A 72089-nucleotide genomic window follows, 5' to 3' on the forward strand; every position below is an offset into this window, starting at 1 on the left:
GGACAAGTGAGGAGATCAGCTCTTAGACGGGCTGAGTCTACCTCACGAGAAACATTACTGCAACCCAAGAGCCGGCAGGAAGACACAAGAATTAAATGGTCCTTGGAATATACTTCCATGACTGGGGCCATAGATAAAATCATTAAAAAACATTGGCATCTAGTTAGTGGGATTGTTGGGTGTGAACAGTATCCGTTAGCGGGTATCAGGAGAACCAGAAATCTTAAGGATATTCTTGTCAGGTCTGAATACCCCAGACCCACTACCGGTGGCTCCCTCCCGAGAGGGCATTATCCATGCGGGGGTTGCTCGGTGTGCAACTTGATGGTGGATTTAGGGAGTATTATAACCCTCCGAAGTGGACCCCCTTTGAATTTTTCGACTTGTAAGTCCTCCCATGTGGTGTACATCATTCAGTGCGGTTGCGGTCTTAATTATGTGGGCAGTACCGCACGCCAGTTACGCATTCAGATCCAGGAACATTTGTCTAGAATCAAGAATCAAGTTAGGGAGGCCCCTTTGGTGGAACATTTTCTGTCCAATCATGATGACCCGAGGGACTTGTTGGTCTCAGTTTTGGAGGTGTTGGATACTGAATGCAACACTAAACTTTTACAGTCTGAGAGTAAATGGATTTTTGAGCTGCACAGCTTAAGCCCTTCTGGATTAAATCAATCAATAGATTATTCTTGCTTTTTGGGTTAGCATACCCTTTTAGTGCTCCTCCAGCTTTGTTGGTCTCTATGAGTGCGCTTTGGAATTGCTGTAAGGCGGGTGTAAGTTTTTCGAACTCTTCTATGTATCTCTGTAATGTATAAGTATTTGCGGAATTGGCTTGTTTGTTATATATGTTATATATCACATATATAACATATCACATATCACATGTTATATATCATGTGACCAAGGGTGGCTACTTTAATAACGGGGTGGGTCGTCCATCTGATTATCTGTCGACTATATTGCGTTTGAAATTAATCGTGGGGAGTGAGGAGAGATGGCATTTGTGGAGTGAGTACAAATTCTTTGAACATTGTTCTTGTCTATTACATGGGATATGTAGTTAATATTTATTACTGTAACTTTATTTATTAGCCCATGAATACTAGCCCTGGAAGAAGAAGAACCGAAACGGGAATTGAGAACAACAGCTGATGCCCGTCGGCTAGTTTTGTCTTATTAATTCCATTTCTGGACACATGGACTGCCTTTCCCCTGATTGTGCACTCTCCATTCTTGATTGTGTATTTATATGAATCAGTGACTGTTTTTTGCGACAGACTTCCTTGGTTTGGAGTAAATTCTGTGAATTATCTAGCATAACTGAATGTATCTTGTATAGCATCTTGCACAATTTTGCACCTTTGCACTTTAATTAAATAATTCTATATATATTACGATTTTCATTGCTCTCCGGTTTGTGTTTTTTTCGGGCCATGGAAAACGGCAAAGAGCAGAATTAGGCGAAAGCCTGCAAGTAAGCGAATTCTTTCTGTTATTACAAGCGCACGCGAAGGAGTGGTGGGATCTGAAGCTAAGAAGGCTCGTTCTTCCCCTTCGCTGAGTTTCAGAATCTGGTTGGCGTTTCCCCCCCCCTAAAATGGCAACAAAAAAACAAAGTCCCGCTCTGGGCAAGTCAGTTTCGCTTGCCCTGAAGGGAGAGTCGTTGGAGGAAGTAGTGCGGAGGGCGGTTGGTGAAGCCATAAAACCCTTTGTTGACAAGCTGAACGAAACAGATCAAAGGGTGGGCTTAATTGAGAGCGAAGTGAAAACCATTAAGGAAGCAGCGGGGGGGGCAGAGAAGTCTGCTCGGGAAAGTGCGTCACTTGTGAAGGCTACGAATAAAGAGCTTAAGCTGGTGGAGAACCAGCTGATCGGGCTACAAGTGGAACGAACACAGACAATTTTGTGCCTCCAGAATGTGAAAGAGGAGGAAAATGAGGATTTACGGGGTCTGGTCTCGGAACTACTGGCGACACCCGCGAGGGCAACTAAAGAAGAAGTAAAAAGCGCCATTTTGGAAGTCCGTCGGGCTACTTCAAAATATGCAATGAAGCGTCAGCTGCCTCACGAGATCATCATTGATTTTTCATCTAAGAGGATCCGGGACACTATTCTATATAATTCATATAATGCAGATTTGGACTTTTTGTAATAAAGTTAAGATATTGAAAGACGTCCCATTTCTAGTTCGGAAAAGACGTTTTAAGTATAAAAAGTTCGCAGCTCTTCTGAGAGAACGTGGAATAAAGTACAAATGGTTATTTCCGGAAGGAATCTGGTTCAGTCACAAAGATCAAGCTTTCAAGATATTATCAGAAGATCAACTAAGGGATTTTGAGGATAAAAATCCGGAATTTCAGTGCACCAAGCAAGACGAAAAGGAGAAGTCTGAGCGGGGGGGAGGAAACGAGCACTGCGGCTGCAGTTGCTCAGAGAGAATTGCGTCCGGGACCCAGGAGGGGAAGGAAAGTTTAATTTGAATTTAAATTGTAATTTGCATTTAGTAAGGTCAACCACTCCATCAATATAACATAAAGCTTTAACTTTTGAATAATGGCAGTATGAAGGGAAAACATTTTGTGTAGCATAGTTGTTACATGTTGTAGTTGTGTTTTTTTTTTCCTTCCTCCCCTTGTTCCCTTTCTTCCCTTTGTATTGTTAGTTAATGTAGTTAATAAAAAAAATAAATAAATAAAGTACTTGTCTTTTTCAGGGGGAGTGGCTCTGCTTCGGATGAAGACAGACGCAGAAACCTGAGCTCTGCTCTGCCCTCGAGCCAATTAGTATAAGAAAGCAACTCATTTAAGCAAGAATGCTCAAATAATGGGCAAGAACAATGCAGAAAGGAAAAATGTCAATAGCAAGTCAGCAAAAAAGCTCCAGGATTACTTTCCCATGCCTTTGCAGCCTGAGACTCAAAACAATGCTGGAGAAGAAGCACTCAAAATGGCACCTGAGGCAAATGCAACAGGTAAAACTTTTTCTGAAACTAATCTGCCCTTGTTGCTGCAAAAAATGGAGCAAAGAATCTTGTATAAAATTACAAATTTAACTGACCAGATCTCAGATATAAAATTGGACATTACTAGAGCCATTCATAAGGCCGATTGTGCAATGGATCTGAGTACTTCATTGCAAAATGAAATCCAAGCTTTGCAAAAGGACAATGACTTAGTGAAAAGCAAAATTCAATCCCTAGAACTTCCAAATCGCAAGCTTCATCTTAAATTTAGAGGGATTGAAGAAAATGAAGCAATAAATGAAGATCCTGCAGCTTTCTTGAACAAATGGCTAACAAAAATTCTAAACCTCAGAGATCATACTGCCCCTCTAATTACCACAGCACATCAGCTTGGTTTGCCAAATAATCGACGAAGGAAAAGCCCCAGGGACATTTTAGCAACTTTTTCAGACAGGAGTTCAAGAAGAAAGATCTTAGAAATGGCCAGAAAACAGAACTAACTTACTTATAGTGGGTCTTATATTGCTGTCTTTGTTGATCTGCCAAAAGAAATCCTCAACAAAAGAAGAGAACTTAATCACAGGAACTCTTAGAAAAGCAGGAATTGAATACAGATGGTCAAGCTTTACAAAGCTCCGAGTCACACACAATGGGAACACTTATTTGGCAGAAGACCAAGAATCAGGTTTGACCCTGCTGAAGAATATGGATCTGGAGATACCCATAGACCCAGAGACTATATCTCTTAAAAGGAAAAGATCTCAGCCTCCTACCCCCCAAAAGAGTAGTAAAATTCCAATCAGACATTCTTAATAGTCATTTTCCTCATTGTAGCCTGCTTATAATTCTAACTTTTCTGCATAGAAGCAGCTGTATATATTCTAACAAACACAATGTTCTAGTTTACTAATTAAGGTTCAGGGGTGGGAAAAGTTAAAGCTTTATGTTATTTCAGGTTCAGCTCCAGGAAGTATTACGACTCTTCTACCTTGGTAAGTGATACCAAGTACCTGAGTGGGGTATATACCCACAAGGTATAGAGAGCTGTTTAAATAACATGATCACGTGATTTAAGTTTAACTGTAATTCTTCTCTTTTTTTGTTTAGTGCATAAAACTTGATTAGCAAATCTAGCAATTTGTATCTATCTTTGTAGGGGGAGGGGGAGGTTAGGGAGGGAAGGTTTGTTAAGGATGGAGGGAGGGGTGGGCAATTTCAGCAGGAGGGAGGGTAGACAACTGTTTACGTAAATGTTAAGGCATGTTGGTAAAATTTTCCAAATTATTATTTTTCATAGCTCTAACTATAATCGCTTTTAGATGTAGAATCCTTTTGATAATGTAACGCTAAAAATCTTTGTACAATAAAAAAATAAAAAATAAAGTACTTGTCTTTTTCAAAAGACCCATTGATACACAGGTGGCAGATAGACATAAAATTGAGCAAGTCAAAGTGTTTTGGGGAGTTGCATTTCAGTCTTCAGTTTCATGGGCTGCATAACTTTCTCACGGCACAGAATCCACCCAAAAAACGGCCTTAGCAACATTGAGGGTTTTTTCATACAAAATTCATATGCCCTGAAGGTCTTTCAAGGCACGACAATATCCCAGCTTATGTATGGCACTCAGGTATTCCTGTACAAAGATTATTCCAAACTTGAATTTATCCAATCAAAATTTTTAAGATCTTTATTAGGGGTACTAAGATACATTCACAATGCTTTGCTCAGGCTAGAGGCTGGCTTAGTTTCATTGGAAACTCAGGCCTGGTTCCATGCCATCTGTCTATGGCTCAGGATAAAATTTTATTCTTCAGAGAATTAACTCCTCTAATTCTCTTAGATAGTTTCTGCTCAAGCTCGGCCTTAATAATAGAACACAAACGGTCTCTACTGGGTTTTTCCAGTACAGCTCTGCTCCACTTTGGCTATCAAGGAGTCAGAATAATTATTAAACAGAGATTATGGGACACTTCTTTACAAGCAGATAGAGCACAAGCTTTGTATGTTCCAGCAGTGGGGAACAAAAAGCAAAATTTTGTTCTGCCCAGTTATCCTTTCTCATTGGAATGTCTGAAACACCGCAGAGCTTTTACTTTAGCATGTTTTAAAGTTATCTCCTCTGGTCTCTTGTAGGGGAGATATGCTCCTATTCCATATGCAAACCGTCTCTGCCCCTGATAATCCAGACTAGTAGAGACAATAGAGTATGTTCTTTTATACTGTCAGTATTATCAGGAGATTCAAACAAAGTATATTTTACCAATTATTGCTGCCTACCCAGGCAGATCTCATCAGTTTTATTCTTCTCTCCTTTTAGCTGATTGTTGCAATGAAATTACTGCCAAGGTAGCAAGATTCTGCACCTTGGCTAGTTTAAACAGACAGAATATTTTAATTTCTTTTAAGAAATCTAAATTATATTTTAATTAAGTATGTAGTTGTATCTAATCCTTAAATATGTTTAGATTTGTAATTCATGTACTTGTTATATATTACTTTACATATTGATCTGAATTTTGATCTTGAATTGTAATAATAAAACTGAACTGAATTAAAGACTTAATCGAAATGCCACCCTATATGGAGAGTATGAAAAAATGAGTAGGGAAACGTATTTGCAATTTAAGAGCAGAGAGTACTCTGATAGGGTCATAGAGCTGGCTAATGACTGTGCAGATAAAACCAATAGGGCAGGTCTATTGAATGGACCCATTAAAACACAGAAGCCTGGCGTTACATGGGCTCTGGAATACACATCCCTGGCTAACCATATTAGGAGGGTACTGAAGTATTGAGACCTAATTAGTGACATCCCAGGATGTGAAAATTATCCCTATGTGGGACTAAGGAGGACAAGAAATATTAAGAACCTGGTAACATGGTCAGACATCAGCACCCAGTTAGCACAGGCACAACAAACCCTACTTGTTGGACATTATCATTGTGGTAGATGTATCTGTACCTGTGCATTAGAGGGAAACAAATTCTTACCACCTAGGGCACAGCAGAGTATACCTTTAAAGTTCTCCTCATGCAGTACACCTAACATTGTCTATGTGGTGATCTGATGATCTGTATATAGGAAGCACTAGTAGACCAGTGAGAGTTAGATTAGTGGAACATCAGTCCAGAATAAAGAATAGGGTCATGGAAGCACCTATGGTTTCACATTTTGCAGAAGAAAAATATCATGAGAACAATTTCAAGTTCTCAGAGCTGTGTATGGTTAAGAGGATGCAGACAAGAGGCATACTGGCTTTTTAGATTAAACACTGAGGCCCCACATGGCCTCAATGTGAATATTGATTTCTCTGTCTTTCTGTAATTGAACAGCTTGGACACTTGGTTATGTGAATGGTTCTTTAAATAGTAAGCCCCTATTCGGGATAGGAGGAAGTGCCTAACCATTAAAGAAAATTAGTTTTTTGGCATAAATCAGCCAGCCGGTTGAATGTAACTGACATAGGAAATACACGGCAAGAATTACTGAGGGCTGTGAAAATGTATCATATTTATTATCTTTTAGCCTGTAAGATAGAATGATGTATTGAGTTTTAACTTTAAACTATTGATTTTTTTTTAAATAAAATTTTATTGGTGAGTGGAAAAACAAAAGAAAATTTTCCAAATTTAACACATATAATCCCATTTTTCCCCCTTACTCTGTCCCCCACCCTTCTCCTCCCCCCTCCCTATTGACTTCCAACAGCTTTCCAACCCTTAACCCTTCTTATTACTTAAATCTATTTCATTTATATTTTCCTACCAACTTTGAATCATAATATCTCTTACTCTAAGCACATTCTTATTCTTTTACATAAACTCTATCAAACATACTATCAATATAGTACATCTCATATCAATATAACATAACAATATAGTATAATATATAGCAGGGATCGCACTATCTCTTACTTTAAACTTACTCTATTTCTTTTCTTTTAGGCATATACTCCATCAAATACACTATCAATATAGTATATATTATAGTAATATATTATATATATATTGTATGCTATGCCACCAATGTAGCACAGCACATGACACCATATAGCATAACCACATACTATGTTATAATGTAAAGTCTGATCCACTAACCCGTTATTTTATGTTATATATCATATATAGTATACCTCATTGAGATATCTATTTACCCCTTCTCATTATCTCATATATTCAATGTAAAATCCCCTTAAATATTATATTAGCTTAGATTATAATTACATTCCCCCTAAATGGTAAGATCCCTTCTCTCTTCTCATTGCAACATTGTTTTTTAAAAATTTTCAAACTGCCACAGTTCTCCTTTTACATCCCACTTTTTTTCCAAAAATTGTTTCAATTTCCCCCAATCAACAATATATTGTCCTAGGTCAAGATCTTTAAGTTTCCTTGTCATTTTATCCATTTCTGCCATGTACAGCAATTTATAAATCCAGTCTTCTACAGTTGGTATTTCTTGTGTCTTCCATTTCTGCGCATACAAAAGTCTTGCCGCTGCAGTCATGTAAAATAACAATGTTCTATACTGCGTTGGAACTGCCTCCATTCCCAAGTTCAGTAGCAACAATTCTGGGTTCTTGTTTATTTGTATTTGTAAAATCTCATTTATTGCTTCAATTATTTCTCCCCAGTACTGTTTAGCTACTTCACATGTCCACCACATATGATAAAATGATCCTTCATGCTTTCTGCATTTCCAGCATTTGTCTGACATAATAGTATTTCCTAGCGCAATTTTCTTTGGTGTTAAATACCATCTGTAAATCATTTTGTACACATTCTCTTTAATGTTCGTACAAGTTGAAATCTTCACTGTATTTTTCCATAGGTACTCCCATGCCTCCATTGTTATTTCTTTATGAAAGTTTATTGCCCACTTCACCATCTGGACTTTTACTGTTTCGTCCACCGTAAACCATTTTAAAAGTAATTTGTAAACCTTGGATATTTCTTTCTTGCCTTCTTGTAGTATCACTTCCTCTAACTCCGAATTTTCCAATCTTATTCCTCCTCTCTGGCAGTCTTTCAACCATACAAGACATACTGCCTCATGATACAGTCTTATGTTGGGCAGTTGCAAGCCACCTCTTTCCTTCGCATCTTGTAAAACCTTCATTTTCACTCGTGGTTTCTTGCCTGCCCACACAAAATCTGCGATTTTCCTTTGCCATTTATCAAATTGTTTGGAGTCTCGGATAATTGGTATAGTTTGCAACAAGAACATCACACGTGGTAAGACGTTCATTTTTACTGCTGCAATTCTTCCCAGCCATGATAAATTCAGTTTGTTCCATTTTATTAAGTCTCTCTCTATTTGTATCCACAGTTTCTCATAATTGTTTTTGAACAAATCTATATTTTTCACAGTCAGCTCAATGCTAAGATATTTTACTTTATTAGTCACCTCACAGTCTGTTATCTCTGTTAGCTCTTGCTGCTTCTGTTTAGTCATATTCTTACATAAAATCTTTGACTTCTTTTTGTTCACGTAAAATCCAGCCAAATCTCAAAACTCTTTTATTTTCTCTATTACCTTTGGCATATTTTCAATTGGATCCTCTACTATTAACATTATGTCATCCGCAAAAGCTCTGACCTTGTAAGAAAACACTTTTATTTTCATACCTCGGATTGTGCCATCTTCACGTATTTGAATCATCAATATTTCCAAAATCAAAATAAACAACAATGGAGACAGCGGGCATCCCTGTCTAGTTCCTTTGCTGATTTTCAATTTTTTTGTCAAATCCTCATTCACTATGATTGCTGCACTCTGGTCTCTATAAATTTCCTTGACCGCTTGTATGAACTTTTCTCCCATTTGCAGCTTTTCCATGGTAGCAAACATAAAATCCCAGTTCAGATTGTCAAATGCTTTTTCCGCGTCTACGAAGAAAAAGCCAACCTCTCTGTCACAGTGCTTGTCATAGTATTCAATAGCGTTTATTACTGTCCTCAAATTGTCTTTAATTTGTCTGTTGGGTAAAAATCCCACCTGTTCTTCAGCAATGAATTCCGACATCCATCCTTTCAACCTCTCTGCCAACACCTTTGCAAATATTTTATAGTCATCATTCAACAACGAAATTGGTCTGTAATTTTTAACATTGGTCAAGTCCTGACCCTCCTTCGGTATCAGCGATATATTGGCTTCGTTCCATGAGTCAGGAATCCTTTGATCTTGCATCGCTCCATTCATTGCCTCTTTCAGGAATGGCGCCAGTTCATTAGCCATCACTTTATAAAACTTTACCGTTAGTCCATCTGGTCCTGGCGCCTTTCCTATCTTCGTTGATTGTATAGCTTCTTTTATTTCTTCTTCCGTCACTTCCTTATTTAATTTCTCTTTCCATTTTCAGGAATTGTCGGAATTTTCATCTTCTCTAGGTATTCTGCTATTAAATCTTTACTCACTTCTTTTTTTTGGTACAATTTTGCATAAAACTTAAAAAAGGCTCTACTAATAGCTGCTTGGTCCATAAGCACCTTATCATCTTCTAGAATTTTACTTATGATTTTCTTCTCCTTCCTTTTTTTTAGTTGCCATGCCAAATATTTCCCAGGTTTATTTGCACCTTCAAACGACCTCTGATTCATCCTCTTTAAATTCCACTCTAATTCTTTATTGTCCATTGCTGTCAATTGTTCCTGCAGAATTTTAATATCTGGTATGTCTTCCCCCCCCCCCCCCGGTCTTTTCTTAAGTTGTATCTCTTTGGCTTTTATTTTATCCAAAATTTCAGATCTCTTTTCCTCCTTTTTCCTCCTAGTTCTTGCATTCAGGTCTATTAGTATGCCTCTTATCACCTCTTTATATGTGTCCCATACTTTATTGGTCGGCACTTCTTTGTTCAGGTTATATTGTATGAAAAATTTGGTCTCCCTTCGCAGCAACGCAATATTTTCTTCTATTGGTAACAAGTCCTCATTTATTCTCCATCCTTTTCTTTTATTATTTTTCCCAAATCTCCACATAATTGGGTTATGATCTGAGCCTACCTTTGGCATTATCTCCACCTCTCTAGTCCATAATGTCAGTTCTTTAGAGGCCCAGATCATATCTATTCTTGATAATGTAAAATGTCTTGCAGAGTAAAATGTATATTGTCTATTCTTAGGGTATTGTCTCCTCCACACATCTTCTAAACTTTCTTGTTCCTTAAGCATAAAAAACGCCTTTGGTAATAGTCCTCTTTTTTTGTGAGCAGCTTTAGACTGCTTGTCCTCATCCAGGTTTGTAACTCTATTGAAATCACCCGCCAAAATTATGTGATCATAGGTCAATTCATCTAATTGTTTCTCTAAGTCCTTAAAAAAATTTCTTTTGCACCGTTAGGTGCATAGATCCTGATCATCAATATTTTCTTAGAATTCCAAATAATTTCCACTGCTAAATATCTGGCTTCTGCATCTTTTAAAACTAGTCTTGGCTGCAATTCTTCTTTTATGTATAATACAACTCCCCTCTTTTTCTTTTTAGAGGCAGCAACAAATTCTTTTCCCAATTTAACAAATTTCAAATATTTTTCATCCTGCTTTCTAATATGTGTCTCTTGCAGACAAACTATATTGCATTTTTGTTTTGCTAGCCAGTGGAAAGTAGCTTTGCGTTTACAAGGTGAATTTAATCCATTAACATTCCAAGATATAACTTAACATTCCATGATCACTTTCTTATAGTTTTTGGTAAGTCCTTTTCATTTTCCCTAATAAAAGTCTCCATCTCATGGCCAGATCTGATGATCTTTCTAACTCCACCACACTCAAATGTCAGACCTTCTGGTATTTCCCATCTATATCTGATTTTCAGCTCCTTTAACATCTGAACCAGTTCTCTATACTTCTTCTGCTCGAACAGCACCGATCTGGGCAACTCTTTCAGGATTCTCACCACTTTTCCATCGACTTCTAATGGATCTTGAAATTGTTTGCTCACAATTAATTCTCTTGTGCTTCTAGTCGTAAATTGGACAATCATGTCCCTTGGTAACTTCCTCTGAGCTGCAAATCTGGAATTGATTCTATATACCACGTCCAAGAAAGCTGCAATTTCTTCCTCTTCTTTCCCCAGGTATTCTGCCAAAATTTCTGTAATCTGTTCTTGGGCTGATTTTCCCTCTACTTCTGGGACCGAATGAAATCTGAGTTGTTTTTCCATCTGTTTACTTTCTGCAACGGCCATTCTGTCTCTCATCCCTCTCATTTCAGTCTTTTGCACGTCTGTTAAAGTTTCCACCGTTTCCTCTACTGCGTTGACTCTCTGCTGTGTAGCTTTTAGGTCATTTTGTATTTTATCCATACCTTTTGTCAGTTCTGCCATCTCCAATTTAAGCATCCCTTTAAAGTCTTTTAATTCTTTCGCCATCTCTACCATCATATCCTTAAGCTCTTTATTTCCCTCTGAAACTTTTTTGTCCAAATTTTCCATCGTAGTTTGCCACTCTTTCTTCGACATCGTGGGGCTAGCTCTGCTTTGCTCCCACGAGTCTGCCCTTTTCCTTAAATCCGTGACACTACTTTTTTACTTTCTTTTATTTTTAAAAGTCCAATTGCAGTTTATTTTTCTCAAACACTGTTTTAAACTGTCCAAAATGTCGGGCGTTTTTTCTCTATGGTTTTGTACTGAAGTGCTCGCCCTTACCTTCTTTAAAGATGACCTACTTCCTTTTTCATTGAAGTCACCAGTTGCCCTCTTTCAAAATGGCGTCACCCTACTTCCGGCGTTTAAGAAAAGGGCCCTTCTCTTCTGAGTCTTTATGGTTCTGATGCACTTCCTGTTCCTCTCCGTTGCACAGCAGTTCTCACGATTTTTAAGCTTTCTCACAGTCTACTATCTCTTCCCCACCACAGGTATGTAAACAATAATCCACTTTCCGCGCTAGCTTCTCCTTACAAATTTACTTTTTCAAATTTTTCTTGCCGGAATCTTCCCCCTTATATAACTAGTCTGTTGCAGTTCTTAAATCCGCTTTTGCCTCTTATTTCTTTTTAAAATCTGTCCCGTACTGAGAGATAGCGATCTTTACCTCCTTTAGCATTTTTCTTGGGTTGTAGTCGCTGCTTCTGTTATCTGATTGAATCCAGCCCCTTTGCTGTTTTGCTGAAGCTTGGGCATGTAGGTCTTATGCCAAAATTTGACTCCAGAGCCACTGCAGAGATCTTGGCAACCTTACTTCGGGTGGGACCTCAAGGGTGGGTGGGAGTTTGTTGTGTAGAACCCCCCCTCACCCGAGATCAATGCGCCCTCAGGTTCTCGAGCATTCTCGCCTGTTCTCCGCCTGAGAACAGGTGGCTGCGGGCAATTTGCACCCCTCCAGCTTTCAAAACAGCGGCACAGACAGCTCAGCTCTTAGAGCTGCATTAGACCTTCATGGATCCCAAGCTGGAAGTCCCCACTTTAAACTATTGATTTAAGTGACAACTGCCTTGAAAAAGGTATCCACTGAAACAGGTTTGTGAGCTGACTACCTATAGAACTATTGAACTGCTCTGCATTCCAGCTACAGCTTTTCAGCAGAGCTATATTTGTCTCCCATTCTTAATTTCTGTGGACTTTAATTTTGGTGGACTTTATATCTAAGTATTTCGTGACTAAGTCTGGATGGACTAGTTTAGCATTGGTGACATCTTTATCAACTATGGATTTAAAGCAGCTGTATATATAACAATTTGTTATGAGATTGGGAGCTTCTGTAACTGTTTGAACCAGAAATGTACTTTGCACTTTTGGGCACTATTGCACTTTATGAAGTACTTATTTTGCACTGAAAAATACTAACAAATATATTTTGTTATTGTTTTTCATTATTTTTCATTATTCATTGTATAGTACAGGTTAGGAAATGATTGAATAGTTAATTATTCATGGTATATGTTTTTGTTTTATCTCTTCCTGTGAATTTCTCTTTGTCTTTAGAAATATTCTTGGCAGAAAGAAGGGAAACAATAAAAACAGTTGAACAAGCTCTATTACTCTTACAAGAACTGTTAACAAAAGATAGAAATCAAAGCTCAGGATCAGAAGATGCTGGAACATCATGTACAGAAGAAGAAGGAGCAATAAGGAAAAGAAAGGAGAAAAAATAAGGATAAAAATGAGTGAACTGAAAATAATCTCTATGAATCTAAATGGATTAAACTCACCTTCTAAATGATCACAAATTTTAAACCAATTAAAAAAAACAAAAAGTTGATATGTCCAAGAAACTCATATTTTTTAAAAGATCAAAAACATATTACAATGTAAAACATTAGGTAAAGTATATATAGCATCTGCACAAATAAAAAAGGTAGGTAGCAATATATATCAATAACCAAATTCTGGAAGTTCTTGAAGAACTAAAAGATCAAAATGGAAGCTAGTTGATTTTGAAGATTAGGTTACCATATATACATTGGCGTCCTAACAACACTAAAAATTAATTTCTTGACCATTTTTATTAAACATTATTAGACTTTCAAGATGAGAAATTTTTATTTTTGGAGATATAAATGGGGTCTTAGACTCTAAAAAAGACATATCTAAGAACACTGGAGGAAAACTCCCCCAAAATTTATGGAAATTATAGAACTGGAAGACGTTTGGTGAACATTTCATCCAGATAAAAGAGATTTTACATATTTTCCTAACAGGCATCAGTCATATTCAAGAACAGACATGTGTTGGATATCAAAACTTTAATCACAAAAGTTGAGAAAGCAGAGATTTTGCAAAAGATCTTAGCAGACCATAATCCAATAGAACTAATCTGGAGGAATGAAACTAAGTAAGAAAGAAGATGGAGATTAAATGAGAAGAGGTAATACAAAAATGTAGGAGAGACTTGATGGAATACTTTAGTATTAATAATAAACTGAAACTACCATGACAATATGGGAGGCTAGTAAGGCTTAGAGGAACTCTGTCGGCAATAAATGCAAAAAAGAAAAAAAGAGAAACAAGATTCTATAAAGAGAATAACATACAAAAAGAGAATAACAGACAAAATGAAGACATTAGATCAAGATCATAAAACTACTGGCAACAAAAAGAAATTGAAGGAACTAAAACAATTAAAGAATCAGTTGGACTTGTTAGAAGTAGAAGAAATGTAGAAAAAAGTTAAAATATTTAAAGACATTTTAAATGTATGAACAAACCTGGAAGATATGTAGCACACAATTAAAAGATTTATGTAGGAACACAGAAGAATTTTGAATCAAGCGATAACAATACAAGAAATTAATTATGCTATAAAAATACTCAGGAAGGATAAAGTAGCTGGACCAGACAGCATAACAGCAACTTATTATAAATGTTTTGAAAAAATATTAGTAAAACCTTTGCAAACCGTTATGAATGTTCAGTTCAGTTCCGTTTATTCAAGCTTAACAGCCCATATGTCATACACTATAAACAAAACTTATGAATTAAAAATAACAGTAAAACAAAAGTTTGCTACATCCATAATGCAGCTTTTTCAAAGGATACTCAGAAGCAATCTTAATCTTAAAGAGTTAGGAATAGTTGAGTACTTAAGAAGTCATTGTTAAAAAAAGTCTATCTCTGGCTATTGATGCTTTGGACAGTAGAAAAAAGTATGAGACAATGAGTCAACTGCAGCCAAAGGGCGATCACAGAAGCGTTGGTCTGAAGGTGGCTTGAGGAAACAGCCCTTCATCTGCATGTGCAATGTGCAATCATGTATGACCACCTCAGTTTTGGAACTGCCAGCAAATTAAGATAATGAGGCAAGTCAAGCTGAGTAGAATACATAATTCCCACACAGAGTGGGGAGCATTTTCGCGTTGCATCCTTTTGAAGGAAGTCCCAGTCCTGTTTAAGCAGTTTCTCTATAAGTAGTGTTCATCTTCTTTCAGTTAAAATTCTTGTATTGCATGAACCTAGTCGGTTTATTTCCATGTTCACAGTTTTGTCCCACTTTGACCAACAGCACTCATGGGCTGCTGATGTAGTGAAGACTGGAAGGTAATGAATGAAATACAAGAGAGAAAGTATATATCACCTACTTGGCAAGAAGCGAATATAACTTTAATACATAAAGAAAGGAATGACCCATTATTACCACAATCATATAGACAATTTCATTATTAAATGTGGACTACAAAATTTTTGCAACAATCATATCTGAGAGATTAAGCAAATGTATTCCAGAATTAATCCATGAAGATCAAACAGGATTTGTTCCAAGAAGATACATGAAAGATAATATCAGATATTTGATTAATGTAATTGACTATTCAAGGAGAAAAGGAGAAAAAACAGCATTTATGTTTTTGTCTGCAGAGAATGCTTTTGACAACGTATCTTGGTTGTTTTTAATGAAAGCTCTAAAAAATATTAATTGTGGAACAGAAATTTTTAACTGGATACAAAGTTTTATATAAATCAACAAGCTAGAATCTTAATAAATGGCTCTTTTTATTGTAAAAAAATTGAAATAGTAAAGGGAATCAGACAAGGTTGTCCAATATCACCATTATTGTTTATTTCAGCAATGGAAATATTGGCTATAAAATATGCAAGATAATAGGATTTTTGGAATAAAAAGAAGGTAAAGAAGAATATAAGATGAAAAGTTATGTGGATGATGTTATATCTGTAATAAAATCAAATATTTCCCTGAAATATATAATGGAGCATTTGAAATTTACTCTCGATATAAACTGAATAAAAAGAAGACAAAGATAATGTTATCCATGGCAACCAAAGGAGAAGAAGAAGAGAGAGAAAAAAGAACAGAATGTGTTGTAACAAAAAAAAAAAATCAATAAAATATTTTGGAATATATGTAACAGGACAAAATTAAAATCTTTATAAAGACAATTATCAAAAGGTCTGGGCAAGTATCCTTGAAAACCTACAGAGATTGGAAAGATTGAAAATTTCGTGACTAGGAAGAATTTCTACAGTCAAAATGAATATATTACCAAAGTTGACCTTTTTGTTTCAAGTGTTACCAACTCATATAGATGAAAAAAAAATTTTAATGGCAAAAGATTATTAATAATTTTGTATGGGGAGGAAAGAAGCCAAGAATAAGATTTAAAGTATGACAGGGTGAAAAAGAAAAAGAGAATCCTTAGCCAAATATCACCAAATATCAAATTATATCACCAAGCAGCTGCACTAGTCTGGGTGTTAGACTGGATTTTAAACTCTAATCAAAGGAATGTTAAACTGGAGACAATCAATATTAAAGATGGAATACATAACTATTTATGGATTAAGAAATCACTAAAAACAATTCAAAAGCAAGATGGTAATAATATATTGAGAGATGGTCTGTTAAGAATATAGTTTCAATGCAGAAATAGAATAAGTCCACCAACCTTGCCACTGACATTCCCAAACAATGTTTATTGTGATGGCAGCACAAAAAAGAAATTTGACCATATTACTTATGAGTATATGATGAACAAACAAGGAAAAATAAAATCTTGGCAAGTGGTTCAAGAAGAAGGAAAAAATGTTTTGTGGTTGTTATGTCATCAAATGGTGTCTAAACTGAACAAACAAATAGATAAAGAAGGAGGACAACTAAGAAAGAAAACCACCTTTGAACAAATAATCACTGGAGACACAAATTAGGAAAAAATTGTAAGATGTTATTGCAATATCACACTAAAACAGTACAAGTAAAAAACGGTATGATAAAATTAATGCAAAACTTTGGAGAAAACATACACATGAGAGTGTGAAAATTTATGAAAGAAAGAAATTGGGTTTACTGAATGACAAATATTAAGGGAGAACTTGTACAAAATGTTTTTAGATGGTATGTTACCCCTATTTGGAAAAACAAAGTGTTGGAAATGTTAGAATACAGATGCAACATTTTATCACATGCGGTGGACATGCAAGGAAGCAAGAAAATATTGGCTAGAGATACATGAAGAAATGCAAAAGATATTAAAATTCAAGTTTCTGATGGATCCAAAAAATATGCTATGAAATATTTTACCAAGTACACAGAAGAAGGAAAAGCATTTAAGTCTGTTGTCTTGTTTATGAAGAGACATTTAGACAGTGAAGAAGAAAAGTTTTTTTAATTTAAAAAATAGCTTTCAGCTGGATAAAATGATTACAGCTGTGGTAAACATTAGTGGAAGCTATTCTTTTACCATGAGCCCTTACACATCAACAATTCAGCCCCCACCCGGCCGGCAGCCAAGGGCTTGAGGCCAGGGGCCACATTTGCCGCCGTGGAGGAGAAGCGGCAGCGTTTCCCGGCCTCTCAGGGTCACATGGGAAGGGGGCAGGGCTAAGTGCCTTAACAGGACAGCCATGCCTCTGCATCAGCACTTGTTGCCTCGGCCCACCTGCCCGCCCAGTAGCAGTGCAGGTTTTTGACTGGTTGCCTTTTGGGGGGCCAGGTAGGAATTTTTCCTTTCTTTCCCTGATTGGCCTTGGGGAAGAAAGTTTTTTGCCTACCTTGTACTGTTTGCTGGAGCTGTGGCTATTGGACTACGGTGGTGCTGTATAGGCCATCAATGGCAGGATGTAGTTGGGGGATGTTAGCGGGACGGTGAGTACCCTTGGCACATCCCCATTGGTGGGGATATTAGGTGCCTGTCAGGATCGGCTGGCATGCTTTGTGGCGGCCAGTTGAGAGGGCAGGCTGCCTGGTGGGATCTCCTGGATAAGTCCTTCCCTCATGCTCTGCGGAGGAGGTGCTTGGAGCTTTAAGGGGGAAACCATCCGCCAGGCCGGCCAGATCCCAGCCATGCATGTGGATGGCTCGCATCTGGGGCAGCGAGTCTCGCCCAGACAGGTCAAGGCGGGGTCCAGGGGAGTGACCCCAGGGCTTGACCTTTACCGCTGGTTAGGCCCTTGCCAGGGTTTTTTAGTTGTTGCAGTTCATATTGTTGCCTAAATAAAAGTGGCCCTTTATTACCCAAGCCTTGTGTCTGCCTCTTATTCTGAGAGGGGTGTGTGCAATAGACTGACTTTAGAATTTCAAGTTAAATGGAAAGCTTTTTTTCATTATATAGCTGAAAATGAAGAACAAAATTAAATTAACAAAGAGAATGATAGATAAAATGTTTATAATAAAAATGTTTTAGTTGATAAAAATGTTATTAGATATGTAGATAGTAAAGATAGAATAAGATATTTAAATAGAAGTGAAATATCAAGAGTAGGTTTAAGTAAGTTCCATTTAAATGTATGTATGTAGTTTTTATTTTATTATAGCACATAATTTGTTTTTATGTTTGAAAATTGAAATAACTGATGTTTAATAATGTTTGAAAATTGAAATTATATATATATATATATATATATATATATATATGTAAAAATATATTATAATGATATAAATGTAACCCTCCCCCCTCCTCATACATTTCACAATGGAAAAAATAATGGAATTATTAACAAACATTCTTAAGGTATATTCTGGTTACAAAATATCAGTTTCCTTCCCTTTAACAGCTCTTCAGTGTCTATAAATAAATCCATTAAAAACACCATCATGCTGTGCCTTCTACATCTGGTTATGACATTTTCTATCCTGGTATCAATTCCTCCCTAATGGCCCTTCCATGTTTCCCATTACAAGTCCAAGGTGGATATGCTAAGTGAGCATGCATTAAAGCAAAGTGATGTTTGCTCAGTAGCAGTTATTTGGCCATCTGTATTTAGTGTGGTTCCCCCATAAAGCTTTATTTTTCACATCAATGAATGGTTATAGGGTAAAGTGGCTTATATGCTGAGGAATGCTACATTTTAGCCTGTGACACTCATGTTATTAAGACCTCCATGAAATATTTGAAATAATAGTTTAGTGAAGCATAATTTGTATTGATTGTTGAAAAAATGTTTAAACAGTTCAGGTCAACACAACACTATCAATATAATGGTCTTAAATGGGGAATGCTGGCACATCCCTGTGGAGGAGAATGATGGGGTACAATGGAAGGAAGTAAAAGAATCATTGTATACTTTTGTGAGTTCTTCCATTTTCCAAGAGTACCAGTTCCCATGTTACATTAGGCTTGAGTACACTTCAGAAGGAACCCACAAATTTCCCCCAATATTTCAGCATGCTCAGTTCCAAAGTTCCACTTTTGACCAGGCCATTACTCCAGTTTGGGGAAAACATCCATGATGAGAAAATCAGAGTTAAGAAGGACTGATACACATACAGAAGAGCTTCATATATTCTGTTGGATCCACCCTACTGTAGATGGATAAGCGAAGGCAGTTTCAGACCCAATCCTTTGCAAAGAAAGGGAGAGGCTACCGATAGAATAGAGCAGTCCTTGGTGCACAACTCTTGGAGTGAGGTGGAAAAAGTGCACTTGAGGATCCGCTGTCCTCCTCTACCCCACTCTATATTCTTCTATAGCACCAAAAATAGAGACTGCATTTTTAGTGCCTCTTAATGGCTTTATATTGTTAACCTATATAGAGAGACGACTCAAGCATTCAGACATTCTTTTGCTGTCTATCCACCTATTAACATCTTGTGGACAGTTGCAGAGTTAAAGCCAATATGTGTTAGGTACTGTAAATAATGGTAGGATCTTTCCTGTGGGGACATCTATTGCTGGCTTTTATTAGGAGCATAGTGTCTTTGGAGAGAAAAGCAGTGCAAAGTCCATCACAGCAGCATAACATATTCATAGCAAACAAAATTTTCCCTGCACAATATATTAATAGTAAACTATAGTGACCAGCATAAAATAGTAATAGCAAACTAAATTTTCCCAGGCTCCATTCTTTTTTATTTTTATGACTACTTGTAGGTGCCAATAATTGATTGATTGACAGACAGACAGACAGACAGACAGACAGACAGACAGACAGACAGACAGAAAGAAAGAAAGAAAGAAAGAAAGAAAGAAAGAAAGAAAGAAAGAAAGAAAGAAAGAACACCCTTGCATCCTTCCAGGAGGGCCCCTGTGGACAAAGAGAAGTGAATGAACAGTCTGTGTGGTTACCATGCCTTGCTTTCAACTTGCTGGGGTTGCCTTGGAAAGCCTGACCTGTGTAGGCACAATTTAGCTATCCTAAACCACTCTAACCATTTTTCTCACAGGTGCAGATGGTTGAGAACCACCTGTGCCATCTACTTGTCAGTACTATCTATATAGCCTGATCCTGCTAAGTACTATGGGAGGTTGATCCATGAAGTGACCTTCATCCCCAATGGCTAAGTACCATTCCATCAGCTTACACTATTGCTAACCATTTATGTCTTGGGGCATCCAAAGGGAAATCGCCATTCTACTACATGATTACTAACCCATTATCCTTTAGTTTTAGTTGAACAGGAATCACTGCAGGTGTATCAGCAATGATCACAGTTACAGCATTTGGGCCAGCCAATGAGTTCCCAGTATTACCTTGACAAAATAATGTGGCTGAGGCATTGTCATGCTGCATCAACTGATGTGGCTGGCAGGGCCCAGCAAGGAGATGGAGGGGGTTCCCGCCTATAGGAGGCCAGTGCCAAGATGAATGAAGAGGATGGTGTGGTGCACCTGGATAGCATGGCTCAGCAGAGAATGTGGAGGGATGCATCACAGCCAAGGTAAACAGAGAAGGCCAATGCTATGAGGACCTGTGGAGCTTAAATGGGGTGCATCTGACCACTGGAGAGCCCTGCCATTATGATGTTGTGGCACAGTTCAGTCAGAGAATGCAGAATGCCACTTCACACACAGGGAGGAATGAAGAAGTAGGGAAGGGTACACCTGGCCCAACTGGGCAGACTCTGCCTGTTACAGAAAAGCACAATACCTATTTAGTGATCTGCAGCAGGACCTGAGGAGATAGTCTTGGCCAGGTAGGGTAAGCTGGTCCCCACCTGTGGTGGTGGCAATGCAGGTAAAGTTGATTGAGTGGTACTGGAATGCAGTAAAGCATTAGTGAGCTCCCTGAGGCATTGTAAAGGGGCAGTTCTTAGACCAGAGGCCTGGGCCCTCTGGGCCTTCATGGAACTGAGACACAATCTCCTTGGGGGAATGACTTTATCCTTGACCCATAGACCTTGCAGCTAGGGGAAGTGGACATGGCGCACCTCCCTCAAGCAATAAATTGCTTGGCAAGCCCAGGAGTCTAAGTCATACACTGTTGATGGCTCAGAGCTCGGAGCCAGGATGGTCTCGCCTATAAAGTCTTCGATGCACAGATAGAGGAGGGCTGATTCTTCTGCATTGCATCAATGGACTGCACTGCAAGTAGGTACAGAAGGGGTTGATGCATCAGTGCTGTAGAACCCTTGATCAATGTAAACTCAAATAAAGCCTGCATTTTTATTATCCTAGCGAATGATGTCAGCTCTACTTATTCCAAGTCTGCCAGCAAAGAAAATATTGCAATGACTTAAGGGTAAAATTTCTATTTATTGACAACAACAAAAACAAAATTAAAAGCATGGGGAATCTTCCACTTTTTCTAGAAATTTGAAACATTGCCTCAGTAGTTTTTTGTACTTATTGATTTCGTTAGTTTGGGGAGGTAATACAGTATCCTGGCAATCTATTGTCATATGCTGGTGTAACATTAGAATAGCACTTGCATCCTTCATTCTTAGTTCTCTTTGACCAACCAGTTCTTTTTCTGCAGGTAGTAATTCTATCTGAGTTCTGAAATGCTAACCATTTGTCCCCCCCCCCCCCCAGTTCTCTTTCATTGTGTGCTTGTTTCAGTGATGTTAGACTCACTTTGATGTAGACATTCTTGAGGCTGTATGCAACTTAGAAGTGATTCTAAATTGTGTTGCTTGCTCATCTGCATTCTGGTACATTGGGCAAATCATAGATTAATTTCTGTTTATCTGACTCATTTAGAAACAAATGTGCCCAAAGAGATGCCAGCAGAAGGTCTGGAACAACATTCATCCTCTCCCTGGATTCTTGCCATTCTCATCTCCTATCGTGAAGGACTGGCATTTCTCACCAAGCCTGGCTAGAATGATTAGGCAGCAAATCCAAAAAACATGAGTACAGCCTGTTCCAGTCACTATAGTCATGAAATGTAATGGAGGGGGGAGGTTAGTTTCAAGGGAGGACCCTCTGTATTTCAAGACCTCTGTGGGTGGGGTATTTCTGAGTGTTCAACGCACACAAAATAATGCACTCTTGGGAAGGACCTTTGTTACTAGAAGCCAAGGTGCCTATTGTCAAAAGCAATGGGTTTCCCCTCACCATAATACTTAAATTTTCCTCTTATGAGAAAAAAGTAATGAAAGAAGTTTACTTGGGGGCAAATATCAAAGACAAGACTTGCCCCTGTAAACTCCTTTTAGGGCACGGTGAAAGTTTTGTCCCTCCCCTCAACTGTTGCAAGGTTGCAAGCTATTTATTTTGTCTCATATAGATGTCATTAAGAACCGAGACCATTCTATACATTCTATACTATTTTCTTCATCTTTATAGCTCAGTTTCCAGTGTGACAAAGATATTGACTGCAGAAACATACACACAACTTTCTTCATATATTCTGCCAGTATTTGTTTGGAGGAAAGGCTCATACATTGTGGCAGTCTATAGGAGTACAACATTCATTCTGCTCACACCACCTTCATGGAATCTCTGTTAGTAGAGACAAGAGCACCCAGTGTATGGTGAACAGTTTTCATTCCCCATTCAGCCCCCGCTACAATATGCAGTGTTTTACTTTTCTCATAGGAGTGTATGACAGCCACTTATACAGCCACTCATTCAGTCCTTATTTACTGAATTACATTTACTTACTTATTTTATTTATATCCCACCTTTCTTCCCAGTGAGGGCACAAAGCAGCTTACAACATCCTCTCTTCTCCATTTATTCAGTTAATCCTCATAACTACTTTGTGAGGTAGGTTAGGCTGAGATTATGTGACTGGTCTAGCAATTTTTCATGTCAGAGTGGGGATTCAAACTTGTGTCTTCTAGGTCCTAGGCTGACACTCTAACTACTACACCACAGTGACTGGGGGCATCATCATGTTAACACAGTGATTGAAGTCAGGGGCAGGTTTTATTCCTTTTCAGCTCTGACCTAAATTGCAGCTTGTTTAGTTTTTCCCAAATAACATCATGGGAGCCATTGTGAACTAAATCTACTCTCTGTTTAGTTCCACCCCATTGTGCACCCTCTCAAATTGAGTTACATTATTTGAGTATTCTATAGTGAGACGGAATCCTAGGAACTAGCTTTTATGTATTCAGATAACTGCAGGCTGAGGACAAGCATTTAGTCATTCTTCTTTACTACTATGAAGTAGTACACTGAGGAATTCTACACATTCCATGAAAAATATAATTATAACTTTTTTTTTTCATTCTCATGATAAAAATGTCAGTGTTAAAATCTGTAATTCCTGGGAGCAAAATTACCTCTGCCTTTTAGGTGTGGCCAGGGGGTTCTAGCCTTTTGATTCATTGTGCTGTTTTAAGACAGCAGCAAATTCCTGACCACTGAGAAGAGTAAAAATACCCATGTGTAACCCTACTCCAGTCAGCACAGCATAAATATCTCAGCTATCAAAGTAGCTTTACTAGTCATGAGTTCCATCCTCCAGATTCATGCTAATGATAGCCTATGAAGAGAACTGGAATGTAGATCTCGTTCTCTCACACACACAAACACAGAGAGAGAGAGAGAGAGAGAGAGAGAGAGAGAAAGAGAGAGAGAGAGAGAGAGAGAAAGAGAGAGAGAATACAAATTGGTTTTACAGATTTACCCAGAAAAATCCTCTATACAAAAAATTATAATCTATGAAAAATATAAAATTATGGTTTACAGTAGTTACTACAAATGTTCTAGAGAAAAAAGTGGAAGAATAATATGAGAAATCAATATTATAATGTTGGGAAAGAAATTTTCTGCAATTAAATTCCAAATTATGAATTCCTGTATGAATTGGGAGACCAAAAGCTATCCGAGACAGGCTAATTTCTATGTTGTTGTTTTTTAAATTATAGTTTTGTTTTCATTATGTGTTGCTGCTGTTGTTATTTGGGTTGGTTTTATGATTTTATTATGTATGATTTGTTAGCTGCCTCAGTGGCCCATATGAGGGCAAAAAGGCAGGATATAAATTTTGTTAAATAAATAAAATTGTTTCTTTAAGAGATTATAAAGATTCTCATTTTTTTCTCCTGATGCTTTCTTAGATCATTTGAAAGAGTGTTAATAAAATATAGAAACATTAAATAAAAATGTCAATAGTGCCCAATGAATAAAAGTTCAATCACCATTTTTCACCAAGGTAACTCAAAATGTTGAGCCAAGAAAAGCTGTATTCTGAGTCGGCATTATTGGCTAAATGACTATATGCAAATGCATGAAGATGTTGTTAAATTGCATAATTTATTCTGCTCCTGCTAATTCTGAAGTAAAGGGGTAAGCATGGTACCTTGACCTTTAGAAATGCTGCTCAGCCACCTCCCCCTTCAGATTAGATACTGCATCCAGCCTTGCCCATAGCAAATTTGGAACTTGCAGTGTATGATCAAAATTATAGAATTAGGAGATACCCATAGCCCTGAGGCCGTGCCGGTTTTTAAGATTAATCTTGAGACTCCTATAAATTTTATATCACTTTTTCTATTGTATTTTTCCCTATGCAGATATGATCACTTTGGGCAAATAGTCACTTTAGACCTGGAAAATGTCATGGGTGGGAAGGGCAACCTTCCCTGCAGTATTGCTTCCCTGATCAAATTAGCCCCAAATTTGCTTTGAACTTAAAAGAAAAAAAGAAAATGGCACAAGAGTTCTTAATCATGGATTTCCCATATCATGTCTAATTTGGCCTTTTAATTTCAGCTCAGCTGATTCTCTGACTATGATGGGACATTGTGATGTACTTTCCCTCTCTCCAGGCAGCTGTTTTATAACCGTTCTAGAGGTTTTGGATCCCCTTACCTCAGTATCATTTGTGGAAAAAAAACACATTATTAAGCTTCCTTCTTCATGACAATAACAAGGATGAAGGTTTTTTATTGTCCCATTCATCATCCTAGCAATAATGTGTCTCCTATGGAGATTCACATTTTCCTAAACACCTGTTAGATTTATCTAGGCAGACAGATTCATACAAAGTGGTGGATGGAACTGATGGCTTACATCTTGTTGGATGTAATCCAGATAAATGCTTTCAAGCATATTTGCTTCCAACCTGTCCAGTTTATTCAGTAAGAAAGAGCCTATGGGTTGGGATTTTTAAACATTCACTCTATATTTATCTTTGTTTATGCATAGGAATAATTTCCTAACAATAATAAGAAATAGTGCTGTATAGATTATGATATGCGACAATAAACATAGAACAAAACTTAGCGGGAAATATTGTTTGTTTTAAATTTTCTTGCAGTGGAAACCTCTGGTCTTCCTTTGCTGGCTAGAAAGACTTAGGCAGAAAACAAAGTTTCTTGTATTGATGTATCTTCAAGGTATACTGGTGTAAGTCCTGTGATACAACTGCGTAAAGTTACACTGAGGAAGCCAGGACTGTAGGATTGCACTGTAGAAAAGGTGGGTTAAATAAAATTAAAAGTTGATTTTACAACTGTAAATGGGGATTTTTCACTTTAGTAAAGCAATCAGAGACCTCTTCATGTGACTTTTTCTGCAGGAAAAGGTCAAACAAAACGTTGCAAGGTAAATGCAGATGATTGCATGTGGCTTTTCTTTATGAACAGCAATTGAAATGGATGCATATGCAATCATGACATGTACAGTGCAATCCTCAGCCTCGCCATGGTGGAGGTGGCCACCTGCTAGTTTAGCTTTGGTGCCACCCGTTCTCTCCCAAAGGACTTTCAGGAAGGAGATGTTGATGGGCAAGCCTATCCAGCCATGGCCAGGAGGGCATGCTCTCTGATTTCTTTGAAAAGTCTGGCAGCATCCGCCAGTCACACTAGAGCTGCTGTTGATAGCTCCATGAGTAGCAGGCAAACTGCTAATGTGCAGTTGCGATCACCACTGCCTGCCAATGCCACTCCTCTCTCCAGCAAATAGTAGGCGCACAGGGTGCAAATACCCCATGGTTGCACCACACCGCAACAGAGGGACCTGGCTCAAGAGACACCCTCCTCTGCTTGGGGGGGGGGGTACACAGCAAAGATGCAGACAAGGTGCCTGCCCCCCCCCGTTTCTGGCAAGGGTCAGGCTTGCAGTCAAAGCACCACTTGCTTGCAACCCTCCTCCCCATGGCTACTCTGAGGCACACACACCCCTCATCCGGAAAGGTAAAATCAGAAAGACAGGAGGTCCAAGAATTCCTTGACCAGGGTCAAACCCATGGCCTCTGACAGTCAGGATGAGACCCCATGCCTTGGAGATAGGAGAGGCGGCTCCCTAGGGACAAGCTGGGAAAGAAGCAAGAGCCCTCTGCAACTCTGACATCATCACTAGGAAAACAGGGTAGCTGTTAAATAATGGGAGATGTTAGTCAGACATAAAGGTACATGTATTTTATATTATTGTATAAATTGTAATCTGCCCTGAGCCTGCTGATGTGGGGAGGGTGGAATATAAATCGAATAAAATAAAATAAATAATACATAAATTCTCAACTTAGCTCTCCTGCCATGTGTGAGTGCAAAGTGCTTGCCCAATTTCACAATGTTCCCACTGTGGGCTCTCTCTCTCTGCACTAAGGTGGCTCTTGCTCTAAGTCCCCACAGCAGAGGGCTCTTGGACAGAGCCTCATGCCATGCCCTTCCTTACTGAGTTAATGGGCACCATGGCTAGAGTTTGAGTGATAAGGCCGTGATTGGGCACCAGGGAGGGGGTTTGGCTGCCACTGAGCCACAAGCAGATTAGTTGCAGCGTTAGTTGGCATCCTGTGCTCCTTCAGGCCATTTGGTTGGGGCCATGCATGGAGGGGAGGACTTTTCCTGTAATACCTATGGCTATGCCACTGTTTTTTGTGGAGTAACTTTGTGCCACAGTTTGGAGTGTTCCCAAGGTTGGAGCAGCTTTGGGAGCTGACTAACTCCTGCCTCGCCCCTTGGACTGACCCCTGCCCCTCTGGAGCAAGGATTTATGCTCCAGATCTACTAGTGCTTGCTGTGGCAGCCCCCCCCCCATCTGCTAATGGAAAACCTGGACAGAGAGATGCCAAAGAGATCTGCTGTCATGTGGGGTTTACAAAAACATACCAGCCAGATTAAGATTGTCACTTCTTCTGTACAATGTGCAAACACATTTGGCTGTATATTGAACTGGTGGGCTATGTGAACATAAGTACAGCCTTGTGGATCACACTAGTCATCCATATAGTCCAACATACAGTTCCACATAGTACCCCACTAGTTGCTCTGGAAGGCCAATAAACAGAGTAGAAAGGCCAAGCCTTGCTATGATGCTGTATCCTAGCACTGGGTTTCAGGTGATATGGAGGTTCCCTTTTCTCAGCATCATTAGTAGACTTTAATGGAACTCTCCTTCCTGAATCTGTCCAAATCCCTGTTTAAAGCCATCTACACTCCTAGACGTCACTACATCTGTTGACAGTGAATTCTACAATATAACGCCACAATTTTTTACTAATTGAGTAAAGAGGTGTTAACTTTGGTCTGTCCTGAACTTATTGCCAATGAAGTTCATTATGAATCTTTTGCCTGCTTCATTCAGATTTGCAGGGCTTGTTGGTGGTTCCCAGTCCCGGGGTGGCACAACTTTTTTCCACCAGGAAGAAAACCTTAACAATTGTGATGCCGTGTCTTCGGAATGCACTGTCGGAAGGCACTCATGCTCAGTGGGACCTGCTGATGTTTCAGAAAGTCTGCAAGGTAGAACTCTTCCAGCATGCTTTTGGTATCTAATATTCTGAGGAAGAGCAAATTGTTGTACATTTTATCTACCCGCAATTTTATGTTATTCACAGAGTTTTATAGTCTGGGATGGGACTAAAGCGTTTTTTAATTATTTGTATTTGACTGTTGTTTTATTGTGATTTTATTGAATATGCTGTATTTTTGTATTGGTTTTTAACTGTTGTAATTGTTGTGAACTACTTCAAGATCTTAATGGAAGAGAAGCAGTATAAAAATTGAATAAATAAAAGTAAATAAATAAATAGTGTGCCCCCATATTTTGGGAGCTGGAGAAAAAGTTCTCTATATCCACTCTTCCTGCCCCATGAATAATGGTATAAACGTTTATCATGTCTCTTTGCAAACGTTTTTCTAAACTGAAAAGTCCCAGACGCTTCAGGCTTTCCTCATAGTGATATAACCTACTTAGTATTAGAATACAATTCATTGGTATATCTGTGTGGATTTGTTTTTTTGTTTTTTTAAAAAACGAATGCAACTCTGGAAAGATGCATACCCCTTTCTTTTTCCTGTCTATCAAACTCATTAGCAGGCTTCTTAGATTAATTAAATATGATATGAGGCAAGTTCCATGTGTGTCATTTGGACCAAAAAGGCAGCCGCAGAAGGCTGCTGCAATTGGGACAGATTTAATTTAATTTTGTCCTGTGACATTTTCCCAGTTGAAAATGCCCCAAACAAGCTGCTTTAAGCTCCAGCAGGTAAAGAAAATGGCTACAATACAATACAGTTACACACACAGCCTTGGGGACCACTTCCATTTAGGAAAATCGTGTGGTGGTGAAGAATGTCCCAGCTCATCTCCTTCTGAAAATGTTTTTATGGCTAAACTAGGTCTAGTCTAAATGAAACACTTACCATGATGCTAGCTGGTGATGCAACGCCAGGTATGAGTCCTTGCACCAACTATTGAGTGTTACAAATGATCGTACATGTTTGTGATTTAAAGAAGTGAAGTTTCTTTTTTAAAAAACTTCAGTTGTGTTGTGTGTCCCCCACCACACACATCTTGGAGATCTGAAGGTTCTATATACCATGAGTCATTGCTAACTTTCTAAGGGAAATTATAAATGCTATAGCTAAAGCCAGTACTTTGAAGAAGAACCAGAGAGAGAGAGTGATAGCTAGATGTCTCTAATCTTTGAGATGGTTTGGAATCAGAACACAATGGCAGCAGATGTATGACATCAATAAAAACATTGCCACCTGCAAGCATAATGCAAATATTCAAAAGTGCCATAATTAAAAATATTGCATCAAATCATCATGGAATTCTTGAGGTGGATTCCAGAGGTGGCAAGCTAGCAAATGCAAACAGTAAACTGTACAAATCAAAAAGTTATACAACAAGAGAAAACTTCCTGTGATGAGTGTACATGTCTGGAATTTCAATCACAGAAATACAGCATCATGCATTGTTTTGCTGTCTTTTACTGTCATCTTCTTCATACTTCTAGGACATAGAAGAGGGTTACAATGAATAAGTATACTATGGGTTTCTCTGGGCAGTCATGCCATCATTTTCAGTCTATAAATGTCCACAGTCTTAAAAGTAATATTGTTGCAGTTCCCACAATATCCCCATGACATATCTTGATTAGTTACTGTTATCAGTCACTTTGTAGATGGGCATAATCCTATAGATTAGTGCATAACTGTTCTCTCTTACATCTGGAAAAGAGATCACTCTTACATAACTCAAGGAATGGAACAAACTAATATCCAGCCAATTACCTTGTCAGTTTCTGTTTGAACATCAGTGCACTATCCTTACTGCCTTCTATTATCAGTTTGCGAGATGAATGGTGTTGGTTGCTTAGTTATTGCAGAATCTTTTTAGCACTTATTGTTTACATATTATCTATACAACTTCTAAAAATTAGCTTTACAGACAAAAGATAACACTTTCTAAAGCAGCTTACATTTAAAAAAATCAATGTATATATTTGAAACATAATCTTGTAGCTAGTAGGACATTCTCCGTATTTAATCTAAATGTGCATCCTTATAAGCTATTTTAGGATATGAACTCTATGTTCATTGAAACCATTCAGTGCACACTGAACTTTCCATATAATTCTCTATTTATTTGAATATTTCTAGGCTGAATAACATGGGATGTTCTGAGTAGACCTGCATAGGATTACTTCCAGATCAAGGACTGACACTTCAACCTAGCCAATATACTGCACTATAGATCCAGAATGTAATCTATCAAAACCTAGTTCATTTTAAATCTGAATGTTCTCTCATGATGTTAAATGAACTTTTTCATTACTCCTAGTTTGTTATTGTTATAATGTTAGTATGGAAAAACTTAGTTTTGAATAAAATACTATTTTTAAAAAAAACCTAGTTCATTTGAATAGACCTTGAGAGAGCAGAATGCTGTGCAATCTAACAGTGCAATCCTAAACAGAGTTAAGCCCTTCTAAGACCATCAGCTTTAATGGATTTAGAAGGGGTAAATCTGCTTAGGATGGTGCTTCAAAGGGCTTCATAGGCATCCTGGTTCGTTAGCTTGACAAATCATTATTTCCCCTCTGCATGTCAATAAGGACCCATAGCTCAGAGTTTTTAAAACACAAGAAACTCAGTCAAGTTGTGTATATAAAATCTATGTGGAATCTAGTGAGTGAAAACTCCTTAATTAGGGTACTTTGCACACTGAGACTTTAAAGCATTTTTCTGCTTCCCATGTTTGTAGGACTTTCACACTTGCAAAGTAGTCATGGGATGCAGAACCAATGTTTGTCCGCAGCATCACAGATTTTTTCCCCCTGCAGACATACCACAATGTTATTTTGAAGCTGCTGCCAAGTCGCGTCTGGCCCAATTAGTGTCAGAGTGAACTCTATACTCTCCTTCTGCTTCTCTTCTCCCCCACTCTCCTTTTCCCTGGGAGCTGATTGGTCTGTGCAGAATTAACCACTCCTACCCTCCTCAGCTCTCCGAACTCCTTGTCTGCCATTTTTTTTAGCAAAGTGAGGTAAGGGTCATAAGGCTGCTTCTCTGTTGGTTTCCTTCCTTCCAGGTATGCACCCACTCTCTTATTTTTTTCTCTCAAAGCTAGGAATGATTCTTAAGCTTGCTGCTAATTCCCTGCTGGCTTTAAAAGCCAGGAAAGGGTTAAATGGCTAATTTTCCCTTCCTCCCTTGGGATATGCACACACACACTTTTTTTTAAAAGACAAGAATGGGTTGTAACATTGTAATGTTACTGCACATTCCTCCTGGCTTTAAAAGCCAGGAAATGATTAAATGACTGCTTTTCTCTCCCTCCCAGGCAAGTTTCGGGCTTTACCAAGGAGAAAAAAACCCCAAGCATTTTGCACACCCCTTTGGAAACAAAGCCGCAGCTTGCGGGGGGGGGGGGGATGAAGCAGCAGCATTTTAACCCTTTCCTGGCTTGGCTTTTTAAAAAAATTAATGAGAGCAGTATATGTTTCCCCCCAGAACTCTACCACCAATTGCCTCTCCAGTGGGCAGGGGACAGCCCAATCAGTAAAAGTGGGGAATGGGTTCCAACACTGCTACTTTACTAAGCATGCTCAAAGTTTTAAAAAAAGTAGTTGCAAAATAGTAAAGAGTCCAGTAGCACCTTTAAGACTAACCAACTTTATTGTAGCATAAGCTTTCGAGAACTACAGCTCTCTTCATCAGATGCATGAGCGGGAGAGGCAGTTGCACAGATATGGCCGTGAAGGATTTTGAATGTGATAGTTATAACTTTGAACTGAGCCTGGTAACTGATGAGAAGCCAATGGAGTGACTGTAGAATAGGAGTAATATGCATGCTCTGTCTAGTTCCTGAGAGTAATCAAACTGCAGCAATTTGTACCAGCTGGAGTCTGAGTCAACTCTGAGAGGAGACCTATATAGAGTGCATTACAGTAGTCTAATCTTGATGTTACTGTGCCATGAATCCAGATTGCCAGATCAGCCATGTCAAGATAAGGGGCCATCTTTCAGGCTAGTCTGAGTTGCAATAAGGCCTTTTTGCAGCTGCATTTACTTGCTTCTCTAGCAGCAGCGCAGGATCTAGTATAACTCCTAGGCTCTTAACTGAGTCAGCCAGAGTCAACTGAACCTTACCAAAGGTTGGAAGGACAATGTCCTTCAAGATCTCTTCTTTTCCAACCAGCATCTGGGTCTAATTTTAATTTGTTTGCTTTCAGACAGTTGACAATAGCTATCAAACAGTGACTCAGTATCTCTACTGCATCACCAGGGGATTTGGATAATGAGATATAGAACTGGGTGTCATCTGCATATTGATGGCAGCCAATGCCATAACCATGAATGCGTTCTCCTAAAGGCTTGTATAACATATAGAGGTTGTATAACATGAAGGATAAAATTGCACCTTGTGGAACCCCACAAGATAATTCCCACATTGAAGATAGCTGGCCTCCAATAGCAACCCTTTGAGTATGCCCCAAACATAGAAGCACTAGGTGCTATTCCAAAAGCTCTAACTAAACATCTAGGCAATATCAACATAGACTGGATAATGATTGGGCAGTTGCAAATAGCCATACTACTTGGAACAGGCCACCTACTAAGTCGATACCTCACTAATTCCTAGATTCTTGGATAAAATCTGAGTCAGCAAAGGCCAAAAAAAAAATCCAGCCCACACATCTGGTGGACTATGATAACACAACAACAACAAATGATAACCTGACTTCCAGTGTTATGTTAATAGAACTATTGGTTCTGTTCATGAGTAAAAAAAAAAATTCAGAATTGCAAAATACAGAATCTTGAGCTAATAAGTTCAGATGAATAAAATCTTATATTTTAAGAAGTTAGCAGAGTGTATTAAAAAAGCCGGGAGAAAATAGAGAAACATGGTTTTGCTTCCTTGGTAACAAAACGTACAGCTCAGCAGGAGGACACACCATGATAATTAGGGAATTACAGCTGTTAGTCACAGAAAATATGTTGCAGTTGTGGGTCAAAGATATGAGGTCATGGCACAGGAAGCAAAATTGTAATTTAGAGATGGTGGGGAACTCTTTGCACACATCTCTGTTTTTTAAAATCAGACAAAAACATAGAGCAATAAATTATGGTATAGCTGGCACTTTATGCGTACAGGTGAAGTTCAGTTCAGTACACCTGAAAATATAGCTATAAAAGGATTTTTTTTTTCAATGACATATTTTACATTCACAACAGACACAGGCTGTTGTCATATCATTTCTATAGCAGATTGATTCTACAATTTTCACTGTGTCTTGCAATTTTGTCACATAAGATGGAAAGTCTTGCTGTGGGCCTGTTGTATGTGTTTCAGGTGTGCTTCCTGCCTTAAAAAGGCCTCCCTTCTGTTCTTGCTAAACTGTTCCCTCTCTGTGATGAAGCAGCAGCTCCAATGGCTGCCACTGCTTTAAAAGGAAAGCCTATTGTCACTGTTGAATCACAGGTCATGGGTGTCCTAAGTATTCTTTTCCGCAGCACAGAAGAGCATCAGGTTCTTATTGTGCAAAGAAGTTTAAGATCCCTACTAGAGGCAGACACAGACTGGGAAAAAACTATGGACACCCAAAGCGGTTGCCCCCAGGAAAGTTCCATTAGATAGAATAGGAGTAGCAAATGCCAATTGACTTGCATTGGCTCCATTGAGATACATTGTAGCAGCAAAAAGTTGAAATGAAAACGTGGAATGGAGTTAGAGAATCTTCCTCTGAGAACGGAAAGTGCTATGCGGAGACGCTGTTCTCTGTTATTTTCTGCACAAGCTTAGATGCACTGCTCTGCTCTGGGCCTGGGGTTGCCAGCCTCCAGGTGGTGGTTGATCTCCCTGAACTGATATCCAGGCCACAGAGATGAGTTCATCTGGAGAAAATGGCTGCTTTGGAGGCAGATCTCTATGGCATTATACCCTGCTGAGGTTCCTCCCCTTCCCAAACCCTATCTTCTTCAGGCTCCACCCCCAAATTCTCCAGGAATTCTCCAACCTGGAGCTGGCAACCCTATCTGGGCCTGGAATGAAGCCCCCCCCCCCCCGAGTGGAATGACAGTCCCTGGAAGCAGCTAAACTGCTTTGGGGCTGGAATGACAGCCTCCAGAGTGGAATGATGGTCTCTGGGAACAGATCAAAGGGAGTTGGTAAAAGTCAGATCCAGATGATTTTAAATGGATCCTCATGAATTCATATGACTTTATATTGAAACAAAACAAAAAGGCCATCATATTATAGATCATGTCCTAGTCTACAGACAGCACTGAAACAATCACGCACCCACTGATCTGTGGCGCCGCCATGGTGGAAAAACATGCTTCAAAAGCACAGATCCTCATGGATCCTCTTGATTTTTACAGGGGGCCACCCAAAATTCACCACACAATCCCATATCATGTCTATTGCCACAAATTGCACCCAAAACCCCATGTACTCACCGCTTCATTGCACCACCACAGCACAAAAACATGCTTCAAAACCATGGATCCTCATGGTCTAGTGGCAAGGAATTCCCCAAAGGAGGGAGGTTCAGATCCTCCTGGAATGATCCCAGATATGGACAATGAGACCCTCTGCTGGGATGCAGCCAAAGGGCAGCAGGCACTGGTGGACTAGCGGACAGGAGAACCCATGAGGAAGGAGGTTAAAATTCCCCTTATTTGGGGGGGGGGTGTGCATTCACACTTGGCAAGGACAGGGGGTAATCCAGAGCCCTGAATCACTCAGGCACCTTCCCAGCCGGGACAAGTGCTCTAAATAATAATGATACTATTAATAAGTATGATATATAAAAGTATTCTGTGTGTCCTCACAGGCTTAGCCCCTGAGCCTGGCTACAGAACAGAAGCAGCCAGAATATCAAGCAAAAGCTTCAAATACCTCCCTCTTCTGAAAAAATCCACCCTGCAGTTTCTCTGGGTCTTACTGCCTGCTAGAAACAGAAACTGCTTGCCCAAGAGGTGGGGGGGATTTACTCCTTCTGTTCTCATAGAGAAGAACAGGAGCTCTCTGTTGGCAGCCCGAGAAGGTCTGCGGATGTCCCCTCCATTGCCTAGGGAATTGATTGCTCAGCACTGGAATGTCTGGACCAATGGACCAACGGACTGGCCCCAAAGTAGTCACATCTGTGAAAAACACCCATCCCATGACCCGCCGGTTTGCAAACGCTGAACTGGGCCATTTTTCAGTCAGTGCCCACCTCATTTGCATAACTAGCTCATATGAAGGGGGGTCCTTCACTTTACCATTTTACAGAACTGAAGCTGAACAACTGCAATATGCAGCACATAAAATCAGCCACGTTGAAGGAAGCAGTATGTCCTTTCATTTCACTGCATAAATGAGCCCTAGTATTTTTCCCATTGCTTAAAAAATGCATCTCTTTTTGAGAGTAGCCTCAAATGCCTGTGCCTTCAATGCCAGCCTAAAGTCCCATTTCCGCAACCCTATGGCCAGGGCTCTGGAATAAGGGTGGGTGACTCTAACTTCTCAGACTGTCAGAAACCAAGTGTCAAGGCTACAATCAAAAGACCAACATGCTTCATGTAAGTAATCAACACATGATTTATTATAAAACCAAGGGGTTTTCAGAAGGAATAATTTTAATTGAAATGAAAAGAAAAAACTGTCATTTTCATTCATAGCTAGGGAAGAAACAGTTATGTCTTTCAAGCTAACACTGTTTCTTTGGACAAATTTAATAGACTTATGAGATAAGCCTGCTCACACTAGTAATGCATAGGACAGTCTGAAAAGTTAATCTATTACAGATCTGATGTTTGTATGATTTTCTGTAAGCCTTTTATTCAGTTAATCCCCTGTCTGGTTCCTTATTTCCTTCCCACACCAAGAAAAAAAAGTGAAGTCTTGGAATTCATCCACCTTGCCTCATATTGTTTCTGATTTAAGATCTACTCCTGTCTGGAACGATTGTGAACTAGCAGCAGCAATGCAATTACAGAGGTTTCTTTCTTCCAGAATTAAAAAATTACAAAAGGTTCTAGTCCCCGAGAACTAAGACACTGTCTATGACCTTTGTTATTAGTCTTTCCTTCAATCAAGCCTCTTATAGTACAGCCATATTTCTACATATGACCTGAACATTTTGGAATAATCATGTGTTTGTATAAAGTAGAAGGCTTAAATAAGATCATGGTAACATGGGGCTACAGAGAGGACACGCAACACATTTGGAAACTATCCACTGTACCTTATTTCTTCTTCATGTTATTTTAAAACATTTTTTTTTGCTATTAACACTGGGCCAAAAGGAACCAGAGTCAGTCCTAGTATGCATAAGGTGGAGGAACCCAGTTATAAGATCAAAAAGAACATGCAGGTAGAGGAGCTATTGCTAAATCCTCACTAATTCGGTTTACCACCATGGAGTTGATTCCCACAGACACTTTTCTTCTTGTCCATTCTCCTATATGGAAATGAGCTCAACTGGGTGGAGGGAAATTCATCATAGCTTTATTTTGACTGTGTTATTTACAGTGCAATCCTAAGCAGAGAGTAACTCATAGTAGTTGCCTAAGAAGCAAAAAGACATATGGCTGAACCACTTGAGAGTATAGATACTGCCAAATATATTTACTAAGAGTCAGTGAGAACCTGGTGATTTGTTGAAAATAGTATGCAGCTAGTGACAAAAGTTTACAAAAGGATGAGGCTTGCCTGAATTCCATTGTTTGTATAGCCTTTTTCAGGCCTAGCGTTTGGAGGTATTCGACTTTGTGTACTGGAAATGCATGCTACCTGTGCTCCTCTTGATGCACAGGGTCCTCTTTTCATCTCATTAGGTCACCACATGAATATGTGTGGTACCCTGTTCAGATGAAATGGTGATTACACATGTTGGGAAGATCCCTGGTAACCTGTTATGTACAATTACATGTAATGTCTGAAAAAAGTTTCAGTCTTGGAGGCATATGTAAAGAAAACCTGGGAAGAAGTTTGAATAACCGCTTGTACAGGAGAATAGAGTGTTTAAGAACAAAGTGCTAAAGTTCAAAGTTTTGTTGACTTCACTGGGATAGTCAAGCTTGTGCTTAGTATTTCCATTATAATTGGTTTAATTAATAAGTACTTAACTTTGGCTGAAACATGTCCTCAGAGAGGAGAACAAGATGAATGAGATGCAAAGGGTTCAATCAACTGTCTCTTTTAAACCCATATTTCATGGGAGGTTAAGGCTACAAAAAACTACCAAAAGCTGCCAGCATATTAATAGTGGGCTGAACTAATTAGATCCAGCTAACGTAGCAAAGTTTATTTCTGCAACACTGAAACAGCTGCTAGTGTGAAGTCAAAGATTGGCAAACATGACTATGATTTCTGCACTACAAATCTCAAAGCTCTTGGTACAAACTTGCACCATAAATTCCATATTGCTTCAGGGAGAACTAAAAAGTGGTTTTCAACCCAGAAATATAGCAGCTGAATATTCTCAGGGTATTAGTGTCAGGTTCAAGAAAATTGTGACCATGAGTACATAGAAAAAGATATCCAAGGGTGCATGCATCCAAAGACTTCAGCATATGCACAGAAACTTTCCATATTTCCAGCTTCAATCACACAACTTCCATGACTAGGTGTGCCATTATGGTACAGGACAGTGCTGTACTAGCATTTAAGAGACTGGAGACCAAATACCCATTTGATCATATATCTATTGGGTAACTTGGACCAGGCCACTCCCTCTCAGAATAACCTACCTCATGGAGTTGTTGGGAAGGCAAAATGAAGTAATGGCGAACCATCTATATTACCATCTATACTACCCTGGAGAAACAGTAGGATAAAATTGGAATAAAGAGAGAAATTTTATGTATTCCATGAAAAGTACCCTTCGGGTACTTGAAAAGTATCCATGAAAAAGTATCCCATGAAAAAGTATCCATGAAAAGTACCCTTCAGGTACTTTTCAGCTAGGATTTAAAAACTGGAACATTATTTGAAAATGAACAAATGCTTCAGCAGTCAGCATGCTTACATACTATAATAAGCTTGGATCCACCAGAGGATTTTGATGAATGGGCAGGGGTGATTTTTGATTACTGCAGACCTCTGAATTTCTTGTCGTACTGGGGGATGGTGGCCAGGAGCAGCATCACAAGGGCATTTACAGCTGCAGCAGGAGGAGAGAGGTGAAGAAGTCTCTGTCCACTGAAAGAAATCCCTTCCATCAGTGGAAATTTCCAGTGGATCCAAGCCATAATCTGTAATTGAGACCACTGTGAAAACTACAAGACTGAAAGTGGCAGGATAAAAATAAACCAAATGTAGGACAAGTGTGGAATTTAAGAGATTTACAGCATTTATTTCTATATAACTCACAAATCACTGATACAATGGAAGCACTGGAATGATAACATGAATAAAATAGCAGAAAGAAACCTTATGATAATTTAGGAAACATTAAATATATATTTAATAAATACATTTCACATTTATGTAGCGCTTCCTGTGTTTCCAGCACTCAACGCCACACACATTCACTGTTTACAGTCCTTATAGCTGCCTGATAAAGTAGTCCAGAATTATCTTCAAATTGCAGACTGAGAGAAGGGGTGAGGTTGAGGCCACCTTGTCAGTTTATGACAGAGGCAAGATTTGAACTATGGACCTTCTAAGTCATAGACCATTCTCTTAGCCACTGTGCTTTGCCAGCTTAACTGCCTAGCTCAAAGGGCAGTACACAAGAGAGTTATAAGTCAGTCTCTCTTACATCCCAAATCTGCATCTGCTAAAGCAGGAAAGCAGCAGAGAGAGAGACCTGAAGTGAGGCGCACAGAGCAAATCAGCCCAGTTAATGTTGGATTTGGATGGAAACTTGGAACTGACAAGGAGCAACAGATACCGTTCATTTAGGACAGATTTTCAAGTTACCACCCATGTGAGCACAGGAACATGACAATGACTGACTGAGGACTGGATTCTGTTGAATCTTGTTAATACATATCATTTATTAGTTCTAGTAGCATTCCTGAGATACAGATACAAAGACAGGTTTGAGATGAGGGTGCATCATTGTCACTTCACAGGAACAAAAAATTAGAGCAATTAGGACAGCAAGGTGACAGAAAACAAAGAGTATTCATCAGTGTTCAGAGAAGCAGAAAGGAACAAGAAGCACTTTGCTGTAGAGATGGGCATGAACCAAATTATGAAGTTCAGCACGAACCGGGCTGGTTCATTATTTGCAAACCAGCAGTTTGTCAGATCCCATTTCTGATGAAATGCCATGAACTTTAGGCTGGTTCATTTGGTTTGTTTTTTGGTTTGTCACAGCAGACAACCTAGCGCCATTCCATCAGTTTCCTAGGCAATGGGGATTGGGCTTTCTGTAGACCTTCTGCTGACCCTGAAGTGACCTTCTGCTGACCCAGAAACGATGATTTGCTGACCTGGAAGTGATGTTTTCACGAACCAAATGAACCAGTTCACAAACCAGGGCAGGTTTGTGAAAGTTCGTGGTTCATGAAATGCAACGAACCATGAACCTCATGGTTCATTTTTTTCCTGGTTTGTGCCCATCTCTTCTTTGCTATATAGAGCAGAATAGAATATTTGCATATCTCTCCTTCACACATATACCCAGAAAATTGTGCAACTCATTGCAGAGGGGAAATCCAAAAATTCTGTGTTGGATGATATAGAGAAATATGGGGGGGAAATTCCGTTTCTCTACATATCCCTCAAAACATACGCAATGAAGAGTTTCAAGTATGCCCTTTCAGGATTTGCAAATCTACGGAATTAATATGCATACACACCAAATTGATTTGAAGGATTGTGACTTGAAAACCCTGTCTGGGACAAGCAAATATTATCATGAGAATATACAAACTTACCTTTTAAAGAGGGACAAACTAGACAACCTGTTGGATATCCATTGGGGAGAGTGCATATGTGATTTTGATTAAAAATATATTTTCACTACTGGAGCATAGTAAAAAGACAGAGAGGAAGGGTTAAAAATCCAGTGTCAACCATTGCTGTGGCCCCATGGGGCAAGTTGTGACTGATATTTTATGAAGTTTAATTAGGAAGGGGATCACGGTTCTTCAACTTCTCAGCTAGTTCAATCATTGGTCCAACTAGGCCACTGATACATTTTGACTAGCAAAAATTCTTCAGAATTTCTACCAGGGATCATTCCTTGCCTTTCCTAGCCAAAAAAAGATCCTTTGAATAAAGATAACAGGGAACACTGGAAATTCTGTGCTGGACCTCTACACTTGAACACAACCTGTACACACAGAAACTTTTAATCTGTTTCCAATAACTGGGATCTTTTAGCATTTTTTTACAATTTTCTTTCTGAGCATCAAACATTCAAGGTACAAATTATAAATAGTTACAATAATAGACCAAAATTCTTTTGAGGGAACCCTCAGCCTTGTTAAACCATCATAATAAGTTGAAAGCTTTAAAATTATTGTGTTATTATGTATTAATGAAGACACCTATCAAATGACTGACAGACTGGCAGACAGCACAATATTTCTGGAATATTCTGGAAAATAATATGGGGCTGATGCATGCATTTCACAACCACTTAGAGATCTAAATGAAAATCAGTTGTAAAAATGGGCATAAGCCTCACTGAAACTCAGAAGCATTGTTAATGTGATTTGATCATGGAAAAGAACAATTTACAAAAAAAATTATAATTCACGAGAAATTCCACTGCACCTTTTATGAGGTGTGCCCATTTATTTCCACTATAAATTAAGCTGGTGGTTAACTGCATGGTTGAATTTTAGGCATTCATGTATAGGCAATAATAATATATGGATATTTTTAGAAGTAATTTTTTTAAAATAAGATGATTTTTCCATTCTAAATGTTGAATTCTATAAACTTCTCAGAACTTCACTGCCTAACATAATGCATAGCATGCTAAACAGGGGTCCCATTCTCCCAGTGGGACCCCACGGGATCCCACGGTCCCAGCCTCTGCCCCCCCCCACTGCTTACTTAGCTGGTGGTGGGGAAAGGTGCTGGGAACGGGCCCCGGAAGTGAGGGACATTCCAGGCAATTGTGCAGTGGGCATGCTCCTGGTGAGCGTGATGACATCCCTTCCTGTGCTTTGCAGGGGCCAATTTTGGCCCTCAACTGGTTGAATTGGCCCCACACAAAGCACGGGAGCAACCCCTCTGCCAGCTCAATTATGTCATTTCCTGGGAGTGATGTCATTGTGTCGGTGCCAAGTTTTAGCTTCCAGGTAACTGCCAGGTCCTCTTCTCTCCTGCCAGGAGGGTATAGAGACCTGGTAATGCTAATGCTAACCATAATTTCAAATCATTTCAATTCTGCAAATGTCTCTCATTCAGACTTTCAAAGATCTGTAGATCAAGATGGGTAGCCATGTTAGTCTGTCTGTAGCAGTGGAAAAGAGCAAGAGTCCAGTAGCACCTATAAGACTAACAAAATTAGTGTAGAGTATAACTTGCATGAGCTACAGCTCACTTCTTCAGGTACAGCTAGAACATGAGCCCATCTATCTTGGAGAGTGGAGTGATTACAGAATCTGAATGATAATAGCCAGTGAAAGACAAAAACAGGCGTGATTGAATAGAGTGGAGTATTCAGAGGAGTAGTGGGTGTGGAGAAATTAGCATTGGTTATGAGACAGGAAGCCTGTGTCTTGATTCAGTCCAGGTGTATGAATTGAGCTTCGTTATCAGTTGCAATCCAGCAGTCTCTCTTTCTAATCTCCCTTTGAAATTCCTCTGCAGGATAACTGCTACTTTTAGGTCTGCAACTGAATGTCCTGTTAGGTTAAAATGTTCCTCCTCTGGTTTTTGAATGTTTTGGTTCCTGATGTCAGACTTATGTCCATTAATTCTTTGTCGAAGGGACTGGCCAGTTTGTCCAATGTAGAGAGTGGAGGGGCATTGCTGACATGTGATGGGATAAATCACATTGGGGGATGAGTAGAAGTATGAACTCGAGATGATATGGCTGATATTGTTGGGTCCACAGATGATGTTGCTTGAATTGATATGAGAGCAAAGTTGCCATCTTGATTTGTTGAAGGTCTTGGTATCAGAGTACATGTTAGTGTTAAGTAGTTTATCATTGTGGGTGAGTAGTTGTTTCAGGTTAGCAGGCTGTCTGTAAGCAAGAAAAGGTCAGCTCCCCAGTGCCTGTGTGAGGAAAGTGTCACAATTCAGCATAGGTTGTAGGTCATTAATAATGTGTTGGACTGGCTTGAGTTGTGGGCTGTTGGTGACCACCAATGGTGTTCTGTTGTTATGTTCTTTGGGCTTGTCTTCTAGCAAGCTGTCCCTGGGTGTCATTCTGGCCTTCCCCATCATCACTATGTCAGGGGGATACTGTAATTGCAAAAATGTCTGTTGTAGATTCAAGTGACTCTCTCTGTCTGAAGAGTTGGAGCAGATGTGACTATAGCATAGGGCTTGGCTATACAAAATGGATTGCTTGATGTGGCTGGGGTGGTGACTCGAGGCATGTAGATATGTTTGCCGATCTGTTGGTTTCTGGTATAATGTGGTCTTTATGTGTCCCTCATGTATCCATACTGTGGTGTCCAGGAAGTTTATTTCTTGTGTAGAATGATTCATAGTTAGATTGGTGGTGGGGTGGAAGTTGTGGAAAGCCTGTTGAAATCTCTCGAGGACTTGTTTGCCATGGGTCCAGACAACAAAGATATAATCAATAAATTTCAAGTAAAAGAGAGGTGCCAATTGGTTCAGAAAATGCTGTTCTAGGTCCGCCATGAAAATGCTGGGATACTGAGGAGCCATGCAAGTGCCTATGGCTATGCCACTGATCTGGAGGCATAGGTTCTCACCAAGCCTGTACAAGGATTCAACATCCATGGTGGCTAGAAGGCTGTTTTCTGGGTCGATGGACTGCAGTTTCCTCAAGAAGTCTGTGGTATCACGAACATAGCTGGGGGTATTAATGACATATGGTCTCAGAATGGAGTCCATAAATCCTGATACTCCTTATGTGATAATGCCTATGCTCGAGACAATGGGATGTCCAGGGTTGCCAGGTCTGTGTATCTTTGGCAAGAGGTAGAAGGTGCCTGGTCGAGGTTCCTGGGGTGTATCCATATACATTTGTTCCTATATGTATGCTGGGACTTTCTTCATGGTTTTGTTGCATTTCCACTGGTATTCATGTGTGGAGTCTGAGGATAGCATCTTGTAGAAACTGGTGTTGGAGAGTTGTCATTCAACTTCTCATATGTAATATGTCTTATCCATTATGACAATGGCTCCTCCCTTACCAGCTTGCTTTATGATGTCAGGATTGTTTCTCATGCTGCTTATGGCATTCTTCTCTGTGCAGCTGAGATTGGGTCTGGAGTGATATTTTTTGTTGATTATTTCAGCTTGGGCTCAGCAATGGAAACATTCTATGTATAGGTCTAGTTTGGAGTTGTGGCCTTCGGAGGGGGGTGGATCCACATTGAGTCCTTCTTTCTGTAGTGTCGAGTGGGAGATAATTGATCACCTTTATACTGTTCATTAGTGGAGGGGGTGAGGAGGCAGCTGTTCAGCAATGGATTGTTGAGGCTGTGAGGAGGCTTCTGTCCAGGCATGTTCTGTTCTGTGTTGTGATGAAAGTATTCCTTCAAGTGCAGATGGTGGAAGAAGGTCTCCAGGTCTCCACAGAGCGGTATTGTCTGTGTAGGTTTGGTGGGACAGAAAGATAACCCTCTTGAAATGACAGATTCCTCTGCTAAACTGAGGGTATGCTGGGAAAGGTTAACAATATTGCCGGTGAGATTGTTGTTATGACTGGTTGTGGCTTGTAAGAGGTTGAAAAGTTTTTTGTCCTTCCGCTTTTGTAGAGAAGTAAGGCACATATTGTAGATGCCTTGTCTCCTACTTTGAAATTTCTCTGAAATTTCTCTGAAAAAGTTTGATTCTGTAGAAAGGAGTCAAGTTCAGGGAGTTGCTCCTTGATTAGTTTCTGGTTCTGGTTCAAGATGCTGAGCAAATGTCTCAGTAGCTTCTTGGAAAAGCTACATCTGTAGCTTTTCATTCCTAAACTACAGCTAACATAAGTTTTACCTAGTACAAGTTAAAAGTGAAAACTCTATTACCACAGGTAGGCCTTGAAGGCCTTCTCAGAAATACCTGTCAAATAGCATAAGACACATAGTGGAAAGGTTTTCAGGGCTAAAGAGAACTGAAATATACCATATATATATATATATATATATATATATATATATATATATATATATATATATATATATATATATATGGTGTATATATATATATATGGTGTATATATATATATATATTTCAGTTTCTCTAGGATGGGATGTTTCTAATGGTGAACGTGATTAATATGTAGTTTTTACAGTTTTAGCTAGATTTGAAAAAGGCTGAAATTTTACAATCTTTATAAAGTGAGGCTAGGACTCAGTTTGTACGTAACTCTCAATAAAATGATGATTAAAACTGCTTAACTTGGCCTGGCTCGTGATCTTTGCTTGTACACTAATTAATTTAATTAAAATAATTATACATTGTCATATTTCCTTAGACTCAAGGGTGCACTGATTCAGTGGATCAGACCCCGTTACTGTATATTTGATGTTGTATATATGTATTTTTTAACGCATTTTTAAAAATGTAAGTGTGCTTTTAGTTTTAAAAATGTTTGAGTTGGTTTCCAGGGAAGAGTAAGACAGGTCTTAAAATGCTAAAAACAAATTCTAAAAGTAGTCTAAACCTGAACTAAAAACCAGCAGCTACGTAATACATTAAAATCAATAATATAAAAGGTGAACTGCAAAGCCAGCAGCAAAGATTCATACCCCATTTTTCCCACCAGTGGGAAACCAAATAGTGTAACTAACCTCCAGGTGGGGTCGGCAGTTCTCCCGGAATTATGATCTCCAGAATATAAAGTTCCCGTGGAGCAAATTGCAGCTTTGAAGAGCAGACGGGAGTGCAGACTCCATGGCTTCACATCCCTGCAGAGTTTCCTTGGCTCTCCAAATGCAACCCTGCCCAGGCACTGTCCCCAGATCTCCCGGAGATTCCCAGTGCACATTTGGCAACCCTAGACCCAAAGTAACTTCAAACACCATGCTCCTCTCCTCCATTTTATGCTCACAGCCACTTTGTGAAGATAGGTAGATGGAAAGAGAATGAATTTTCATGGCAGAGGTAAGAATTAAACCCCAGTCTGCCAGTCCCTAGTCCAACACTGTAACCACTATACACCACTGGCTAAAATAGCAGCTAAAAGCATAAATGAGCAAAGTATGTAAAGTGCACACGTGTGCGTGCACACACATGCACACACAAACCCAACAAAATTTATCTCCTTCATCTTGTAGGCCAAACTGGGCGATGCTGACTTGCCCTCAGGTCACAGTAAGATATATATCTGATGGGAGGTGGCTTGATTAAATTAAGTTTCCCATTCTCTACATTGCATTGGCTTCTCTTCTTGCCTAGAATATTTTATAGACGTTTTATGCGATATTAGTGTCCAAAGAAGCAGGTGTGTGTAAATGTGTGTTCTATCGAATAGTTTCTTTTAGAATTGACACATATTGACTAATTAATGGGTATGGCCCATGTAACATGGTTCTCAATTTGATTTCAATAATTGCCAGAGAATTCCATAACACATGAATAAATAACTCTTTACCTGTACTTCTGTTTGTACCATAATATTACTCCAGCAAATCTACAAAGTCCATCTTTCTGTTTTTTAAAAAAATAATAAGTGGTTTGGTTTCCCACCAACCAGCAGGGGACTTACAAGCTGTCACAACAGTCCTAATCCAGTGGAAAATGATTTTATTGTTGGAAGCAGTGAGGGGTGTGAAAGTTGCATGACAGATGGGATTGTGCATGGAAAAATAGTCTCTTAGGGAGAAGCGGATTTGAGCAGCATTTGTAGGTTCACACAAGAAGTATTGGCTGAGAGTCAAAGGTAAGATTATAATCACATCGACCATTTGATTCTCTTCCTAGATTTGGGTCCATTGACCATGCTTAATGGAAAGACAAAATGCAGCTATTATGAACCATGAAGAACCTTTCTAACAGTCTCTTGAAGTCCAAGGGGTTACTCATACTACATATGTCTAAAACATAAAACACAAATGTGATGGATCTCCTGGGAAGAGGACAGCTTTGGAAATTTCTTCTTATTTTTCAGGCAACTGAGAGTCACTGACAGAGAAAGGGCAGATATACTTTAGGAGCTTCAGCACTTTACACTGTACAGAGTGGTGCTGCTGAACATTCTCCTGCCTGTTCAATTTTTGTGCCAAAAACAGCAGTTTAGGTGGTTAGAAATGTTTCCCATAAATTCTTTGTGAGAATATGCTTCTTCTTTTTGGTCATGTTAGGTTCATGGTTTCCCATAGCTGCTGCAATTGTTCCATTTTCCTGACTGAACATATGGAAGTTGCTTTATATGTGAGGTCAGAGCATTGCTCCATCCATATCAGTATTGTTTACAGTGACTGGCAGCACAACACTTCAAATGCTCTCTTGCTACTCAAGATAATTTTAACCTAAAAAGTTTAATTTGTACCTTCTAAACATTGAACTAAAGTCCTTCTGGGACCATTGCTTCTTTCCCCCTAGCCAACAGGACTGCACAGTGAGCAGGATGAGATCATCATGACACAACATAACCGATCATATTTGACCAAGTGATGATTAGTGAAATCCTAAGCCCATTTACACTCTTCTAAGTCAATTTAAGTCAATGGGCTATGAAGGGTATTATTCTGTTTAGGACTGCATCAATAGACTATCAAGGAAATAATGTAAATTGAAAACGAGATCAGTGTTTCTTGGAACATTCATGCTAGTGATTCCAGGTATCACTCAATGATTCAAGGCAACTAAGAGAATGAGAGCGAGCATGGGACAAAGCAAATCTAAATTGGTAAATATTTTCTGCAAGCAAATACTGGATGAAAAAAGGAAAGATTTATTCTATATGCTGAAAATATTTCCCTTTTTCAGCTTAGCTTACCAAATGAAAGAAGTAAAATAACCATATCACTAAGATATTCAGTTAACCAATAGGAGTGTGCCCTGAGAAAATTTTTGTTACAGTTTCCAATCCAGGATTTCCAAATGAACTCCATTCTGTTATTGGTTTATTTGGGTGGTTCATTGTCAGTCTGGATCTAATCCATTTGAGTTTTTTGTTATCATGCATTTTGTACAAACAAAGTAAGTGTTGGTTGCACATGCACAAATGCAGACTGTTATTTTCAAGGGGTGGGGGTAGGAAAACGAGGCTCTAGGGTAGCTGTTTTTGCACTTAATGGCACCGAAATCACACAGAACACAATCCTTCCTCTAAACCATCAACCCACTGAGTTTTCCCTCAAGGATAGTACCTACAATTACAACAATGGAGCCTGAAAAAGGCAAGTGTCAGCAGATGCACACTATGGTAGGAAACTGATTGGCAAAATGGCAGCAGCATTGTGGTAGAGCAGAGGTGACACCCAAAAAGGAGAGCACTCCAACCAGGGCAGCACAGTGACAGCAGTCAAGAAAAGTCCTGCTTTTATGTTCCCTTTTTTCTTTTTCCAAGTGATGATAGCGCCAATAAATTATTCTTACCTTTGCATCTTTTTGTTGTATGTTGCTGCCATGTTTCTTTCTGATTTGCAGCTTTGTTCCCACCTTAATAATTGCCAATCTCCTCCACCACCCAAGGGCAAATAGGTAGCATGATTCCCCACCCCACCCAAACAGACCTTCAACAGAGTTAAAGGAACATTTCCAAAGCCGATAGGTAGGAAGGGTAGGAAGGGGCAGGGAGTCCCAATTGGCAGACAGGTAGCACCCCTCCAAAGATACACCTTTCCTCTTGTCTCCAATAGACTTAAATTGAAGGAATGTATCCAAAGCTGACAGGCGAGGGTTGTGCTCTTCTCCTTTCAATGACCCAATTGGCAGCTAGACAATGCCATTATCCGGGAAGCACTGAACAAAAAATGCTCACTGTTGGTATAATCCTAAGGGCTCAGTCTCTCCCTTTGGAATCTGATTGGTTGGTAGACTTTTAAATAAGGAAAACAAGATGCTGTTACCAACCCAGTGTTTGCCTGACTGTGCTGCCACTGTACAGTAAGAACCAGAATGAAACACACAAATTTATCAGTGGGGTGATTTATTACAGCTTGTTTTCCCAAATTGGTTTCACTATTCCAGAAGCCGCTTTAATGTAATGAAACCGTGAATTCTGTGAGTACTTTCAGCTTGTTTGTTTTGTTTTGCACACCCATATTGGCCAACTGGGGCCTATTTAAAAAGTATTTTATTTCCAATACTGTTAGGTATTGAAAGGTGTTTGTAAGTGATTGCTCTTGGCACTGTCAATAATTTCTTCACCACATAATTGGAGCCCTAGTTTTCAACTTTCCTTGTTCTGTATTTTTCAGTGCTGTGCATGATCCATGATTTGCAGTCACAGATCTACACTGAAAATCTCCACAAAATGAATTCAATAGTATTTACAGTTGCTTCCTTCAAAATATGGTGCTTATGATAATAATTATGACTAAGATTCAGCAACTGTGAACCTAGTGTCATGTGCCCAAGGGGGCTTGAGTCTCCTGGATATTTGCCCTTGTGCAGTTTGGCAAGACATTTGAAATGTTGCTCAACAAGTCCCATTGAGGGAGCATAAACCCTTAGGAGAGCATAAAGCAGCCATTTGGACCCTAGTCTGTTTTCCATGTAAGTCAATTTTACTTCTTCTACCATGAACGTTTGCACTGAAGTTCAATATTCTTCTAAAAAACTCTGTGAAACAAGGTTATTCCTTGTCTCTTCCACAGGTCTAAACTATCTCAAGAGACTAGTCTGAAACAATCTTGAACAATGAGAGCTATTTCACTGAGCGTAAACATGTGTAATCAAGAGAAAGAAAGGAACATCATCAATGTTTCGAAAAAACACAGACATTTCTCTCACTGTGCAAAATGAATTCTTTGGAGTATATATTGTTTCTGTTTTTCCTGAAATATATATAAAAAGGTTATAAAAGTAACATTGCATTAAATTAAATAGTGCATTGCATTGTGATTTGGGGGGGGGGGAGATGAGGCAATGCCAGTTGCCACCCACTGATAAAATTCAACCACCTCTTGGGAAGAACATAACAGCTGGTTGACATAGCTAAACAGTGCCATAGCTTAAATGAGAAGTGATTAACCTTTGGCTGAATTCTTGTAGCTCCAAGCTGTGTCATTTCAAACAATTCTCTTTCCTCTTCCACCTGCTAAAATCTGGTGTTTTTCTCATTACCTTAGTGCATTTCCAAAATTCTGAATCATGAGATATTCAACTTATTGCAAAAGTTCCAATGGATAAACAGCCCAAATACATGAACTACCTGTTACTGTTAAGATGCATAGACATCCAGTTGTTGATCACCTCAAGCCAATACAAGTTCTTGCCATTTCTTAGGTAATTTCTCCCTTATCTGCTGGATCTGCTCAGCTCTTGAGAATGAGAATGTACATGTCTTATATAATGTATAACTAACTGAGTTAAACTCACTTCAAGTATTCACTTTTATGGTTTCCTGTATCCCCAGATCCCCAGGTATGAGACTTTATATAGACCCATTAAGCCTCTTGGAACCCAGAAAGACCCCTTTATTTGGGTTGGCAACTCCAGGTTGAGAAATTTCGGGGGATTTGAGGATGGAGCCTGAGGAGGATGGAGTTTGGGGAGGTGAAGGAGCTCAGCAGGGGTGCAATGCCGTACTGTTCACCTTCAGAAGCTAGCATTCTCAGCAGGAGAATGCATAATGGCATGTTTTGAAGGGCTCTGCATGCTTGGGTGTGATAAAGAAAGAATCCCACCTTTCTGTTTTCTGCCTTTTGGTCGAGTGAGCTAACAGTGGCCAGCACATGAGAACTCAGAAAGGCTCTCAGAACCAAAGAACACATTGTAAAAAAAGGTTTTATTCTACCTATACATAAACAAGCTAATGGAGAAATCTAAGAGATGAAACTGCACAATACAGAAAGCAAAATAATAGTGCAGTTGTTTTCTACCTAAAACAGTGAAATCCTAAGCACAGGGCTTTTTTTCAGCTAGAACGCGGTGGAACTGTGTTCCAGCACCTCTCCCTGCAGCCCAGGACTTCCCCGTGGGCCAACTGAAGCTGGGGAAGCCCCAAACGGACTTTAAACTTCAGCTGAGAGAAGAGGGGTCCCCTCCTTCCCAGCTGAAGCCTCCCTCCCTCCATTCCTCCCTCCCTCCCTTTCTCTTTCCTTCTTTCCATGCTTTTCCTTCTTTCCATGTCTTTCCATGTCTTCCCTTCTTTCTTCCCTTCTTTCTTTCCCTTCCTTCCTTCCTCCCTTCCTTCTTTCCATGTCTTTCCTTCTTTCTTTTTTCCGCTTCCTTTCTCTTTCTTTCTCCCGGGGGGGGGGGCAGCTGTGCCATGCACGATGAAGTCACTTGCCAGAAGTGATGTCATCACGCAGTCCTGGGAGTGCATGCATGCTTTGCGTGTGTGTGTATAGTGACAGGGGCACCACCTCCTGCAAGGAGTTGCCCCGGGTGAGAGTTCCCCCACTTCTTTCCCCAGAAAAGAAGCCCTGCCTAAGCATATTTCTTTAATGGATCACACTCCCAGATAGGTTTGTTTAGGATTTCAGCCTAAAATCCTTACAGCTTACACAACTTTACTCATCCCTTTCCTTGAAAATGGATCACCTTTGCCATAGCTTGGCATCTGGGCTTGGCAAAAGAGGAACACAAGCTTGCTCCTTGTTGGTCCATATTTCAAAAGATTCCTCAGAAACAGGGTCCCATTCCACATAGCACACTTTAAGCTGGTGATACTAAGCATTCATGCTGATTGGTGCTGAAATGACTTGTGGGTCCCATCATTCTGTACCGCACAACTTTGGGGCACTTTGGCATCTGCTGATGAGTCGAGATATATCTGTTTGGATTCACATTATGTGGGTGCTGGAGCAACATTGCAATGTTGAAACCCATCCCCCCTCTCTTTTCCTGTATTTGCTGATTGGGCTATCCTGTGTCCACTGGAGAGGCAATTGGTGGTGGAGTTTTGGGGAAAACATGTACTTTTCATGCTTGTTCCACTCTCATTTATTTTTTAAAGCCAAGTTGGGAAAGCTGCTGCTTCATTCCCTCCCAGCAGCTTCCCTACCGCTTTGTTTTGCAAAGGGCTGTGCAAAATGCTTGTTTTTCTCCTCTTTGGCATTAGGAAAAGCCTGAAACACACTGGGATGGAGGGAGAGGGCGGGGAAGCAGCCATTTAACCCTTTCCTGGCTTTTAAAGCTGGGAAGAATGAGCAGTAACTAATTCCTGAATTTGAAAAAACATGAGAGTGTGCCCATACCCTGAAGGAGGAAGGCAGACAGATCAATCAGCTCCTGGGGGAAAGGAAGAGGGGGGTATGAGAAGGAGAACAGGAGTTTTTGATTTTGCACGGACATAACACGCACCAGCAGCGACTGGGCAGCAGCTTTTTAAAAAATTGTGGAATGTATGCAGAGGGAAAATCTGGTGGAAAGACTGACAAAAACCGTTTCTGCTTCCCATGACTCCCTTGCACATGCAGAACTCTGGAGAACATGGAAAACAGAATAGATTCTGCAACACTGTAAAGTGACTGTAGGGAAAACACAAGGGAGGTTTTTTTGGTCAAATCAGAAAGCAGAATATCCATTCAAATGTCCAGCCAAAGGAGGATCTGACCAGTATACTATTTTCCCAGGATCAGAACGTTAATTCTACATATTCCCTCATAGTGTAGAGTGCAAAGAAAGTGGCAGAGATGCAGAGAGGAATAGGTATCAGAACAAATTCTCCAATGATCTTCCTAGGTGGTCAGTTGTAATGTCATTATGACATATGGTCTTGTAGAGAAATGCTTTCCACCCTCAATTCCACTTCAATATTTCAGTAATTAAGGCTGTACACTGCACATGCTCTAGTAGCTTTAATACCAGAGAAAAACTGGCAAAACGCAAACTACTAGAGATGCATCATTTCTCTCCCAATCACAGAGCATTTCAGTGCTTAGTTATCCATATGGACTTGATCACACCTTAGCAAGAGACGGGAGATGGGGTGGGGAGCCAAATGCTAGATTGTATCTCTTCCTTTTGAGAGAGGAAAAGAGGAACAGCCCCAAGAAGGGATGAACTTCCAAAGGGGAGATGATAAATTCTCTGGACACACCAAAGAAACTCTCTTCTACTTTTCTGCTGACCAAGCCATGAAAGGCTAACTTACATCAGGTTCCTCTCTTGACCATGTGTTGAGGGACAGTGGAGAGAAGCTAGAGAATGGAGGACTTTCAAATTGTTATATCCTCAAGAATAAATAGCCTGTATAACAACATTGTTAGGGTACTGTTAGAGTTAGCACTAGAAGACTGCATGCCTTAGCTTTTTCTTTATAAGCTTTCTCAATCGGATGCTTGTACAAATCATGTGCAATTGTCTTATAATTTGAATGCTTGAAGCCTGATGTTAGTGCCCATGCCATGCCTCATTCAGCCGTAATTTCAAAAAGCAGTAAAGGAGAGAGACTGCTGGTGATGATGTCATCCCCAAAGTGTGAAGCTGTGAAATTGTGATAGATCATCTCCAAAATGGGAGATGTGGCATATAGAGCTTTTGAATAGCAATGCAGTATGGAGTGTTGGAGGTACAAATCCATCCAATGATAGATACTCTTTCAGATATGTTAGTGGCAGCAGTTACTACCAGGGCTTTTTTTTGTGGCAGTACTCACCAGTACTGAATAACAGCATGTTTTGAAGGGGTCTCCCTATACCGCAGGGAGGAATTGGTGGAAATCAGCACAACCATATACAGAGTACTGACACCTTTTAAAAAAACCAAAAAGGCACTAGTTACTACCCAAAAAGAAGTTTGACAAATCCCTTGAGGAGTAAGGTAGAAAAAAAGGTGGTGTGTCATCAGGAGGACACAAAGTATAGCTGCGGAATTCTCAGAACTCCTGGACCCAAAGGGAATGGGGCCTGTTAGCCCATTTCCTCACAGGCCTGAATACTTATTCTCCCCACCAATACATACATCGATATCTAGCATTCTAGTATAGCTGAAGCATGCTAGCTTTATTTGACATTTCCACCACAGCTGTTTCGACATATACAGGGCTTTTTTTCAGTGGGAACATGCTGGAACAGAGTTCCAGCACCTCTTAAAAATGGTTACATGGCCGGTGGCCCTGCCCCCTGATCTCCAGACAGAGGGGAGTTTAGATTGCCCTCCACACGGCGCGGAGGGCAATCTAAACTCCCCTCTGTCTGGAGATCAGGGGGTGGGGCCACTGGCCATGTGACCATTTTCGCCGAGGGCAATTTAAACTTTAAAAAACTCCCCCCCCCTTGTTCCAGCTGACCCACAGTGACATCATTGTGTGGTCTTGAGTTCCACCACCTCTTTTCCCAGAAAAAAATCCCTGGACATATATATCTGTTTTTTAATGCATTTGTAGTCTTACTTACTACAATGAATACTTCATGGATCCTGCTTGTTAAGTACAACAACAAATCAGATATCACATCCCACTCCTAAAAGCACATTGCTAGCAGCACAATCTAATTTTGGATTAACAGTGATGCCAGGTATATTACAGAGCAGGATGCCACCAAATTATGTCCTGCTGATGGCAACACGAAAGGTATTCTCAGCATTAAAAAGGCGAAATAATAAAACCAGCCTGGAGACTGAGACTTTTTTGCCTACAATGACTGTAAATAGTTTACTTCCTGCTGTACACACATACACACCTCCATTTCAGCTCAGCTCATGGGGCTGCAAACAGCAATGGCTCATGTGGTGGGTTACAAGAAAGATGCCATTTCCACTGGGTACCACTGAAGGGACCCAAACAGGCAGTCTCCTAATTAGTTGGGTGAATTAGCTTAAAGGGGCACATGAGAGAGAGTTTAAAAAAGAGGTAAAGATAGTCCCCTGTGCAAGCACTGAGTCATGGGGGAAATCGCATCACAACATTTTCTTGAGAGGGAGTAACTCCACCTATATTTACAGGGATTATTCCCTTAGAGATCTCTCAAAATTATGCAGCCAGATATTCAACTGGAAAGGGTTTTTTAATTAAATGAGAAATAAAAGAACAAATGTACAGAAATCAGAGACAATACACGTGAGGCAAACTAAGATGAAATCAGGGAGGAAAAGGGGGAGAAAGCAGTTTCAGGAAGGTGATAGTTACCAGTCTTGAAGACAGAGGTCTGTGGACGCAGCAGTGAAATGACCAGTATTTCATGGAGAAGAAGAGAAGGCTCAAATGGATTGGAGGGGGGTGGAAGGAACCAAGAACACTCACACACACACACAAACTAGGGAGTCCAGAAATAGGGCAAAATGCTCCCTGGGACAAAATGACATTCTTACCCCCAAAACAATAACTTGATGGGTTTTCTGCAGGTGGATAATAAGGTGGGAGATGGGTCCACCAGAGGTGAACTGTAGGTGTAAATGGTGCTTGATGACCCTGCAATTAAAGGATGGGAAATGCTAGCAGGTTTGATGAATAACATTAGGTGGTGCTTAATCAGGGCAAATGGGTAAGGGGAAGTGAGGCAGGACATGGATGAGATTAGTCAGGAGTTGAGAGACCTCATTATGCTAAATTATGCATCTCTTTGGGGTGTGGAGGGGGTCATTTGTCAGTCAGCCGCTATGACTCACCTTGGGAAATATTTTTCTAGGCTCTTACCCCAGCTGACATCTATTTTGTTTCACTTCATGCCAGGCAGTGTCTTGTGCTTCTGACATATGAGGGACGGTGTTTATGATCTCATATCTATAAAATGTCCCTCAGTGGGAGGAAGGGTCTGACTGCTTGCAAATTGGTGACCATAGCTGAGATAGTCAGGAAGTGACAATGGAGGTGCTCTGGTCACAGCTGCAGCACTATATGGTTAGTAGCACAGCACTAAATGGTTAGCAGAACCCAGCATAGGCAAAGGTAATGACATCAAGTTCTGATCCTAGGTTTGCTATCTATTCAGTAGGTGTGTGCCTACAGCTGTGGCCCCAGTACCACTGTCTTTGCATTCTGACACCCTCCACTAAGAGACCATATCCCCTTCCTCTTCAGCAATGCTTAACTGATAAGAAAGGGATCCTCCCAGTGACCCATCAGATGAACTACTGTTGGCTGGAAGACCCAGCGGGGTTTCAGAGTTCAGTGTTTCAGATACTCCAGCAATAAACTTGTCTGACTTTCCAGTAAAGAGGGTATGATTGGGATTACTCATATTATTACTTGTAGCTTGGATCCTTGCCCAGCTGGTATAACATGTTGAAAGAAAATGGATCCCATGCTGGCTGGGCAGAGCAAAACCTCAGAGAGGACAGAGTAGATGTGGATGCGTTCAGGACTTCAAGAGTTCATCTCCTATGTAAATCAAACTTTGGTTCCTGCTGGTCAGATATATAATTTTACATTGCTTATCACTTGGCTTTTTCACAAGATTCGTATGGAAAGTATTTTATTTATCCTATTATCTGTGATCTATCATTGACTACAAGGTGCTGATGACATGCCTTTAGTGAAACAGCAAACATTTTTAGGTAGTTCCTGTCATTCCAATCAAGAGGTCCTTTTTATGACCCAAGGCATCCTGGGGGGTGTTCCGTCAGGTTTAATATTCATTGGAGGACAGAGAAAAGTACCATATTACACTACAAAATGTGATAGTTAGCTCTCTCTCTCTCATGTTTTTATCATTGGGTTTATATACTGGTAATTTCTCATTCTTATGCCAGCTCTCCCCATTAATTTGGTTGTGATGGATAAACTTCTGCTACTAATACAGACAGGTGGTGGGTGGTTAAGCAGTAGTTTCAGCGGTGCAGTCTCAGATGGCACCTTATGAAGTATCCTGGAGATCACACAGAAGGCACATAACTTACTGGTAATTTTATTATAACCACAAAGAAATATCAGGTGCAGTCCTTCAAGTGACTTGACTGCTAGCAAGAGTCAGGAGGAACTGAAACTGGGAAGTCAACCTGCTCTTCTCAAGAGCCTGAATTTTAGTACTTCCAGTATGGCAAGTTGGAAGGGGCAATGCACTACAGCTGAATAAGTGAATTGCCTTATTTAATTTACAAAGTAATGAAGGAAACCAAGACACCATCTCCAGATCATTACATCACCAGGACTAGAAGATAATCCAGTGCTGCTCAGAGAGACAACTTGGGGAATGATTCTGGACAACAGAGAGAGTATTGGGCTTGAACATAAGAAAATCTGATTCAAATCACTACTAAATATATGAAACTTGCTGAGTGGCCTTAAGCACACATCTCACAGGTTGTTTTGAATCTAAATGATCTAAAAATTATACAGTTATGTTGCCATTGCAGAGTGTAACAGAGAATTATTAATAGATATATTAGTGGTATTACAAGTGAGGGACCTACAAGGACTCCTGAGGGGCACTAATTCCCCCTTTTATCCCTTTCCCATAATTTCCTTTTTTTCTGTCTCTGGCATAGGGTTGCCAGGCCCCCTCAACCTCCCAGCAGGGGATTGGGACCTGGCACTTACCTGTGGGGGTGCGAGTGCACAAGCACGATGATGTCACTTCCGGGAAGTGATATCATCACGCAGCCCCTGGGAGTGCACCACACTCCACAGGGGCCCGGATTGGGAACACTGCGGAACGCGGAAGCACTCGTGCCCTCCACAGCAGCCCAAAACGTGCCTGTTTCAGTGACTTGTTTTGGGCCCGTTTGGGCGCGGATCGGGCCCGTTTTGAGTTGCTGTGAAGCACAGGAGTGCTACTGCACACCACAGCAGCCCAAAATGGGCCAGATCCAGGCAAAAATGGGCCTGTTTCAGGCTGCTGCAGAGCGCAGGAGCACTTCCACGCTCTGCAGTGGCTCAAAACAGGCCCAATTCACGCTGAAAATGGGCCCATGTCATGGCCCAGTCTGAGAGTGAGGCCTCCTCTGGAGGAGAGGAGCCTTGTGTAGCCAGCCAGGACTCCTCAGGAGAAGAGGAGCCCTGTGTAGCCAGCCCTAGCCCTGATTCAGCAGAAACCAGCAATCAGGAGCAACAGCTGCTGGCTGATCAGAGCTTGCAGCCAGCAACTGAAACACCAGCACCCTCTAGCTCCAATACCACAGGGGAAGCTCAGCCAGGGACTTCTACAGGTGCAGCGCAGCCAAAAGCCTCCACCCCCCCCCCAGGTTCACCTACGCCCAAGGAACGCCACAGGCAGCGCCAGAGACTGGAACTGCAGGAGAGACGGCGCAGTGCTCGCCTCTTGAGCCAACGCCAGCTGCTGGAGAGTGACGATGAGTAGCGTCAGGATGGAGCCCCAGCAGCTGGCTGAAAACCACGCCTGGCTATAAGAGCCAGTCTGGAGGAACTGCCGGGTGTGGAAGCAATGTGTCTACTGTCTGCAACCACTCCGTGTTCTGTGGACCTTGCCCGTACCTGCTTTTGGACCTGATGCTATCAGTAACTGACCTTGGACTGTGCCTGACCTTGCTCTTGGACTCTGGACTCACTCCTCGAGTTATCTGATGCTCTGACCACCGGTTTGACCTGGCTTTAGCTCTTGGAACTCCCCTCAGACTCTGGCATTAAGGTTTGGACTTGAACCACCCTGCTTGGGCTGGCCCAGCCCAGCCCAGCCCACGACAGCCCGAAACGAGCCTGATGTGGGCCGAAACGGATGCATTTGGGGCTGCTGTGGAGGGCTGGAGCACTCCTGTGTTCTGCAGCGGCCCCAATCCAGGCCTGATCTGGGCCAAAACGGGCCTAATCCAGGCAGCTGCAGCGCACGGGAGCATGCAGCGCCACAGGGGAGAATGCATGGAAGGTGCGCTCCTGCCGCTGGCCAGGTAAGCAGGGGCGGGATGTGGGGGCGGGGGCGGGGGATCCCCCACCCTGGTGGGGGTCTGGCACCCCTACCCTGGTAGTCTCCATAGCATCTCCATTTTCCATGCTTTCTTTTCTCTTTCCCATCCACCAAGTATCTTTATAGGCTCTCAAATCTTTAACTTTCCTTCTTTGCCTCAGCAGCCTTTTCTTTTCTCTCACCCATCTAACTACCTATTTCTGTTTCTCCTCTTCAGAATCTCCTTTTTATCTCTCCTATTCTCACTTCCCTTCCTCCCTTCCATTGTTTTAACTTTTTCAGCACCCCCCCCCCCGCCCAACTAAAAGAAGCCAATACTTGGAAGGCTCAACAATATTGTTGAGGTTGCCCAGCAAACTCAAAAAAATGGACAGTGAGGTCTCAGAAAATACTCGCATGAGATCTCAGTGAGCATTCGTATCTTAAAACTTCAGGTGTTGCTTCTATTATTTGGAATGGAAAAGAAACAAACAGACCCCCCCCCAAATCTTAAAAGATATGATAAAAGAACAATAAAATTAAAATTTCCTTCCTTTAATATAAATTAAATTACAACAAATTAGAAAACCCCAACATTATTTTGATTTCAGATTTTTCTGCAAATCTCAGATTTGTAGCAAAATCGCCCATCCCTTTGAGTAGATTTTTTGATCCACACTTTGGCAGCAAGTTCAAAATTAGATTATAATGATCTTAACTAGCAAATTAACAGTTTTGCTGCCTGTTACCTCTCCCATTTATGTTAACCTGCAATTTACTAACTTATTAAACAGTACCTATGTTTGTCTGTTTCAAGTTTTCTAGCTCATTTGTTTGGAAAGTGAAGAATTATTGCAAAAAAAGAAAAACAGTATATGATCAATTATGCTGAAGAGGCTCTGGAAGTGCCATAAAGTGTTCTTTTCATTCTAGCCTCCCCTTAGATGTGCAGGTGCAGGCAGTGAGGCAGGGGTGTAGAAAGAAACTCTTAGCCTCCTACACAGTGCGATTTCCAAAGTCAAATGGCACACTGAAGGCACCAGCACCTCCATGTCTGTCATCATCCATGCCTTATTGTCCAGGCTTTTGCTTTGTTCACTACAAGTGGGCATGCTCTGTTTCTCAGCCGTTTGCCAGCAAACTTGCTGGCATGCTGCCCACCTTAAGTACCGTGCAGGCAGGATGGCGCCTCCGATACTTAAAACAATATTTAATGTTTTACATCATTGTGGGCTCACGGATTAATTTTCAAATCCATGAAGTAACAGTGGATCAGCATGTGGGCTTGCTAATGCTGCACCAGGAAATAATGCATGAAGGGAAGAGATTAGTGAGGGAGAGTGCAAGAAATTATAGCCAGCATTAGCTACAGAATAATTTTCAGCCTGTGATAAACTTCCTTCTCCTGTGTACCATAGAGGGTCTTACAATGGGCTTGGGAAGGATAAAAGCACATTTTTAGGTAAGGGAATCAGGGTAGAGCCTTTGACACAGTTATTACAGTTAGTCAACATTAATCTGGACTAAAAGAAATCCTCCAAGAAATAAAAGCATATTCTGATTTTTTTTTAAGTTATCAAAATCCACTCTAGGGACAGCATTCTCCCACCCCAAAGAACGAAAGCAATACCAAATCTTTAAATTCAGCATATAAGATCTACCTCCCACATTCATAAGGATGATGTATTGTCGAAGGCTTTCACAGCCGGAGAACGATGGCTGTTGTGGGTTTTCCGGGCTGTATTGCCGTGGTCTTGGCATTGTAGTTCTTGACGTTTCGCCAGCAGCTGTGGCTGGCATCTTCAGAGGTGTAGCACCAAAAGACAGAGATCTGAGAGACACTGAGAGATCTCTATCTTTTGGTGCTACACCTCTGAAGATGCCAGCCACAGCTGCTGGCGAAACGTCAGGAACTACAATGCCAAGACCACGGCAATACAGCCCGGAAAACCCACAACAGCCATTCATAAGGATGACTGAGCAAGACAGACTGAGAATGACAATTGCATCTGTAAATATAAAAATATGAGACCTCAGTGAGGAAAAAAATGTAGCATTTCAACAAGTAAGCCCTTGGTCTTGAAACTGTGATCTCTTGGGTACAGAAGAAAATTGACTTCACTACAGATTAACTGACTGAACTATACAGGTCTAAAAAAATGTAGGAGCCTACAGATCATGAATATCACTCTGATTCAAAATCCATTTACATTCAGATAAACAGATGAACCCCATTCTAGCAGTTCTAATATATTAACTAGCTGTCTTTGTCTGTTTATACAGGCTTTTATCTCCTGCTTTCCTCTGCACTGCCATCCTCCATTTTATCCTCATAATAACAACCATGTGAGGTAGGCTAGGGTGAGAGAGAATTGCTGGTCCAAGGTCACTCATTGAGCTTCCATTAGAGCTCTATCATCAGGATTATGTTGCTGGATTATAAGCGAAGCCTGTAGAATTCTGAAGACTGATACCTATCAATGAACAAGACATTTTGGAAAAAGTCTCTGAGGCGTTTTCCCAGAATGCTTCTTTGAAGCCGTTCCAAACTCCAGACCCCTGGTGAATGAACATCCACTAGTATAATGTTCTCAGAATCACAGAAGTGATGACTAACACAACTCTTGAAAGGAAGTTGAAGGGGGGAAATGCCATCAAACATTGGTTACACATCCCAACGGTCGGCTCCATTAATGTATGTGGCCTAAGCCAATGCATGCAGTCACCAGAAAGTGTGCGTGAGATACAGGAGCATAGGAATTCCAGTGGGGTATCTGTGTGAGTCTGTTGCAGCAAAAATAAAAAGGCATCCTGTGACACCTACTAACAGATTAAAAACCTGTCAGAATCTTGGTAGAAAACATAATATTGATTCATTGTATGGCTGTTTGATGTCACAGGTACTTTTCTGTTTACAGGAAGAAAACAGTAAATGGCAACTGGCTGTACTTTGGGGGCATTGTTTACTAATGTACAGACGGCAATGTCCTAAAAGGACAATGTTGCAGAACTTGCATCATGGTGCTCAGGGCTTTTTTTCTTGGAAAAGAGGTGGTGGAACTCAGTGAGTTGCCCTCAGAGAAAATGGTCACATGGCCAGTGGCCCCGCCCCCTGATCTCCAGCCAGAGGGGAGTTTAGATTGCCCTCTGCACTACTGAGCGGCGCGGAGGGAAATCCAAACTCCCCTCTGGCTGGAGATCAGGGGGCGGGGCCACCGGCCATGTGAACATTTTCAAGAGGTTCCGGAACTCCGTTCCTCCTGAAAAAAAGCCCTGATAGTGCTTCATGCCAAAGAAACCCCACAACCAGGGTGGAGTTTTTCCCAAATGACAAAATTCAATGGAATTCTTGGGTTGCTTTAAAGCCTAGATGCTTTTCTGTTTAAAGAGGGGGGGGGAGTGTAAGTGACTTTCATTCTGAGGATTATTAAGTAACATGCAGGTGAAATGTCCTAAAACTAAAGAACAAAATTGTAGAGCCCCTGTGCATTCTGCTCCCCCACCACAAAGTGCAATCAGAGTGGACATTTCCCCCTGTTTTTTTCAACAAGAAAGATTAATTTGGAAAGATAATACAAGCAAGAAATGTAGATATAATTATATTTAGAAGAAATAACTTTTACATAGGCATTGCTCATTTTTTTGCTGCAAAAGTTACCACCTTTTTAATAATCTTATCATTTGAGGATTCTGTCTTGTCTGACTCATTTTATCATCGCAGAACAACATTACAGCCTTTAAACAGAGTATGAGAGCTTCAAATACAGGTGCTCTCAGCCTTAAGAGCATGCCCCCTAACATTTAATAGGAAAACCTGTGGCACTTTGTAGTATGATCCATTTCAAGTGTGCACTGGTAAGGTAGGTAATTCTATCTCATTCACAGTTTTATAACAATCCAGGCAATTTGAATTAACAGTGTAAATGGAGAGCACTCACCATAAACATTAAGCAGTTGCTTTACTGAACATGTCAAGTGCATTCCTCAGTTTGGTCACAGTTATGGTTAAACAAAAGAATTTAGCAAAGAAAATGACTAGCAAATTCACATGCTTCAAAAATGTTTAAAAATGGTTAATAAAAAAATATCGCAAAAACAGACTTGTATGCATTGTGTATTACTGCCACTATATAGTAAAGAGTTCAGTAGCACCTTTAAGACTAAACCAACTTTACTGTAGCATGAGCTTTCGAGAACCACAGTTCTCTTCATCAAATGACAAAGAGATGCATGCATCTGACAAAGAGAACTGTGGTTCTCAAAAGCTTATGCTACAGTAGTTAGTCTTAAAGGTGCTAGTGGACTCTTTACTATTTTGATACTACAAACTAACACGGCTAACTCCTCTGGATCTATGCCACTATATAATTTCTGTTAAAGATTAAATCATTGTGCAAATGTTATTTTATGCCACTATCATCACCTCTGAATGCATGCCTCATTTAAGATTTTGATTCATACAACAATATTTGGGAACAGTTAAAATATCATATCTGAAATAAAAAAGCACAGTGAATCAAAACAGCATGAGTATCTTATTGATTTATTTTACCAGACATTATTAGCTTCATGTCCAAATGCAAAAGTTTGATAATATACTGACTTATGGTGATAATGTAAGTCATCCTTCCCTGTGCAATGTAGCCAGAGTTAAGTTTGTGTCTGCTTAACTTCAAGTATCTGTTGCTAGCACCGATGTTCCATCCTGAAACCTTGTTATACTGAAAGAATTGAAAGCATATGATCCACAGTGCAATCCTATATAGAGTTACTTCAGACTGGCTTAACTCTACATAGGACTGCACTCACTTTGCTAAAGCTAAGCAGATGGGGGCTTGGTCAGTAGCTTGACAGTAGACCTCTCAGGGGGCATGGCATTGCATTCCCTGATGGACGAAATGTATTGTACAAGTAGCAACAAATGAAACAAGAACAGTCGGAAGCGCTTCTGAGCAGGTGAAGGTGCTTTTCCTTTATCTTTGAATAATGATAGAAGAAGAACTTGCAGATCAAACAGTTTTGTTTTCAGACCGAAGCATCAATAGCCTTTGTTGGAAATTCAGCACTGGCTATAGCAGGACATCAATTAGACTATTTTAAATTTAATTAGATTATTTTAAGCTTATTGAAGTTCTATTAATGTATTTGCCCATAATGTGATTAAGTGATATAAACAATAACATAGCATCAGCACAAGAAGCGATTTCCACATGAAGCTCATTGACAACATGCCTGCCCAACTCAGAGGCTCTGCTTCCATATGTAACAGGCCCTTTCCATAGAGCAGATGTGTTGGAAGCTGTGGATGATCAGATTGTAATCCAATATTTGTACTCACAGAGTCATGGGTTTCTTAAAATGAAGGAATGTTGCAGTCTAATTCTTGAGCATCTTAATTTTTTTTTTTAAAAAGCACTTTTCCACTGAACCAAAAATAGCACCAAACTATCACAGTCCAAATATTTCACTTGATTTTGTTAGAGGGCTAACTTAAGTTACTTTTTGAGAGGAAAAAAGGAGAGGAAGAATGATTAACACATCTGTTGAAAGTAATTTTAAATATAACGCAATGACTGAAATAGTCATTCACAACCATTAATACACAGAAAAGTCAGCCACACTTCAGATTTCCTGTGTGCTCCTTGATCACACACATGAAGCTGCCTTATATTGAATCAGGCCATCTGTCCATCAAAGTCAGTATTGTCTAAGATTCCAGAGTTTCAGGTAAAGGTGTTTCATATCACCTATAGCCAGGGCGATTTAACTGGAGATTCTAGCGCTTGAACCTGGCTGGGAGCACACTCAGAAACCTACCTTTGAGGAAGGTCATGTTAAGCACCAATACCTCATTCTGTAAAGACTAATTGTTGCCGCTCACTGGGTTTTTTAGATTTTGCATTTGTACATGGATATTGAAAGATCGTATAAGGCCCCCAGCCATGTATTTGACAGTCCTGCTTTAAAACATGTGCATCATTCAGAGCATTTGTATTATGCAGTCTGGTTTTTGTGCTAAAATATAAAACGAAGTGAGAAGTTCCTTAATGTGTGAAATATTTACATTACATTTGCATTATGTACATTATGAACAGTTGCTTCCCTCCCCAGTGGCTCTGAAATTATTGCTTCAGATTGAGCACATTATCTTCTTCTGGAGACCTAATCATTTTACTAGATTAGGGTGGGCTGGGCTGCTGAACTAGGTGGAAGAAGAGGATGAATCAAGAATTATGTCACAAGTGCATAACAAATAGTACAAAATAAATATTTCACTGTTCAGACATACTACATGAAAGGCTCCTTAAAAAACAAAAGCACTTGAAATCCAATCCAGTTTAGGGCTACTCAACACACTGAAATCAATAGGCATAGACTGGAGTGGCTACATAGGATTTCACTGTTAAATTATTAACACCAAATGGAACACTACTCAGTTCAAAATGTTTCACTTTCTCAGAAGCAATGGGTCCTAACAAGAGAACAGTGAATAAGCTGATGTTTCATTTAAAAGACAGAAACTAATTTTCAGGAGAAAGTTGATAATGCGTCTTTGGTTGTAGTGCTGAATAAATAAGATGTCAATTTATATTCCTGACCAATTTACTTGACCATCAGATACAAAGTAGCCATAAAAAAATCTGTTGAAAACCACAGACCAATCCAACCTTTTTGTATGGTTTAGTGCAGGCATATTAGGAACATCATAGTGTGTGGGGTGAGTGCCTGGACACAAATAGCTCTCTGAAGGCCTGGAATCAATGTGCATTACAATTGTGAATGACTACTCCATGCCTATAGGATTGTGTGAATCAGCACTTACTCTGCTGGTGCCCAGTTTAGTCAGCTGAACAAATTACTAGCACAGGCATGACAGCTATTAGCATTAAAAACTAAGAGATATTACAGATGAGTACATACATGCTTACTGCCAAACCTGATACATGTATAGGATGGACAAAGTGGTCACAGAGGTGACCATTTTGATGATTGCCTGACGGCTGAAAGCTTAATTGCATCTGTTTTACTGCACTGACCTCTGGTCCTAAGTGTTATAATTTAAGAACCAGCTGTATATTTAGGCTCATGAAACTGTAGTAAGTTTCAAGATCTATCAGGCCAGCATAGTGGGAGGGTGTCATTCTTCTTGCTGATTAGTTCAGACATCATCTCCAGGGGAAAGTAAAACATGTGGCTCCTTGACTGAGACAGGTGTACACTAGTATCATGCCCACAGCAGGTGTCAGTTTAGTTTAGACAAGGGAATTATGGGTAAAACTGGCCTAAAACACTGTCCAAAATGGCTAAAAATATATATTTTCTAAAAGACTTCGTTTAAAACAATCATTTGGCAAAATACAAGGAGAAGTATTGGTTTCTTGCAGTGTCTCAACAACAGAGTTAAACTGGAATATTATGACAATAGAAGTATTTATTGGCTTATATTTAAAGTATTTATAGCCCACCTTCCTTTGTGAAACCAAGGCAGTTAACATTACATTTATAAACTATCAAGTACAATTAAAAAACCTGATGACAAAAGTTGCACAAAAACACATAAAGAAAAAAGCTATAATAATATTTTATATTTAAAAGGGAGAGAAAATGGCTCATCCAGTCAGCCCTTTATATGTGTATGCTCCATTTGTACCATTTTCCATTTGTGGTAGAGCTGCCACGAGTAGAAGAGTCAATGGTAGGATTGTTTCTGAAAAATTCTTTCAGGATTTTGGTGTTCCAAACTACCAGATCTTATTTCTTTAGTGGAACCAATGTATAAGGGATCCTTCACTGTTAAGGTTTTCAAATGTATGAGGATTCTAATTCTGTGGTAGTTTACCAGTAAGCAGAGATACATGACTATATCAAAAAAACATCATACAAAAAGAATGTTGATGCAATCGCACATGTTGATAGCATCAACATGGGTTGCTAGTGTTTTTCAATGTGCATATGCACATTGGTAACATGGTGGGGAGAAGACACAAATGGACAGAAGAATCTGAAAGCTGCAGCAAACTACACATGATTACACTAATTTTATAAAGCCTCTAATTAAACTACAGGTAAGGAGAAATGAAGGCATAGAGTGAAATTTCAGAACAACAGAGGAAAGGGGGAAATCCAGTCATTTATAGCCAAAGGCAAGAAGTTCAAGCCCACAAAGCAGCTTGTATGGAAAGGATATGACAGAGAACAGGGTCTGGGCTGTCTGTTGCACATAAGACAGATGATCTGTTCTGCAGGTGCACTGCAATACAAAGTTATACCATGGTACCATTAGTAACAGAATGTGTGGTGGGCCTAACCTCTGCGTGTCTAAAAGCCTATGACCTAGCATTCAGGTCTGCTTTAGGTCTCCCAAGTGGAAAACTGCTGTCATTTGTAAAAAGATAACAAGCAGACCACCCACTGAATATAAATTCTTGCTGGCTTCTCTTTCTACCTGCTGTTTCCGACCTCACACACCTTCACAGTACCCCCATGTTTGGCTGGAGGATTGTATTCTTGACACCTGTTAATGTTGTCAGTCTTCCATGATTTGTGCCATGTCTGAAAGAGACAAGAAGAGCCGCTGTTTTTTATAGCTTGTTGTCATGTTTGCCTGTGTAGATGGGAATGTATTCCATTTATTATTTCATTTCTGTGATGGCCCAGATCAAAGGAGAGCTCAATACACTTTGCAAGTGTATCCATTGTGAGAGCCAATATGTGCACGGATTAGGGTATATTTTTTTCAATGTTGTCTTATTTTTAATGCATCACACAAGGCATCACTAGTCCTCTCTATAAAATAATGAGCATGAAATTGAAAAGCTGCTCTGACCTGGATAGCCCAGGCAAGCCTGATCTTGTCAGATCTTGGAAACTAAGCAGGATTGGCCTTGGTTAGTAATCGAATGGGAGACCTCCAATGAAAACCAGAGTTGCAAAGGCAAGCATTGGCAAACTATCTCTGTTAATCTCTTATCATGAAAACCACACAAGGGTTCGCCATGACAACACTCTCCACCACTACTATCAATTGAAGAGATGGTGCTATTTTTCTTCCAGACATTACACTGTCTTTTGAAAACATGTGTACTTGTTAAAAAGTTGGTACAGAAGGCTTTAGCTCCATTATTATCAGGAGCTAGGCAGAACATGCATTTTATTCCCATTCTGCAGTCACTCCATTGGTTACCCATCAAGTCCTGGGCTCAGTTCAAGGTTTTGGCTATCACATATAAAGCCATCCATGGTCTTGGTCCCTCATATCTACAGGACTACCATTGTCCCTATGCTCTGCCACAGCACCTTCACTCACCTGAACAGGGACTTTTGCTGGCGCCACCCTGCAAATGGGCAAAATCAACAGCTGCCTGTACATGTGCATTCTCTCAAGTAGCACCCACCTTATGGAACAAACTGCCTGAAAAGGTGAGGAAAGTTCCTGTTCTCCGGGATTTCCACAATCTGTGCAAAACCAAATTATTCAAGAGAGCTTTCATACACAGGTAATAGGGCTGTGCTGTAAGGAAATGTTTCAAAGAGATGCTTCAATATAGGGATAGAGACTAGACTGTACTACTGTCCATTACTGTCATTTATCACGTCATGTCAAATTGCTTGTTTTGTTTCAACATTGTTTCAGCTCTGTATCAGATTTCTGCAATCTATACCCTATTGTATTGTTTATTAACTATCCCAGCTGTTGAATGTATTGAATTACACTGCGTAATCTGCCTTGAGTCTCAGTGAAAAGGTGGACTATAAATAATGTTAATAAATAATCAGAAAATAACCTGCAGTTCTTACTCCATTTTCAATAAAAAGATGGGATATATCCTTTTTGTTACTATTTTTGAAAAAAATCTTTTGCAAATATTTAAGAGTACAAGAACAGAATAAGTGTATGATGGACCTCTCTTCACTCCCCGCACTGTGAGGCAGATTTCCCCACCAAAATTCAGTTTCCCTGTGTTGACTGAGCTGCTCCAAATAGTGTGTTAATATTTGTGGTTTAGAAAGTCTGTTTGTCCCACCCTGACACACAGATATAATTCTGGCTTTTAGCCAAGCCCAGGAACTTGATGGGGAAAAGCAGGAGCCCGCTTCCTTTTGTACTTGGAAATGGCACTAGAGACTGTATAACATTAAAAAAGAAATAACTTTATTTAACATAGTCAGCAGATGGAAGCACAGAGGTAAAATGGTATTCCAGAACATACTTTGAGTAACAGGCAAAATAATTTCTTTTAAGCTTATTTTCATATATTCTTGGTTCTTAATAGTGAGAGGTGTTTTACTTAGTAATTTAGTTACAGCAACAAAGTTTCTTCAAGAAATTTCTTATGGCAGTTCAGGTTTTCTGGAGTTAGTCACTTTCTTTGTGTACCTGACTCATTCCTTTCCTGAAACTAGAGAGTATTTCTGTCTCCTGAGTAGTCTAAAACTGTTTCCCCTTCACACCAGACTCAGGGGCCTCTTCAGAGTCAAACTTTAGAAACTGGGCAGGAATTAATCTTCTTCTCCTCAGAAGATATAACCCTTCTTCTTTTTGGCTTGAAAGGGAATCTCAACCCACTACCCAATCACTGTTGCCCCAAACACACTCTCACTTCTCTGGTGTCTGTGTAAACCATACTTCAGCTTATGCTGATGCTTGGACTTTGAATTCTTAGACAGAAGTTTTCCTCAAGACAGTAATACTACAGTTAAGGCAAAGGAGTCTTCTCTCTTCAATCTAAAAGTGAATCAATCTGACTTTTCTTGTTAGACTCCCTGACTCCTAATCCTGTCAGAAACAAACTGACTGTCTTCAGACTGGTTCTAACTGACAGAAACTTCAGTTTGGATAAAAAAATTAAAAAACTCACTCCTCAGCATTCAGTTGATCATATAGTTTTTTTAAAAAAGCTGGCACTGACCAATCAGAGAAGAGGGAGCAGCCTCTTCACTCAAGCTTTCCATTCTAGGGAATAGTTAACCGTTCCCCTTCCAAATCTCTGATTTTGCTGCACTATAGAAACCTGCTGTTAAGTGCAGTCTGTCACAAAGTAAAATAATTTTAGCATCTGGGAGTTTTTATGAAAGCTTGTAGTTTTCTATATAAATAGGTTTCAGCACTGATGTCTGGGCCTGTACTTAGATCATATCAAGGTGTACACAGACAGTGTCAATGCAATCCTAAACATGGCTACACCCTATTAAGTCCATCGAAGTCAACTGTTTGCACATTGCACACTGCACAGAAGAAATGCCAGTCTTAATTATTTAGTTTCCATTTTTTTAAAGATATATAACTCTCTAGGCATATGTGCTTTGTAGTTCTTGAATATGTGTGGCCTGTCTGCACCAACCTGTTGTTTGTGCTTTCATAAGAGTGCTCTTTAAAGTACGTATATGTATTTGTATAAGATGGCGTTGATGGGTAATACAGGCTTAAGCACAGTAGGCCACTCAGTACACTGTCACAGAGGAATGCTTCCTCTGATTTATGAGCCCATTACTGTTGTTCAGGTGGAGCAGCAAGACATGGTCGTAATGTCCATTGTGCACAGATCATATGTATTTTTAAGTTCAACAGAGCAGTCTCCAGTTGTATTCATGGTCAAAGGGTGGTTAAAGAAGGCTTCATTCTTAAAATATTCAGTCTAAAATTATCCAAATGACTACCTTCTTAATCTTTGCAAGTCAGGATCAAGTGCAGTCTGTTTTAATCGTCCACTTCATATAGTCTGGCTGCTTGGTACATTATGATTCTAGCACTAAAGAAAACCTTTGCACTACCTTTCAAAAGATTTGACTGTAACATGTTACATGGCTTTCATTGTTGAATCACTTTAGTTAAGATTAACTCACATGTGTTTGGGTTCTATGGGGCTAATTTAGGAACCAAACTTGCAACAGAAATGTAAGTTAAGAAAATGTCTTTACGCTAAACCTTTCAATTATCAGAACAATACACTATTTTTTTAAACCAAACTCATAGGTGCAACAAAAAACAGAAACTTACAGCCAATAATGTCTTTAAGTTCAGCCATGTAACTGTTTTTTTAAACTACTTCAGAATAAGCAGAGTCCAATTTTTTGAGTCCCACCAAATGCCAGAACCCTTTCCTACCGCCCTCTTGATTATGGAACAAACTGGAACCCAGGCTTCTGTCTTCAGCTTGGGAATTACAGCCCTTATTTAAGGTGATAAGAGCACATAAAATTTTATCAAGCCCCCCCCCCCCCCCGCAAGCAGCCTTCTCCTCAGCTTCTCAGCACCAGGCACTGGCTCTGCCCTACTGGGCTAAACCAGGTTGCTCATGGGGATTGCATTAGCAGACTAGCATTTTTAGGTTCAACAAAGTGTGTGTGTATCCCTGTGTTGCAGAGTGAATGCGTGGAGAGAAACAAACTCATACACTGTATCTGATTAAGCTTTAGAAAAGAAACATTAGTCCATTTATTGCTGGAACTCATTTTGGGTAGGAAAGGGTAGAGATAAAATTCTTTCTAGCTATCTAGTCTAGGATGCCAATGGATTGCAGGATGACATATCCTGCACCCATAGAGTAGAAGGAGGGGCCATCCTCAGCCTCCATTAGCCATACTGCTGCTGATATAGGATCAACCACCATTACTCAGCAACCGGAAATGCAGAGTGGAGATATAATTATTGTATATAATTAACTTGTTTTATTGCAAATGGATTTGAGCAGCATGGAAAAGCAGTAAAGAAATATAGTAAACAAACAGCTCATATTAATGGCTTTCCATGTAACCATTCACTTATATAGAACATTTTTATCCAATCCTTCCTCCCAGGAGATCAAGACAGTATATATGGTTCTTCTCCTCTCCCACCTCTGGAGGAAATGAGACAGAGAAAGAATATCTGGCTAAAGGTTACCCAGTAAGATCTATGGGAAGTATCCTGGATACTCTAAGTACTGCTCAACACTGTTTCTTGATCCCAGGTATATGCCTGGGTGAAGAAAGAGATTATATACAAGAACCAATTTTTAAATTAACATCTATTCTACTTGGTGTGATCAAGAAAGGAATACATATTAATGAGCAAGATATGATCTGCTTTAATGATCTACTTAATGGTTAATGATTCACCTTCCAGAAAAACCTGATGCATGCAGATAACTTGTAGCTACAGGCAAAAATCTTTCACCAACTATCAAACCTCATCTCAAACTTTTTTAAAAAATCGAAGACATTATCCTGATAAATTAATTCAAAGTGTATTAGAGATGCTGTTGAATATCTCAGTGATAATGATTAAACTGGCCTTGAATGGCAAGTTTCATCCTGTTGTGATTAAGCATAGAATAGGATAAATATTTTTGCTACCACCAAGACAAATGAGCATTTTGGCTGTGATTTATTCATAAAATTAACCACATTTTTAATAGTGTTTGCTCACATACATATTTATTATTTCTTCATATTAACTGGGTATGCCCATTTATATATGTAGACCAGTAGTTCCCAGCCTTTTGGATATGGTGACCAACACATTCAAATGTACTTGGTACAGTGACCAAATCAGGGTCAGCCCAAGATTTTTTGGTGCCCTTGGCAAAGTATGACCTTGGGGCCCATCTAGTCCAGCATTCCATTTTCTACAGTGCCAGTCATATGTTCTTGAGACACCAACAAGCACCACATCCTACTGAGAACCCCAAGGGAGTGGCATCCCAAAGTACACAGCCTTTGCATATGAGAGCTATATTCCAGCATTAAACTGCCCTCTTCTTTTCCACTGCTCCCTCTACTCCCCTTTAAGATTCTAAGAAACTTGCTCTAGTAATCACCAGGGTATATTTTACTTGATTCTTTATCAATGAACATGCATACACAATGAAGAAAATAAATCAACTAATGTCAAAATCCTTGCCAAAAATTCAGCACTGAAGTTGGTTCTTATAGGAACCTCTTCACACATGGTGATTTTACAAAGGAAAATATGTATACCTGTAAAGGTACTAGTTACTGGATGGCTCCCTTCACCCTCATTATTGTTGCTAAGGGTGAGGGAAGCAAGAATGTGAGAAGCTGTCATAGAGGAAGAGAAAAGAAAGAGAGCGATGCAAAAGACAGGCGCAGTCATTAGGGAGGGCTGGACTGCAACCCACTTTCAAAGGCTTTGCAATTCACCTCTCAGTCCCTACCCACAGGTTGGGAAACACTAATGTAGTTGATTAGTATTATTTTATTTTGAAACTTATATAGGAGGAGGAAAGATGCCATGGAATGTCATGATCTCATCAGATCTCAGAAGCTAAGCAAATTCTATACTTGGATGAGAGACCACCAAGGAAGACCCAGCAGAGGAAGACAACAGAAAACCACCTCTATTTCTGGTATTTAACGCCAAAGAAGATAGCAAATGGGAATAATCAAATGTCAGATAAATGCTGGAAATGTAAGAAACATGAAGGATCGTTTTATCACATATGGTGGACTTGTGAAATGGCAA

Source organism: Eublepharis macularius, chromosome 2, assembly GCF_028583425.1.
Source record: "Eublepharis macularius isolate TG4126 chromosome 2, MPM_Emac_v1.0, whole genome shotgun sequence".
NCBI lineage: Eukaryota > Metazoa > Chordata > Lepidosauria > Squamata > Eublepharidae > Eublepharis > Eublepharis macularius.